General features: G+C 40.0%; 2 protein-coding genes and 1 pseudogene across 7 annotated transcripts; 2 read left to right on the top strand and 1 right to left on the bottom strand.

Annotated features, from left to right (window-relative positions):
- Window positions 1-25259: 25259 nt before the first annotated feature.
- On the top strand, window positions 25260-30009 carry LOC104607018 (uncharacterized). The gene is made up of 2 exons (XM_088904380.1): window positions 25260-28108; window positions 29641-30009. Exons 1-2 carry the CDS (start codon window positions 25507-25509, stop codon window positions 29940-29942), a joined length of 2904 nt encoding a protein of 967 aa, XP_088760506.1. The 5' UTR covers window positions 25260-25506; the 3' UTR covers window positions 29943-30009.
- Window positions 30010-34977: 4968 nt separating this feature from the next.
- On the bottom strand, window positions 34978-42664 carry LOC109115386 (galactokinase-like). Of its 6 annotated transcripts, none has more exons than XR_016085407.1 (5): window positions 42351-42664; window positions 41000-41134; window positions 40479-40613; window positions 37389-37496; window positions 36989-37221 (listed from the first exon to the last, which is right to left on the bottom strand). XR_016085407.1 is itself a non-coding variant. In XM_088902927.1 (4 exons), the coding sequence occupies exons 1-4, from the start codon at window positions 42528-42530 to the stop codon at window positions 35896-35898; spliced, it is 534 nt and encodes a 177-aa protein (XP_088759053.1). In that variant the 5' UTR covers window positions 42531-42664; the 3' UTR covers window positions 34978-35895. The 6 variants fall into 6 exon arrangements, 4 of the variants coding, with proteins under 4 accessions (XP_088759053.1, XP_088759055.1, XP_088759052.1 ...); XR_016085408.1 differs by having other exon boundaries at window positions 37408-37496; XM_088902927.1 differs by lacking the exons at window positions 36989-37221; window positions 37389-37496 and adding an exon at window positions 34978-35979.
- A 1906-nt stretch (window positions 42665-44570) lies between these two features.
- LOC104607040 (GDSL esterase/lipase At5g03980-like) lies at window positions 44571-54986 on the top strand (annotated as a pseudogene).
- The last annotated feature ends 17103 nt before the right edge of the window (window positions 54987-72089 follow it).

The following is a 72089-nucleotide window of genomic DNA, read 5'->3' as shown; positions in this document are numbered from 1 at the left end:
AAACTGACCCAGAGATTGAATCTGTCAGGGGTCTGGTTATCGGGTCGAACGGTTTGATCGTTCAAATCAAATGGTTGGCCTATTCTAATAAAAAAATAAAAAACAGTCAAAATCATTTGAATAGTTAACCATCCGAGTCAGCGATTTATTGACTAAAACCAATGATTTTTAAAGAAATTCTAATTATGAGGAAAACCGAAACTAATCACATGACTAATTCCTAGTTTTTTCGGTCTGACCGTCCAATCCGATCCAGTTTTGAAAACCATCGTGGCAATGCGTTGTTCTGTTAAGAATCTAGGTTAAGAATCTAGTGAGAGTGAAGAACAAAAAAAGTAGAAAATGTTGAATTATCATTTAGTTTATCGAAAATGGTGTCTTTAATTACTTAGTAGCAAAACTTTTTTTATGTTGAAAATCTTGTGAAGAGTGAACATCACGGAAAAAGGAAAAATGTTAGGCTTTCAAATAATTTAATAATTAAAAACCGTCCTTAATATACATGTTAAAGTCTAGTGAACATAAGCAAAAAGAAAGTAGAAAGATGTGAAATTTTTAGTAGTTTATCGAAAATCGACGCCCTTAATTAATTAGTATCGATACCTTTTATTTTTGTTGAAAATATGGTGAGGGTAATTAACATCAAAGAAAATAGAAAAATGTCGGATTTTTAATATTTTAGCGAGAAACCTCTGGATTGTTATATTAAAAAAATAATGATTTCTTAATAAGAAATTTGTAATTATAATTTATCAGTACTTAAGTTTTAAAATTCATATAGAGATCATCATGTGCTCATTTTTAAAATATTGTTTCAGCAAAACATCTCATATAAAACAATGCGGTCGTATAATGATGGTTCTGAGTTCTATTTCATAGTTGTCCTTTGTTTCACATCGAGAACTCTCAATTGACCTGTACGGTAGGATCATTCAACCCGAGAACCGTTTAGGCAACTGGTTCTGTTTTACCCCAAACCCGGTCCTTGGCAAAAAATCGTTGAATTAGTCAATGACCCATTGACCCGGGTGGTCAAACTATCGATCCATTCAACAGTTTTTAGCCATTTTTATTTTTAATTTTTGTTATTAGAATGGACCATCCGTTCAAACTGAATGGTCAAACTGTCGACTTGGAAACTGGTGGTTAGAACGGTGTCGTTTCCAGGTCATTTTTCTAGATGTCAATAATTAGACGAAGTAATTAACTTTGTAGTCATAGTTATGGGAAGGGTGGTGATGATGCACAATCTAGATGCTCTCTCGTGTCTTTTGATCTGGCTCGAACAGGGGTCTGACCTGATAGTGACAAGCTGTATGGCCGAGCTGGTGTCTGTGTGACCAAGCTAAGTGTGAGCTGTAAAAAGAAAGGAGGTTAGGGTGCTCGGGTAGTTTTTACCTGGGGAGGGCACTCCGATGCACAAGTCAGTGAGTGTGTAGGATTAATCTCTGGAACATAAGGGAGCTTTGAGGGTATCAGTGTGCATAACTTTCTAGGTGGATCTAGACGTCTTATATAGGCTCCTGGACTTAGGGAGCTTAGGGTAACTGTCTTGAGCTCTTTGTGGAGTTGTTTCCCAATTTTAAGGCGCATTAAGGTGTTAGTTAAGAGATTATTGTGGGAGTTATGATTCATTTGCATAGAATCTGGCACACGACACGATGAGCCATTCTAATGGTCATGCTATTGGAGACTGCTAGTGAGGCTCTTCCTCGCAGGTCGCCTTAGGTCCTCTTAGCTTGGTCGACTCCTAGGACAGCTCGCCATAATCTTATGGGTCTGCCAGCTCAACCTTGCCAAGCTATACTAGGAACTACAGGGGTGGTTAGCGAGTTCTACTTAGCAGGTCACCTTAAGTCCCTACAGTTTGATCGACTCCTAGGACAGCTCGCCGTTATCTTACGGGGTTAGCGAGCTTTGTCTTGGTGAGGTAGAAGTCGGCCTGGGTGAGATGCTCCGAGCTAATTTTACTAAGCTAGTTCGCTAACTCGGTGCTAAGGTGTCATCTGGAAGCCATGTGTCGTTATACGATTAAGAGGACCAAATTACCCCTCATTAATTGCCCCCACTCTCGAGCCAGCATTAATTCAACAAAGAGAGGTACTCTTTGAAAGGGTAATTGGTCTGACTGGTTCATAGGTTGCTTGCCTTATTTAGCTTGGACTGAGGCTGGGTGGGTTGTTGTTTCTTCTTCAAACATCAAATCTAGGGAAAGAAGGGAGTGTGTGTTGGTTGGTGTGGGATGTTGGCATGTTGCTGGTATTTATCACATCTTAGGACCAACTCGATCATATTTGTTTTCATGGTGGGCCAGTAATACCTTTGTTGTAAGGCTTTTTGAGATAGGGCCCATCTTCCTAAGTGTCTTTGATAAAGTGTTTCATGGATCTCGTGGAACACCCATATGGTAGAGTGAAGGATCTTTTATAAAGTTGTTCACCTACTATCACAAAGCGGGCTGCTCTATCGTTCTATGAATTGAGCTACATTTTGTTCTTTTGGCAATATTTCTTGTCGAAGGTTGGACCTATCTAGGTCGGCTCTGTAATACATGAAAGATCTTCTGTAGAGCTGCTCGCCTACTATCATGTAGTGATCTGCTTGTCGATCTATAAGCCGATCTGCATTTTGTTATTTCGACAATATGCCTTGTCGAAGGTTGGATCTGTCTAGCTTGGCTTTGTAGTACATGAAAGATCTTCTATAGAGCTACTCACCTACTATCACGTGGTGAACTGCTTGCCATTCTATGAGCCAAGCTGCATTTCATTCTTTTGGCAATATGCCTTGTTGAATGTTGGACCTATCTAGCTCAACTCTGTATTTGTTATGTGGTCGACTTCTTCTGCCCCCTTTTCTATAGATGGGCGAGACAGTTCTTCTATGAAAATTGTTCTTTTTGTCGAGTCAATTGTGCTTGCTAGTTTGGAAAGGGCATTATCCTTCATATTTTTTTATCTCATAATTTGTTGGAGATATCAAGAGTTGAAATTGGAAAGGAGTTCTATCACCTTGGCCAAGTAGGATGCCATGGAGAGTTCTCGCGCTTCATATTCCCCATTTAGTTGATTTATAACGAGCTATGAGTCACCGCACACTATAAGGTGTTTGGCTCCTACTTCCTTTTCTAGTGCCAAGCTATCCAGCAATGCTTCATATTCGGCCTCATTGTTAGAAGCTCGGAATTGAAACTGAAGTACATACTCTAGCTTTAGTTCGCTAGGTCCATAGAGTATTAACCCAACACCGCTCCCCCTGGTTGGATGAGCCATCCACATGAAGCATCCAGGGCTCCTCATCTCTCTCTACTATCTCACGAGCTGGGAGTGGTGCTGTGTTGGATGAATCTTCCGGTTCTGGTTCTGTCATTATAGGAGGTGGCGAGTTGAAGGTGCACTCGGTAATGAAGTCTGCCAAGACTTGTGCTTTTATCGCTAGCCGCGGCTTGTACCAGATGTCATATTCACTGAGTTCTATTGCCCATTTTGTTAGTCTCCCCAAGACCTCAAGTTTCTGAAGGACCTACTTTAGAGGTCGATCAATCATAATTATAATGGTATGGGCTTGGAAATATGGTCTGAGCTCTTGGGTGGCTAGCACCAACACGAAGGTGAGATTCTCTATGTCAGGGTATCTCGTTCTCGCTGTATGCAGGACCTTGCTGACGTAGTAGACATGTTACTATGTCTTATCTAGTATTCTTATGTCTTATCTAGTATTCACCCCATCATAATTTCAACACAAACATATCGTCTAATTAATTAAGGTTATGCTTGATTTGAAGGAAAAGATAAGGAAAGGTAGAAAAATACAAAGGAATTTATACAAGATTTATAAAGGTTTCTTTACCTTTTCTTTCCTTTTCCAGCAATTTCCTTCAAACCAAACATAACATAAAGGTATCGTTTTTCTTGATAAATTACTTGAAAATGCAACATCTTTCTACTTTTTTTATATTTATTCTCACAAAATTTTGCTTCTCGCTAAACCATTTGAAAATCTAGCGTCTTTCTATTTTCTTTGATATGATCTTCACTCCAGATTTTCAACACAAAAATGGTATTGCCATTAATCAATTAAGGGCATTGATGAAGGGAAATTTGGCCTGACCTCATAATCAGGAGACACGTGAAAATGACTCAATACGGGTGACAGCTCAATATAAATCAGCTCGCTACAAAGCGATCTCGGGTACGATAGTACCTCAAATTAAAGTTACTTTGGGCTAAGATTGTCCCGGTACCAGTTCGCGAGCAGGACAATAGTGCCAAGTCCACTACAGGTCGAGCTTGGACAGATGAGCCACCTTAGAACAGGCCTACCTCAGTGCAAGATCACCTCGGTACTAAAGCACTTCGACATTCGGGGCAGATCAAGTTTGTGGAACGCGAGCTCAAGCAGCTCGCCACCAAGTAGCCCGGCACTTCGTGAGCAGCCCGCTGCCTAGTCTAATCGACCTCTGCATGGCAACCTCGAGGAGCACACCTCCGTACTTTGCACCTCACGGAACCATACTTTGTAACGGCTACATTAGTTCACCAACTTCCCGATTCAGACGGAGATGGCCAACCTCACAGCGAGAGACGTTACTCCCAACTAACACGGTAATGGGACCTAACACAGTGGAAATCCAGGACCTACTCCACCAAACCTGTCAGGACCCCAGTATATAAAGATCTCACCTCCCCCCAGGGGCAAAGGTAATGCGTAATCTTGCTCTCTAGCTCTCTAATTCATTGTTATCATCTTCAAGCTCTCTACTATCAAAGTGCTAATTTAGCCATCGGAGTGTCCCCGCCGGGTAAACCACCCTGCGATCTCTGACTCACCTCTTTCAGGAAACTCAGTCCCCGTCGTTGTTGGCAGCCAGATCGAGTCCAGCAGGGATCAGCTGGATTATGCCACATCAGGCATCCTTTTTTAATAAATTACTTGAAAACTCAACATCTTTTTATACTTTTTTTCCATGGTTTTTAAAACTGGCCCGGTGACCAAACCGGTCAGGGTCCGGTTATCGGGTCGAACGGTCCGACCATTCATCATTTTTTGATAAATTACTTGAAAACTCAACATCTTTTTATACTTTTTTCCATGGTTTTTAAAACTAACCCAGTGATCGAATCGGTCAGGAGTCCAGTTATCGGGTCGAACGGTTCAACCATTCGAACAGTCCGACCGTTTGACCTGAATGTCGGCCCATTCTGACAAAAAATTTTAAAAAATTGAAAACAGTCAAAACTGTTCGAATGGTTAACTGGCCTCCTGTTCAGCGGTTTGCTGACCAAAATCAACGCTTTTGGGGAAAAACAGAACCGGTCAGGTGACTGGTTCCCGGTTTTTCCAGTCCGATCGTCCGTTCCAGTCCAGTTTTGAAAACCATGCCTTTTTCATGTCTATCATCACCAGGTTTTAAACACTAATTACCAAGGTATTGCCTAAAAAACTATTTGAAAATCTAGTCCTTTTGGTTTCTTTGATCTTCACCCTCACCAGATTTTCAACATAAAAATGGTATTGCCACGAATTAAGGTTGTGTTTGGAAACGAAAAAAATGGAATGTAAATCTCGGTTCAGGGTAAATTTGCACTCTGGTTTATTTTTTTCTGTGTTTGGTAATATTACATTTATTCAAGTGGGCTTTTGATAAAAAAAACATATATGCTTTATTGAAATTCATGTTTGTATCATAGCTAAAAATCTGTTTGATAAGAAGGTAAATTTGCCGGTGCAAAACTAATCCAACTTTGCAATTTATATGAACCATTTTATACTCTACATATTTGCATCATTTCCAAACACAGCCTAATTAAGTACGAAAATTTTAGATAAACTACTTGAACATTCAGCATCTTTCTACTTTCTAGGATGTTTATCCTTAGTAGGTTTTCAACATTAACAACGTATTGTCACTAATATATATAAAGGTCATTTCTCTGTAAACTACTTGAAAATCTAATATTTTTCTTTGATGTTCACCCTCACTAGATTTTCAATACAAACAAGGTATTGCAACTAATTAATTAAGGGCATTATTTTTCGATAAACTCCTTGAAAATTTAACATCCTTCTAGCTACTTTCTTTGATGTTTACCCTCACCAGGTTTTCAACACTAACAAGGTGTGTGTTGAAAACCTAGTGAGGGTAAACATCAAAGAAAGTAGAAAGATATTGAATTTTCAAGTAGTTTATGGAAAAACGATGCCCTTAATTAATTATTAGATGCAATACGTTGTTTGTGCTGAAAATTTGGTGAGGGTGAACATCAAAGAAAAAGGTAAGACGTTAGATTTTCAAATAGTTTATAGAGAAATGACCTATATATATACAGGGTTTGAGTATGATATGGAAAAGATATGATATTCGAAAAACAACTGACAGTAGGGAACATGGTGTTGAAAGGTTCAACATCTTTCTACTTTCTTTGAAGTTTACCCTCACTAAATTTTCAGCATGAACAAGGTATTGCCACTAATATATTAAGGTCATTTCTGGGTAATCAAACATCTTTCTATTTTCTTTGATGTTCACCCTCACCAGATTTTCCATACAAATAAAGTATTGCCACTAATTAATTATTATGGTAATTATTTTTTAATAGGGTAAAAGACTTAAACCTCCCCTGATATTCACGCTAAATACTAACACCTCCCCTCTATTTTTAAAATGGACTAAGCCCAACCATTTTAAGTTTCATTAGTTGTTATACATGATGGAGCAGTTAAAAGGTCTAATATGCCATTGCATGGATCTTCCCTCTCTCACGACACCTCAAAATAGTGTTTTTTTCTTTCCTTTTTGTCTAACTATATAAGATATTATTCAGTACTGTTTTATATGATCCCTTTCTTTCCTTAGTTTTTTTTTTTTTTTTTTGGCTTCATTGAAAGAGCTTATAATACATTTTTGAATATCCAAGGCGCAAGTGGTGAATTGTGGAGATCAAAGTGGTTTGAGAAAGAAGGAAGTTATTCCTGTTATATGGTATAGTCCTGATTTTGAGGCTATTAAAATTAATTTTGATGACTCGTGTATCAATGAGGATTGATCAGTTACTTGTTTTGCCAGGGATCACCTGGGTCATATTTTGGATTTCAAGCCTTACAAGTTAGGCAAAACTACAATTAATGTAGCTGAAGCGTGGACTGCGTGGGAGGTCCACAACTTGGTCTAAACTTTCCTAACAAATACATCATCATCGAAGGAGATTCAAAACTAGTTATTGATAGTTTGAAAAGGATTTCCAGCCCCCCTTCCTCGTGGAGAGTGCATCCAATTATTAAAGAATGCATAACTTTAAGGGAGAGATTAGAGGGAATGATTGAGTATCATTACATCTATAGAGAAGGAAATATTTCTGCAGACTAGCTAGCAAACTATTCACACACCAACGAAGCATCTATCTGCTCCATTCCTAGGCCTCTAAGTGTAATTGCTTGTTTTGATTTTTGGGACGTGCCCACATTTTGTGTAGCCCCTTTCCGGTTCTATCAAAAAAAAAAAAAAACACAGAGACTTGCTCAAGTATATGTTATCTTCTCTGTTTCTTCCATTGTTCAGAATGCTTCCATAGAAATTTCTTGCATCAAATTACTGAATTAGCAGCCTCACTAATAAGTCCATGTTCTTCCTTAATTTCTGAAAGCTTCTTGTTCACTTATGCTTTCTCTCTATTTCTATGTATATCTTCCCAACATATGGAGTAGTGGGAATCTCCTAAACACAGAAAAGCTATTTAATCAGTGTTTTGATGAGTTCTTCGATCGCAAGTTTCAATATTAGGAGCCTTGTCAATATATTGCATTGCCTTCTAGACAATTGTGATCACCACCTGTTTAAATTGACCTCTACACTTGACAGAAAATTAAGCAATCTGGTCATGAGCATCTTCCATTGTCGAGCTCAAAAGCAAAGTTCCAGGATGTAAAAAATATATAGCTTGCATTGTTCTAGCAACATTTCCATCAAGTCTCATACGTTTCTCCACATTAAATGAGACCCTATAGAGGTAACGTTATTACCTCTTCCTTCCATTTCTTTAGTCGAAAGTGAGATTTTAAGCTAACTCAAATGAGCGATTTTAAGCTCCAGTAGAAAGGATCAAGTACCTGATTATTTATATTGCTTGCCTTCTTGTTGAAGGTCAATTACTTCTGATGTTCCCTATTGGAATCGCTTGGCCAAACTGCAAGAAAGAGAAATCAAAGTGTCCATGATGCTTTTCCGGCATGGACACTTTGGTGTTTAAGTCAGCGATGAATTTGTGAGAAATAGAAAGTGAGAGCTAGAGAATTCTAGGAGCTAAATCACACGTACCTCTTATGGTAATGAGATGCATCTATATAGGCATTGGTTACCATGGGCTTCACGCTATTTACCCGAGATTCCCAATAAGACGTGTCTACCTTGCTCGGAGCCAATTTCTTAGTCGGAAATGGAGTTCGCATGTAGGGATAAGGCTCACCCGGTCGACCCCGAAGTGTGCAGCACGGAGATACAAGTTCTTTGATTAAAGAACGTGATCTCGGAGAACTAGGAGACAACCGCGCATGGGGGAAGTCGTTCGCCACACCATGCAGATCACCGATTGGGCTGTGATCAGGTCTATGGAACCTTGGTAGCAGGTCTCTCCCTATGCCGAGGTCTCTAGATTGACCCCGACCAATTCTTTGGCTTGACCTTGCCGAGGTGGCATCAAGACTCCTTAGAATGTGCGAGGTGCCCCCCGAGGGGTGCCAATGTGTATCTCTAAAGTCCGCCCAAGGTAAATTTAACCTCTAGGTATTGATCTTAATTGCTCCAAGGTTGCAGGTGACGATCAGGAAGTGTCACTGAAGGGTCAAATCCTCCCCATCAATTGCCCCTCACTCCCGAGCTAGGGTCAATCAGGGAAAGAGAGTAGCTTGTTACAGGTTTTTGGCCCGAAGTGACTAGGTAAGTCTAGTTCGTCCTTCTAGAGTAGCTCTACACATTGGCATTCGCATGGTGAGGTGGGATTCATATTTCCAAATGGGGTGTGGTCTGTAGGTGGTAGATTGAAAATTTGAACAAGGGTATTAGATTAGGAAAGTCCACACGCAGCAAGTTTAAATTTTGACTTGGGCATGCTTGACTCAAATTCAAATCGCCCACCTTGCTTTTGAGTGGGACAATCCCTGGGCCGTTTGACCAAAACCATCGTAGTTGTCGAAGGTTGGGCCCCTTTTTTAAATATAGGGGGCAACCCTTGGGGGTCCCATTTGCACTGTGCTTTGTGAGACGACTATTTAAGCGTAGGAGAACTCTTTGAGGTGCGAGCTAGGTCGCTTGTCTTGTTCGTTGTAAGATTTTCTATTTCCATCTTCTTCATCTGCTCCTTATTCGGTGAGTAAATTTTCTTTTGAAAGTGTCTTCAGAAGGGTCAGGGGGAAGTCCTATGAGTCCGCTCGAGACGAGGTAGGAACCTCGGCTCAAGAGTGACAAAGGCCTTAGGAAGAAACTTTAACCTCTCAATGACCCAATTAGTGGTTCATTCCTAGCATGCTGACTGACGAGGAGGTAGTAGGGTTGATGATGACCTTCAACATCCCTTTAACCTACGACTGCATTTTTCCCGACGAGGGTCAGTACCCTTGGAACCACATGTGAAATGAAGTGTGTGTTTTCGAGGAGGTATTGATCACCGGGCTTCGTTTCCTACTTTATTCTTTCTTCTGCGAGGTGCTCAACCATTGTGGAGACAATCTCTCTCTATTACTACCTTGAAATAAATCTAGACATCAATTATTTTGTGGGGTTGTACATATAAAGAAGATGCCCAAGGTACCCTACTACTTTTACTTGAGTTATTGACCTAGGTATAAGCTCTTACATGACTTCCCTTCAAAAGTGAGGAACTGGAAGCATATGCACTTTTTCTTGTCCTAGGAGGATGGTTGGCTGGTCGATACCACTTGACGACCTAAAATGAGGAAGGTTATTGATGCTATGTTCGATGGTGAGCTAGCGGACAAGGTTATATTCCTCGTAGCATAGCGATCTTTGGTCGAGGGGTTCTTTGCTGAGCTATGACTGATTAAGGCTGGTTTGAATCTTGTTGGTAGGTTGTCCCTGATGAATTTTTTATGTCATGAGCTATATTATCATTTTCTATTTTCCTAACTCTTTGTTCCTTGTGTAGAAATGTCTAGCACTTCCAACATCTTTGTCACGACTAAGACAACCGAGACAAACAAGAGGTAGAGAAGAGCAAGAGAGGTTGCCGGCTCACCGCCCATAAGGAGTCGGCCAAGCACATCGTGATCGACCTGGAAGAGGGCAGGAATACCATACATGCCAATCTCGCCCATGTCATTCTTGAGCAAACCTCGCATGAGCCCTCCGTTACTGCTCCTAAGGTCACAACTATGGTCTCCAGATCTGAGGTCGCACAGTTCATTCCTTGTGCCACCAATGTCTTGGTCACCGACTAAGTCTAGGATCCCATACTCGCCATTCAGATAGGGAAAAGCATTCTTTTTCCCGAAGATGTTTGGGCCTATGGAGAGCTCAAACTAGCCTAGCTAGGTCCCTGGATCATTTTTAACGTCATGCAGGTTAGTATTGCGATTACTCCAAAGACTTTTCCTTTTTGACTCACCCTAACTATTTTGTCTCTTGCTCGCAGATCAACTCTTTCAGCCAAGCCCAGTTGAGCTCCTCCAAGCCCAGTTGGAGAATGTTTGGCTTAGTGCCTAGGAGGATCATCGCCAACTAGAGGAAACTCGGGGAAGGGTAGCTATCCTGACCAGTGAGGTGGAGGCACGAGACCACCAGATTCAAGAACGGGACTGTCAACTAGAGGAGCGACATACTAAGTAGGTTGTGGACATTCAACGAATCGGGGAGGCCATGGTGGAGGCATACCATGTTTCGCTGGAGTTTGAACACTAGAAAACTATCGCCGCTGTGCCTTCTCTCAAGAAATGGTTCAGGTTGTGTCACTGCCACATCTCAATCAAGTTGGTTCCCAATAGCATCGGGGACACTGTCGATGCAGAGCTGGATACTTCTGACAAGATGGTTGGGGATGACAAAGAGGTTGGCGAAGAAGTTAGGGAAGAAGTTGGTGGTAACGACAATGGCAAGAAGGGAGATGAGTAACCCGTTGGTTCTGCCCATCCTATACTTTTCTTAGACAGTTTATGTATTCTGAGCTTGGCCTTTTTTTTAACAATGTAAGCGAAGATCCTTAGCTTCAATAAAACTTCCTTTCTTCAATCACATTGTCTTCTACACTTTTATCTTTACATCTTGAAAAATGGCAAAGTTAAAAACATTAGTGGGGGTACCAAGGAATATATAGACCAAGGTATATATATTGGTCGAGGTGCTAAGAGTGAACCAATCAATTACTTTCTGCCAAGTGAAGACGATGCTGAGATGGATGGAGGTGCTAAGCCAAAATGATGTTGAGCTCCTTGGAGACCCAAGTGCTAAGAGAGAGTTGGTCTCTTGAGAAACAAATTGATCAATCTGCTAAAAGCGTAATGGCCTTTCCATATTTTTTTGGCTAAGTTGTAAATTAGCCGAACTTCCGATACAGGTAAAGGTGCCAAAGCGAACCGACCTTCTTATTTTTTGGCTAAGTTACAAGTTAGCTGAACTACCTAGATTAAGGCTAACCTACATACTACACTTAGGCGAGGTAGTCGGCATACGTGAGTCGAAACTTCATATGCAGTATCTTCTTAGGTTCTCACTGTTCCATGTGTGGGGGACCTACCTCACTTCGAGGGTTTTGAGCTTGTATGTTCCTTTGACAAGGACTTTACATACTCGATAGAGTCCTTCCTAGTTAGGACCTAGCTTTCCAACACTGAGCTCAAGTACCATAACCTTCCTGAGTACCAAGTTTCCAACTCGAAATTAGTGTCTCTTAACTCAGGCCTTATTGTACCGAGCTACACATTGTTGGTATGCTGCAGTTCGGATATAGGTTAGGTCACGAACCGTTTTCACTATGTTTACATTGGTTCGCAGTTCGTCATCATTAGCATCTTCTTCGTTTGCCTTTGATCGCAAGGTCAACACAATCTCAGTGGGGATGATGACCTCGGTCCCGAACATGAGGTTGAATGGAGTCTTGCCGATTGCTATCTTGATGGTCATGCGGTAAGCCCATAAAACATTGGGCAGCTCGTCTACCTACAACCCTATAGATTGGGAGAACCGAACTTCTAGTCCTCTCAAGATCGACCTATTGGTCACTTTGGCACTGTTATTTGCTTGTGGGTGAACTACTATGGTGAAATTCTGTTGGATCCCCATCTTTGTGCACTAGTTCTAGAAATTGATGTCCTTGAACTATTTTTCATCGTTAGAGATTAGCACGCACGGGAGTCCAAAGCGGCAAACTATGTTCCTCCAATAGAAATTCTACACGTTCTAGGTTGTGATGCACACTAGCAGCTCTATTTCCACATACTTAGTGAAATAATCCACTGCGACGACCAGGAACCTTCTTTGCCCAGTTGCTGGTGGAAAGGGTTTGATTATTTCAATCCCCCATTGTGCAAATGGCCGCAGGTTGGTCAACTATATCAGGTCGGTAGCAGGCTGGTGTAGTACGTTGGCGTGCCATTGGCACATGTTACATTTCTAGATGATTTGAATCATGTCTGCCTTCATAGTCCAGTAGTACCCTTGTGTACGCCATAGTAGTACACTTGTTACATTTCTGGATGATTTGTATCACGTCTACATTCTGTCAAGGTCGTCCTCCCTCTTAATTAATTTCTTCAAGTAACCTCTCATGATCAGCTCCTCAATCTCGTCCTTGAGGTTATGGTAGTTCTTTGTATCATGCCTGATGTCCCAGTGGAAGTGGCGGTATCTCTCTCTATTGTGGTTGATAGGATCTCCTTTCATACGAGGTGGCCACTTCATGTATTTTGCCGATTTGATCTTCATCAATATTTCCCCTCTTTTTGCATTCAAAGGAGTGTAGTTCCTATTCTGGACGAGCAGAGTTTGGGGACATCGGCCCGACAACCTATTACTGTGCCGAGGAGACCTACTTCGGCAACAGGGGGACCTGCTACATCTACGCGATGACATGCTGCATCTTTGCGATGACCTGTTCCTCTTCCTTTTCTTACTACTATTCCGATTGTCCTTTGATCACTTTTTTTGCCCAACTCGGCATGGAATCTGACCATTTCTTCAGCCTTCATAAACTTGGCTACCTAGTCAAGAAATTGCTCCATAGAAGTTGAAGGGTTCAACTTGACCTCCCAACACAATTTTCGATATCAGATGCCACTGACTGCCACAATGAGCTGGACGACGAGATCAAGGTTTGGTATTTGAAGCTGCTCTAGACTGAACCTCTTTATGTAGTCCCCGAGTGCTCCATCATCTCACTGGACCACATTCAAGAGGCAGGTCGCCTACTTTGGGCATCATTTACTTGTCGCAAAATGTGTTGTGAACAGGTCAGCGAATTAGTTCCACATCTTGATTAATCCTAAGGCCAACCCTGAGTACCAAAACCAAGTTGTGCCTCTGAAAGTGGTTGGAAATTCCATGCATAGGCTCACATCTGTTGCCTCGTGAAGCTGCATCAAGGCTTGAAACCTATTAACATGGTTGATTGGGTTAGTGGTACTATCATAGGACTTGAGCTGGGGGCGTTGACATCCTTAGGGCGGGGTGCCGCAAGGAATCTTGGCCACTAATGGCAATACTTGCGTGACGATCAGCGCAGAGGAAGTGGCAACCACCTCCTCCTTCTTCACATCCACACCCTCATTTAGGGTGAAATAGGTTCTTCTCGGGTCTCTTCGGGAGCAACTACAATGTCTCCTTTGGGACCCCTCTGTTGTATCGATGTTGGCAGGGTTAGTGGTGGAGCTAGCTCGGCTTATTCCCTCAGATGCTATGGAGGGATCCTGAGCTTCTAGGTTATGCATACGCTGCTGGCCACTTCCTTGGATCTGGTTTTGGTTGTGAATAAGGTCTGGAACCTAGTTTTGGTCCTGGTTCAAGTCACAGGGGAGCTGGTTCAAATTCACATTCATCGCTAGAGCAGGGAGATGGCTCACAAACTGTTGCTGATGCTACTACTACTAGTGTTGTTGTTGCTGTTCCTATTGGTAAGGTGCTTGTAAATGATTTCGGGCCCGACTTATTGGGGCATCGTGACCATTGGTGCCCAACAACCTTCCCATGTCTGCATCCGTAGATTCATACTACGGATATACTGCATCAACTCATAAAATTGCCGGCCATCAATCTCGGTAGGATCCATTGAGTGCTCGACCGTCAGGAGAGGTACAGTTAATGAGGGCAAAGGGAGGTTCTGCTCTGAGGAGGCTACGATACCTGGTAATATAGTGAGGGGGATACTAGTTTTCCTGATCGTAACTATTGGGTTCTCAATGCTTGGTGCAGGCCCTTGGAGTAGTGTTGTCAACCGGGACATTGTCAGCATTGTTATTGTTGGTGTTGCTTGAATATGCCATCGGTAGGATTGCAAAGGAGATGGTGAGAACTTAGCTTTTAGTTGTGGTTCCCACAGACAACACCAATTGATGATGTGCATTTGGTGCTTCCTGCTAGAACACAACTCAAGCATTGGATTGAATACATCGCTTGGACAAAATACAAGAAAAGAGGATTCAGAGTGTCCGAGATGCTCTCTTGGTATAGGCACTTTGATGCTTAACTATGCAATGAGTGTGTGAAAGCTAGAGAATTTTGAGAGCTAAATCACGCGTACCTCTTATGGTGAATGAGACGCATTTATATAGGCGTGGGTTACCATGGTTTTCACACCGTTTGCCTGAGATCCTCGGTAAGATATGTCTGTCTCGCTTAGAGGCAATTTCTTAGTTGGAAATGGAGTCCACTTGGTGGGATAAGGCTCATTTGGTCGACTCCAAAGCGTGCAACGTGGGGAGACGAGTCTGTCAATTAAGGAATATGGTCCTAGAGAACTAATTGATAGCCACGTGTGGGGGAGGCCATTCACCACATCATGCAGATCACTGACTAGGCCGTAGTCAGGTCTATGGGACCTCGGCAGCAAGTCGTTCCCTATGTCGAGGTCCCCAGCTTGGCACCGACTAGTTTGTCGGCCTGACCTTGCCAAGGTGGCATCAATACTCCTTGGAGCGTGTGAGGTGTCCCCAAAGGGGTTGCCATGGTGGCTCCAAAGTTTGTCCGAGGTGAGTTTGATGTGTCGTGTTGTCATTGGAGGGTTAAATGCTCCTCCATCATTTCCCATTGTCTCTTCTATTTGCAGTACTACCAGTGTACAAACACCTATTACGCAATATTCATAGAATGGTAATCAGAATTATTGATCAGGCAATGTCTTTGTTCATTGAAATTAGGGGTAGTACTAGGTTTTTGAAAATATTTAACCGTACTTGACCTAACATACAACTCGATAAACTACTTGAAAATCTAACATCTTTCTATTTTATTTAATATTCAATTTCACCATATTTTTAACATAAACAAGGTATTGCCTTTAACTAATTAAGGGCAACTGGATGATCATGTAATGGTGGATGCAACTAAGGGTGTCAATTGAACTGCATTTGGTCGAATCTGATCCAATCCAATGTGAGTTCATTATAAATCGACCGGGACCAATCCAATCCAATGAATGTTTTCGACTAATTTGGACTGGTCTAATTCAATGTCCAGACTGTCTAATATGTTCAAATTCATTTTTATTTAGATTGCTTTTAACCCAAACCTAATCCATTGGCACTTATTCTTATCTTATATGTGTGGGTATACTATATATATATGTATGTATGTATGTATGTATGTATGTATGTATGTATGTATGTATGTATGCATGTATGTATGTATGTATGTATGTATATGTGTGTGTATGTATGTATAATTGTGCCAAACTTATGAGCTTTTGAGCCAATCTTTTTATTAGTTAAGTATCGAGCTTAATTAGAGTTGAGATTGAACCGAGTCTAATTAAGCTCAAGCCCAGACTATTCAATTGGACCATGATTCGATTGCAATCCTAAGTGTCCACTCCAGTCTCCACCAATCATTATTGGATTAGCTGGATCAAACAGAATTTTTAGATTTCTGAAAGTTATGATTAACTGTGTGCTCTCCAGTCCTCTCCACTAGTCATTGTTGGATTTTCTGCCTTTTTTTTTCAAAGGTAGCCGGATCAAACAGAGTTTTTAGATTTCTAAAAGTCGTGAAGATAATCTGGAGGCTTCAATACTTGGTGAAACTAATCACTTACAATACTAGAAAGAAACAAATTAACAAATCACTTACAATACTTGGTGACTTCAATGCTTCGTTGTAAAAAAGGCAACTAAATTAGGGTTTTACCGTGCTCCAGGTCGAACGATTCAGGTGATTTAGAATATTAGGGAAAATAATATTCATTTCATTCTTTTGTAAGAAAAAACACAAAAGGAGTTATTGGCTGAGAAAGAAGAATGAAAGGAAAGGAAAAGAAAGGAGGGAGTGAGAAAAGGAAGAGGAGGAAGAGGAAGAGGAGAGAAGGAAAGGAGGAGAAGAATCAGACGATCACCAGCAATGATGATGATGATGACAGCGGCAACAAAAAAACTTAGTAGCGAAATCTCTTTGCAATCTCTCTCTCTCTCTCTCTGGGATATTAGTGATGTCAGATCTGAGATCAAGTCTTCTCTGCAACTTCTTATAATATAAACCGCCATTTGAGTTGAATGAATTGATGATTCGACTGCCCAGGTCAGCAGTTCTCTTACCAAGTCAATATTTTTTAGCCTAAGAACAAGTTAAGCGTGAAACAGAACTGATTGTTTAAATGGTTTCTGAACTGAATGGTCCAACCATCTAGATCAACGATGATTCAAAAACACTATTAAAAACCACAATTGTCAGAATATTTTTCAAATGCTCATAATATTTTACGTGCGAACCCAAATTTATTATCCTTTATCAACCCATACCCTATTTACACTAGACAGTGCGGAAATGCCTTAGCATACAAATTTGAATGGTGTTGGGCATACGAGATAGACGACCCACGCAAAGACTTCATTTATAAAAAAACACATTTGGACTTTAACTACAGAAATCTTTCAATCAGTCATGGTGCTGGCGTTGATGTTTCTGACGCTCCAAAACATACCCAATCATATTTTGTACAAATTGGCGGTGGCAGCACACAGGGTTCTGCAAGATAAGTAATATGTGTGTAGATGTCATGACACAAGACATGAATTAATTATAGGAAGGCTAAGGCTACAAATCTAATACTACCGAGACGCCTAATCCAATACTTCATCAGGAATATGTATACCTTAAATACATACAAAATAATAGAAAATATGAAGTCTTGCACTCTATATGTTTGCATTTAAACTCAGTCTCAGGAGAAATTCCCCTCTAAAACCTAGATTTTAGAGGCCAGGAGGGAACCCAAGCACATTTGTATTTAAGCTAAGAAAAAAGTAAGAAAACCTTCTACTTGTTCCTTACCACCTCGACCGTGGTCTCCAGGAGGAGCACCTCCACCCAGGTCTCCAGGAATCGACTCCAATGGGCATATGATCGGAATGATAGCCAATACAATCCCAAGAAGCAAAAGTCTTTTAGAAGCCAAAGCCATGATCAAATTAAGGACGATGATGATAACGCTACCCTTCCCTCACATATTTATATTCGATGGATAAACCAACTTGATTATTGACCTAGTCTTACAGATTTAATTAATTCTCTCATTTGATTTTCATTTCCACAAAACCATTCAATGCAAAGGGTAGCTAATAAAAATAAAATTTACGAGTCACCCAAACACACAGAACAAAACTCCAATCCCAACCCCACCCACCTAACCCAACCTTGGAAAAGCAATTAATTCTTCAAGGGACTGGGGGCCATTTTAATTCGACCTCTGGAACTTGTAATACGGCAGCTTACCGTCTTGTTAGAAAAAATTCGAGAGTGACCTGGTCAAGACTAAAATATATTAATGGCAATAAATTGGAATTTTCCTTTTAAGATTAAATAATATTAGTTGCGCTATGCACCGACCGATTAATATGATCCACAAATGATATTGGTCCTAAGATGTTTCCCGGAAAATTATTTGAAAATCCACCATTTCTCTTTCTTTAATTTTCACTTTTATCAAATTTGTCACAAATTAATTAGGGACTAAGGTTCAATGTACCAACTCGTATCGATTGATACGTATCATTGTCACTCGTTAATTAAGGACATTATTTTTCAATAAATTGCTTGAAAATTCAACATCTTTCTATTTTATTTAATGTTTACGCTTTAACGACTTTTCTCATTAAACTATTAAAAATCTAACATTCTTTTAGTTTCTTTGATGTTTACCCTCACCAGATTTTTCAACACGAAAAATTTATTGTCATCTTAATTACTTGAATTTTAGATACAACATAATTTAAGATAGAAATTAAAAATTAACAAAAGTAGCAGTATGATTTAAAAATAAACTTAAATGCTTGTAGCAAATAATAATAATAATTGTCATTATTATTATTATTATTATTATTATTAAAATTTGTATTCCATTTCTATCATAAATAAAAATAACTTTTATTTTAACAATTATATTTATTTAATAAGGTAAAATACAAAAACCTCCCTTTTATTTTTGAAAAATTTAACAAATACCTCCCTTCCGTCAATGATCAAGACAGAAAACGTTAAAGAGATGATTTTTTTTAAAATACCTATTTTACCCTTTTCGAATTAATGTGCATTTGATCCTCGAGCATTGTTCACCTTCAACTACTTCACCATTAAAGTGTTGGGTTTTTCCCTTCTTCGATGGAGGTGTAGGTAAGGTAAGGCTGGTGTGGGGAACCGTCTCTTTGAAAGACAGAGAGAGGTCTGTGGCTCGAGAGAACGAACTTGTTCGGGATTGAGGATGTGAGGATGAGGAATTCAAGGGGGTACTCAAGAATGCTGGGTGCTAAAATGCCAGGGATTTGATGAATTCCAATACAAGCAGTCTGGTGAGTCCAACTTTGGTTATCGCACTCTTGGTACCGAGCAATGAGCTCAATCTTTTTGAAATGTCTTGTTTGTCCTGTTCAGACCGCGCCCTATCTCTACCTAACCAATGTGTTTTGGGGTCCTCAAGGGGAGGATTAACCTTTGTATGCATCGAGGCAAGAGGGGGGATAGTATGAGTGGGCAGCACTATGGATCCTAGCGACTGCATCATCGCCAGGATTTGGTCAACCTTTTCTTGCATTGCTTAGAACTGTGTAGTGTTGATTGCTGTTGGTCGACATTTATTCATTTACAATAAATTCATAATGTACATCATTCTGATTGAAGCTAAGGGCATACAACTGCGTAACAAATTCGACCGCCCAGGTCAGCAGTTCTCTTACCAAGTCAATATTTTTTTGCCCAAGAACAGGTTAAGCATGAAATGGAACTGATTGTCTAAACGGTTTCTGAACTGAATGGTCCAACCATCCAGAGCAACGATGATTCAAAAACACTACTCAAAACCACAATTGTCAGAATATTTTTCAAATGCTCATAATATTTTACGTGCAAACCCAAATTTGTTATCCTTTCTCAACCCATACCCTATTTACATTAGACAGTGTGGAAATGCCTTAGCATACAAATTTGATGTAGACAACAAGTAAAAATAATATATGGACTCTGTTTAGTATGTGGGTGTCCATTTATTAACAAGATGAGTCCAAACCAATACATGAATAATGGTGGCGTTGATGTTTGGACTTTATCTACAGAAATCTTTCAATCAGTCATGGTGCTGGCGTTGATGTTACTAACGTTCCTTCACATACCCAATCATATTTTGTACAAATTGGCGGTGGCAGCACACAGGGATCTGCAAGATAAGTAATATGTGTGTAGATGTCATGACACAAGACATGAATTAATTATAGCACACAGGGATCTTCACGATGATTGGTTTTCCTTAACCTCAAGATCCCTCATTACTCACATGTGCTACTCCCTTTTTCGCACATTATAACTAATCTCGCGTGGCATCGGTGACGTCACAATTTTATGGGTGGTGCTTAGCTATCTCCACGTGATGGTTCGTTGCATCCTTAGCTATTTTGGGTTCCACGTGTCCCCAGGCATATGCAGGCCTTGCCATGGGCTCGGCTTGGGTTCGTCCAACTCTGGGTCACAAGCAAGTTCGCAGGTTGTGAGTTCATCGCATGCCTTATCAGGTGTAGCATCATCACATGTTTAAGTGGGCTTGGGGCTCTAGAAGGGTTCGACTATGGTTTCTTTGGGTTCTGACGGTGACTTGCCTCAGTGGACCATGGGTTTATCGCGATTATTGTTGTGATACGTATTGCGAGTTCATCGCAAGAATGCTGGTGTGCTACGGGTTCATTGCAATGTAGGTTTGATTGTGAGTTGTTTGTGTGTGCTTTTGTGGTGTTAATCTTGATGTTTCGTGTTTCCTAAGGGTCTGAGTGAATGTCACATACCTACATTAGCCCCCCTGTTTATCGGTAAGTGGGAGCTTATCGATAAGCATTTTGCTCTCCCGTCTACGGATTACAGCGTTGAGTCTAGGGTTTTCCTTGTTGTGTAGCTTGTATAGGTCATACGTGCCTTGTGTTTGTAGTGGTGGTTTCTTACAATCTGTGGTTTAGCCCCCTTGTCTTTTGGCAATTTGCCTCCTATTGATGGTCAATGCTAGGCTATATTTGTGTGTTTCAGCCCCCAGACCATTGACAAGAAGGAAATTGGTGAAAGACACTGTAAATTACTTTGGTAGGTGTTGCTTCCTAGCAATATAAGTGTTTGTGTTTATTGCATGGTGCTTGTTGATGACGGATGAATTGTTTGTTGTCATCATTTGTTATTAATCGGCATTTGAATAAGCATTGGATGATGACCATGCTACGGTTATGATCATTATTTTTCTCATTTGTCATAGTGTAATGAATGTCGCGTGAATCATTTGGATGTTTGGTGTCTAGATGGTTGTAATGAATGTGGTGTTATATCGAAATTAATGTGCCGCTATGTCCTATTTTTTGTAAGGTGTGTTTGCAAATTGTTTTCGCTTATTATTGCACAGTTTTTTGTAGTATGCGTCATTGGTTTCCGCCTTACCCACTTACTCTTTTTTGCTCACTGCACGAGCTCTCCTCTGTTCTTGTATAAGTGGGGCCAGTACAAGCTCATTCTTGTATACGTTTGTTGATCTCTCATTTGTTCTTGTTTTCAATAATAGCCTTCGATCAGCAGAGGGCACAAGAGGGAGTTGGGGTCCTCGATGTCCCCCGTATGATGGATGTCACTGAGGCTGTTGGGTCCACAACATCGTCTCGAGTGGAATTGTCACTTAAAAGGTTGTCCAATAATTCGGAGCTCGCCTTGGTCCGTCAGTTGCTCGCGAAGTATTGTGATGAAAATGATGTAGCCCCTTTGGGGTATGAGGCCGTGGACTACATTCTCATCTAGGGCATTCACTCGAATGACAGATTTATGGTGATGAAGTTTGTGGAAAAATTTGCGACGACGATTATTCGAGGTGGCTGGTTGCCTCCCTTTGAACATCCTTCCATCATCATCGGTCCATTGTTAAATACTCTTGTGATGATGATGTGCAATATTATGAATCTTCCTTTCGATCAGCTATCGTGGTCTATCTTTGTGTAGTGGTTGAAGATTTGTGAATGATTTTCTGCTGTTGGTTTTCGTGTGGGGCATATTAAAGAGTGCGTCATCTTGCTGGTGCATGTATTCTAGAAGGCTGGCCCTAGGGAATCATCGTTGGTTTTTGTATGGTCTCTAATGGACGTACACTGTCATATCAAGGTATCCAAAGCGAAGATGGGAGAGTTTAAGGCGTTTGAGGCTCAAAGGCCTTTGCTTGAAAATATAGTGTTAATGAGGGAGCACTGTCGTATCTGCTCTCCCCTCTAGAGGCCATTATGCTTGAGATAACTGCTATGACTCCAGTTGGAGGAGCTCGGCTTGGGGGCCTAGGACATGACTCCACCTTGGGGGGGTTGTCCGCTTTGATTTCGATGAAGCCTGCCAAGTAGCCACACCTGATTAGGTCCTCGAGATGGTGCTTAAGGTTGAGACAGTTGTCAGTCTCATTGTTGTAGTCCCGATGAAAATTACAATACTTGTCTTGGTTTCTTTCATTTCCCTGGGTTTTCATCTTTTCGGGCCATTGGCCATATTTGCAATCTTGGATCTACATCAATATTTCAGATCACAGTGCAATCAATGGCATGAAATTCCTGAAGGTCGGAGGTGGTGTGCACGGCCTCCACTCTGATTGGTGGTCCTATCGTTTGCTTTCTCAGCCTGCCCTCTCTGTCTTCCGCTCCTTAGTATCTCTTCTCCTTTTGTCGGGTCATTCCTCGTCATCTCCTTGTGCCTGGGCTTCCTCCGCATTGATGTATTTCTAGGTGTGGCTTATCAGTGCAGCTATAGTCTAATGAGGGTTCTTGGATATCGAGAAGTTGAAAGGTGAAGGGCATAGTCCGTGCTGTATGACTATGACGGTCACTAACTGGTTCAAGTGCCAAACTTGTAGTGCTTTGGTATTGAACTTTGCTAAATAGTCTCTGAGAGACTCTCCCTTCCACTGCTGCACTTGCACGAGACTAACTAAAGTTTTCTATTGCTTTTGGCTTGTGTAAATTGCACCAAAAACTGGTTCTCCAGTTGTTCCCAAGAGGAAATAGAGCAAGGGGAGAGAAGAATACCACATCAGGTCTACTCCTTTTAGGGTTGCCACAAAAGCTTTGCACATTAGGACGTTGGATGAGTTGTGCAACATCATTTAGGCTTTGAAGGCCGCTACATGGTCACCAGAACCTGCACTTCTGTCATACATTTCGAAGGATGGTGCCAACCATCTGATTGGAGGGAGTTCATCAACTATTTCTTGCATGAAATGAGGCTTGGTGGCAGGCTGAGTTGTCGGTGCTACGGACTGCATCATAGGAGGGGCCACGCTTTCTAGGCTTGGTTGTGCTCCAGCTCGGTCAGACGCTACCGAAGTTCCTAGATCTCAACATCCCTGTCGTCTGGAGTTGCAGTGTGCATGGGCCTCTCCTTCTTGGGTAGTATTGGGCAGTCTTTCACCGAACTAGACTTGGAAATGGAGACCGGTTGATGCAGCATCCTCTTACCAAGCCTTTCTTTGGCTAGGATTCGAGCAGTCTGGTGAGCCCTACTTTGGTTATCGCACTCTTGGTACCGAGCAATGAGCTCAATCTTTTTGAAATGTCTTGTTTGTCCTGTTCAGACTGCGCCCTATCTCTGCCTAACCAATGTGTTTTGGGGTCCTCAAGGGGAGGATTAACCTTTGTATGCATCGAGGCAAGAGGGGGGATAGTATGAGTGGGCAGCACTATGGATCCCAGCGACTGCATCATCGCCAGGATTTGGTCAACCTTTTCTTGCATTGCTTAAAATTGTGTAGTGTTGATTGTTGCTGGTTGTTGGGGTGTCTGGCTTTCCTAACTCGGCGGGCTACGACAAGAACAAGATTCCTGAGGTGGAGATAGAGTTGTCGATCTTTCAAAGTTGTTTCTTGGCATCTTGGTTGATTCTTGATGGCACGATAAGCAATGAGCTCAATCTTTTTGAAATGTCTTGTTTGTCCTGTTCAGACTGCGCCCTATCTCTGCCTAACCAATGTGTTTTGGGGTCCTCAAGGGGAGGATTAACCTTTGTATGCATCGAGGCAAGAGGGGGGATAGTATGAGTGGGCAGCACTATGGATCCCAGCGACTGCATCATCGCCAGGATTTGGTCAACCTTTTCTTGCATTGCTTAAAATTGTGTAGTGTTGATTGTTGCTGGTTGTTGGGGTGTCTGGCTTTCCTAACTCGGCGGGCTACGACAAGAACAAGATTCCCGAGGTGGAGATAGAGTTGTCGATCTTTCAAAGTTGTTTCTCGGCATCTTGGTTGATTCTTGATGGCACGATAAGAAAGAAATAGGGAAGGCTTTTTGTGTGTATCCCACACACGATGCCAATTTGATGCTGCTCAATCCTAGGTAGTGCAAGAACTGAGGTCATAGTCAAGTAGTCCTTGCTAGTTGAGCGGAGCCAAGGTGGAAGGATGGAGCCACACACCAAGATCTACAAACATGAAATCAGTCAAAGGCCTAAGGAATTATCCCCAGGTAGATACTCTGATGATAAAGTCAATAGAAGGATGTGGGCGCACGGGCCGCACAAGGAGTCGTGTGCTCATCGAATGAGGCTTCTGGGGTTGCTGGGATGAGGTTACCTGCTAAGGTCTTCGGGATAAGACCTAATACTGAGTAGAGTTGTTCCAAACGGCTCTCCTGTCTTGGTCGAGCTTATCCCTATGACATGGAATCATCATTGTTGAAGAGGTCGAGTGGGACCATGGAGATGATGCGATGCTGATGTGGCCGAGGAGAAAAGGTGGGTCGTAGACATGACGTGGTGCTGACGTAGCCAAGGAGATAAGGTGACCATGTAGGCGCAACGTGGCATCCAAAGTCAGCTCAGCCATAAACCGAACAACAACAACAACAACAACAACAATAATAATAATAATTGTTGATATTTAAATATATATATATATATAAATAGTTTACAATATTCAATAACGTATGTAGGAAATTATTAAAGTTTATAAATAAATTATTTTTACAATGAAATTATTCAAATTAAAAAACAGTAAATTTAATAAAATTAATTTATAAATTAATAAGTAATATAATAAAATTAATTTCTTACTAAACTTTGTTCCATAAATGGGTATGAATTAAATTACTCCATTTAAGTATGATAAAAAATTAATAATAGTATTAAAAGTTAATACCAACTTATCTAATAATGTAAAAACAAAATATTAATTTTATTTTTTAAATTCCAATTAAAAGTGCAAAAATTAACACAAATTTATTAAAACAAAAATTAATAGAAAATGTTAATTTATACTTTATTTATAATAATTTAAATCCATTCAAAATTCCATATACCCAACAAAGCTATGTTTGATGAAAAATCTGGAGAGACAAAATCGGCTGTCAGGTAATTTCCCTCCATGAACTTTGGAGAGACAAAATTCCATCACTGCTGTCAAAGGGGCCCAGACTAAGAGATTGTATGTCTATGCATGGGCTGCAATTCTGTCTCTATCATGTATCGTCCTACTATTTCAAAGATGCAAAGATGGATTCCAACGTTGACGCATAAAATTAAGTATTATCAAAATAAGATGATATATTTTATTAAGGCAGATCCATTCACCCAACCAACTAAATTAGTTCTTCCCAAACAATACGACATTGAATTGTTCAAAGTATCTTACAAACTAGAAAACTTGAATGCTTTTTTATTTTTTATTTTTTTATCTTTTTGGTAGAAACGAAGAAGGCAGCTTCATTCACCTAACCAGAATTCTTCCCAAACAATACGGCAATGAAGTTTGAACAATTAAACCTTATAAATTACAAAGAAGCAGTTCACAACATACTGAAGTGGGAAAAATAAAAGTTAAGTGATGTGTGAGTTGAATAAACACCCAGCTCATCCTCTGGTTGTTTTACTTTTTTGGGTTCTTTTGGTTCCTTCCAGCAATTCTGAAGCAAGATCACCATCAGAAGCTGAGATTCTCCTCAAGTGGAAAGCTGATCTCCAAAGCCAAGCCATACTCGGGTCATGGTCGATGCCTCCCAACTCATCAACTGGTTCTACTCCAAACCCATGCAACTGGACCGGCATAACTTGCAACTCGGACGGAAGTGTAACCCAATTAAACCTGCCTGAGGCCGGTTTAAGTGGTAAGCTCGACAACTTGGACTTCTCTATGTTGCCCAACCTTGGCCGACTCAATCTGAGTGGCAATAAACTTGAAGGTTCAATCCCCCAACACATAAGCACACTTTCAAAACTCACCCACCTTGATCTCTCTGTGAATCGTCTCTCTGGTTCTCTACCTTTATCCATGTCTAACCTCACTATGCTATACTTGCTCAACATTTCTGATAATCTGATAACTGGTGAACTAGATCCTCATTTGTTAACAAATTGGACAAGACTGACCTACCTCCGACTCATAAACAATAGCCTCACTGGAAGAATCCCTCCCGAGATCGGATTGCTTACAAGTCTCAAAGAGCTAGCCTTGTTAGAAAATCAGTTCAGTGGTTCAATTCCGTCTGAAATTGGAAATTTAAACAAGTTGGAAGCGTTAGGCTTAAGCCATAACCATCTTACCGGAATCATCCCTCCATCTTTGGGTAATCTGAGTGAACTAGAACATTTAATCCTGGGTGACAACCAACTTTCAGGAATCATTCCTCCAAGAATTGCTAATCTGAGAAAATTGATCACTCTTTATCTTTATGGAAACCAACTATCAGGTCCAATACCTCAAGAAATAGGAAATCTCTCGTCCTTGCTGTTTGCACTCCGTCTGAGTGACAACAACCTGTCTGGCCACTTACCCGAGCATGTCTGCCAAGGTAGATCTCTTTTCTATTTCACTGCATCTAGAAACCACTTAACTGGCCGCATCCCAGAAAGCCTGAGAAACTGCACAAACTTGTTTAGAGTTGAATTAGATAATAATCAGCTGACAGGAAGTATAGACCAAGCCCTTGGGATCTATCCAATTCTCGACTATATTGACCTTAGCTACAATAGATTAGAAGGGGAGCTCTCACCCAATTGGGGTGAATGTCGGAATCTGACAGTGCTGAAAATCTCCAGCAATAAGATCTCAGGGAGGATACCACCAGAGTTTGGCAAGTTAACCCATTTGGGGGTGCTTGATCTCTCTTCAAATCAACTTGTCGGAGAGATCCCAAAGCAACTCGGAGGACTACCTTCTCTACTCAACCTACGTTTAGGAGATAACCAACTTTCTGGTCAGATACCACTTGAAATTGGAGGACTTTCCAATCTGGAATTGCTAGACCTCTCGTTCAACAAGTTTACTGGACCAATCCCAAAGCCAATAGGGGACTGCACCAGACTGCGGTCTTTGAGCTTGAACCACAATTATTTGAATGGAACCATCCCTGATGAGATCGGAAATCTGGGTGTCCTCCAACAGCTACTAGATCTTAGTCAAAATTCACTCACCGGAGAGATTTCACCAGAGCTTGGAAAGCTGAATATGCTGGAGAGCTTAAATCTCTCTCACAATGAGCTCAGAGGTTCCATTCCCACTTCACTAAGCAATATGGTTGCACTGACACAAATCGATTTTTCCTACAATGAATTGGAGGGTCGTGTTCCTAATACAAGTATCTTTCGGAGAGCTGCATCACCTGAGGCTTTCAGTAACAACAAAGGTTTATGTGGTGAGGTCGAAGGTTTGCCACCCTGCAATAATCCACATCAATATCCACAAAAGAAAAAAGGCCACAAATTTGGGATTACTATTGTCGCTTCTTTGTTAGCCACGTTTGTCTTAGTGTCCATACTTGTTGGACTCTTTTCCCTTTACTACCGGAAAAGATGGGTGAAATTAGGGAGAGGAAATAGTTCTTCAAGCGGTGATGATGAATATTTTTCAGTACTAAAATTTGATGGGAAGATTGTGTACGACGACATCATCTCAGCCACAAATGAATTTGACAGAAAATACTGCATCGGCAAAGGAGCAACTTCAAGTGTTTACAGAGCAGAGCTACCCAGTGGGGTTGTATTAGCAGTGAAGAAACTTCGTTCCCTTGAAGGAGAAGAAGTAGAGATAATGAAAAGCTTCAGGAATGAGATACAAGTGTTGACAGAAATCCGGCATCGGAACATAGTAAAGTTTCATGGTTTCTGTTGTCACCAGCAGCACAGTTTTCTTGTTTATGAATACCTGGAGAGGGGAAGCTTAGCAAATATGTTGAGTAGCGAGGAAGGAGCAAAAGAATTGGATTGGGGGAAGAGGGTGAAGGTGATTAAAGGCATAGCCCATGCTTTGTCTTACATGCATCATGATTGCAGGCCAACCATAATCCATCGAGACATATCCAGCAAAAACATTTTACTGGATTCAGAGCTTGAGGCTAAAGTAGCTGACTTTGGCACCGCAAGATTTTTAAAGCCTGCTAATTCGTCTTGCTGGACCACACTTGCTGGGACATACGGATATATGGCTCCAGGTAAGTAAATTAATTAAAGTTGAGCTTCTGAAAAGTAGTAATCATGGTGAGAAAGAGATTAAGTAGTCTAGGTTTAGGTGCCGTTTGGCATGGCAAGTATTTTTAAGACAATTTTCCCACAGCCTAGCTAGATGCATCGCGAAAAGATCTAATGATGTCTTTAAAAGATCTAGACCAAATGGTAAGTATTCATTTTAGATATAGAAAGACAGCAGGAAGCTTCATTTCCAGTCTCCCCATTTTGAGTTTTCAAATAGAGAAAGACCAAATTTTGGTGTTCCAAGCTTTGAAAATGCTTCCTTAATTTTTTGGAGGCTAGAGTAATTTTCAAGTTCTTGCATGCCTATACTTTTTGAAACTGGATGAAACTTACTTTGTTTTCCTTAGTCTTGGATATGGGCCTAAACATCCCCTGTCACATACATTTGCCTTGTATGGACGTCAGGTCTTTGAACATGCAGGAAAAAATATTAAAAAATATAAAAAGTTAGTTACTTAAAAAAAACCACTAAAGTGTCAAAACCTACCTAGGTAAGTTTTTCTTGGGAAATACTTACCTAGGTATGTGTATTTATGCATGTTTTTTTATTTTCCAAGTAAAAAAGAAAATGATCATTTCGTTCATAAAAATCTATTATTAAATGGGGTATTTTTTGTCCTATTCAAGTGTTGGAATCTTTTCTCCCATGTGGAAAAGTTATTTACCCGCCTAAGAGATGGGTATACCCGGGAAAATAAACTTTCCCTGATCTCTACATTAATCTGAAAAAAGAACATGGGATTTTTGGTCAATGGGATTTGGTTCCCATTGACCAACTTTCTCCCCTCTCAAAATCCCAAAATAGAACACCCCCTAAGAACTTAAAATGCTTTGCTCAGTATGGAAAGAGTACAAATGCAAATATATATATATATATATATATATATATATATATAGTACGTGCAAATAGTAAACATTTGTATTTGTTTTTATATTCTTCCCAAACTGAGCTTTGGAAGCAACTTTATTGATGCAAGCCCCACAACTAAAAAAGCACTAAAGTAATTCTTTATACCCCATACATAAATCATATATGCTATTATTTATTATTTCCTTAATTGTACAAGGAACTATTAAATATTTCAATATTGCATTCTCATTTTGAGTGCAACTATAATTTATAGTTAATTGAAATAAAACCAGTAGATGAAAAAGAAGAGAAGGAACAAAAATAGTTGCTTATAGCCTTATACAATGACGATGGCATCTAGTCTCTCTCATACAAATGCATGCATGCATGTAACTAAAAGCTTAAATGGTCCTTTAGCGTAGGTTGAAAGACCAAAATATTTCTCAAGAAATTCACTTTTTAATTACTTAGGTTTAGCTTGGAAAGAGTTCAAATACAAATACGTATGGTGCAAAACCATGAATTTTGTATTATTAAACCTGTATTTGCATTGTACATATATTTGTATTTGTATTCTTTCCAAATACAAATTCACTTCTTCTTCTTCACCAATTTATGACTTGTTTGTATCTTTTATTGCAGAGCTCGCTTACACAATGCATGCGACTGAAAAATGTGATGTTTACAGCTTTGGTGTTTTGGCATTAGAAATAATAATGGGAAGACATCCAGGGGAGATCATATCTACCTTGTCCTCATCAATTGATCATGGCTTGCTGCTGCTAAAGAATGCAATGGATCCACGTCTCTCATTTCCCATAACTAAACTAGTTGTAGACCACCTACATTCCATTTTGAATTTATCAATTGCATGCTTACATGCCAATCCACAATTTCGACCAACAATGCAGTATGTCTCCCAGCAGATAATATTGTCACCTTAATATTTTCTCAGATTTCATTACTTTCTTAGTTAAATATTATTCCTTAGGCTGTGTTTGGTTGCAATTCAAATAAATTTGCACTGATGCAAAATTATTGCAGTACAAATGATTTGAATGTAAATTCTGATCTATTGTTGTTTCAAATTTTAATTTATTTTGTTCGATTACAGTACAAATGAAATAAATCAAGACATAAAGCAAAAAAAAGTAAAACCCAAAATAAAATTAAACGAGAATTTGCATTTTTTTTCATTGGCACTCCCATGCCTTTGTACTAGTGCAAATAAAATTGCACTTCAACCAAACACAGCCACAGTTTAAGAAATCACTCTCTTATGATAGTAGTACAGCAGTAGCATGACAGTTAAAGAAATCACTTTCCGACAATCACGAACTCATTTTCTATGGGTTGTTCTTTTACTATGAGCAACATCCTCATTGGATTCTAATCCTAAAATTTGAAAAAGAGGAGACTTGAGTAACACCACTCTTGTTGTATTCTAACCTAAAAATTGAAATGGAGAGGATTGCAAGGGGGCAAACACTTACCTTCACCTCCTATGTGTTTAATGAAATGTTTAAATAGTCACAATATGCATTTTATTTGTTTTTTTCTTGTATATTATTGACTAACATGCTAATTCTTTTTATTATTTGGGTGTAAAGCAAGAATGACTAACACACTTTAGATTTCCAAACTTGCCCGTTATAGATTTCCATCATCCCAACAATTTGGCCAATTAAATACCACCACTTTGTTTAGAGACCCAAAATAACCCCTAAGATGTCAAATTTTATGACCTAACTTGCTTGTTTGACAGCCAAACTTGGACAATGCCATTTAGACGCACCAGATCGAATCGCCACATCATGTGTCCCAACCTAAAGCATCAAAAGGGTGATGATTGATGTCAGACCCATTCTTGACATGATCAAACACTTGAAGCAATTAAATTGAGCCTAATATGCTTAAAAAGCTCAAAATGCCAAAGGTACCCCCACTTGAAACTAAGAAAAGACAAAACCTCTTTTAAAAGTTCTTCAAATTTACATTTTCTACCACTGAGGCTGCCATGACAAGTACACCCGAAGCTCCTATTATTCGTACAAAACCCATAAAAACCACCTCCAAATTGAAGACAATTATTCACCAAAGAGGAAAGCTTGACCATGTATCATTTTCTTTATAAAATCTTTATCCATTTTTGAGAAAAACCTATTTTCAAGTCCAAGCCCTATAATTGGATGAATTTCAAAACTCCTTCCCTTTTTTCTTTATAAGTATGGATCCAACTCAAGCTATGGATGGGAGAAGGGGGCTTTCGAGAGGACTTTTGGTGCAAATTGTCAGCACCAATTTTTGCTCGGTTCACCGCTAGAACCTCCAATCTCCCCGAAACACCCAAAAAACTCAACTTTTACCCTGAGAACCCTCAGATTCACCACTAAATTAAACATGCTTGATACTTATCCAATGGCCCTGATCAACCCTCGTCTACACTTTAACCCTCATATCAGACATAATCATTAAACTCCAAACACATCAAAATACTTGCCCATAAAGTTTTAACCCCAAATTTTCTCATTTACCCTTCTATTAAACCAAGATTTTGTTCTAGAACATCCTGTTGACCCAAATTCCTACGATGTTGACCCCCCAAGACTAATCAAACATCACCATCAGATCTTGGATACCCTAAAATACCCACTTGTAAAATTGTAGCCCAAATTCCTACGATGTTCTAGAACATCCTGTTGACCCAAATTCCAAATCTGCCCAATCCGAGCCTACTTGGCCCAATCTAACCTTACCAATCACCTCATACTACCCAAAAACCCTACCCTATCAAATTTCACTCAAAACTGCCCTTGTTTGTCCCTTGATCACATAAAGATTCCATTTTAAGGTTTCACATTAACCAGATTCCAAGTATGCTTGATCCGGGCCTAGTTGGGCCAATCCAACCCTATCAATCAGCTCAGAATGTCCGAAAACCTCACCCTGTGAAATTTCAGTCAAAAATACCCTCATTTATCCTTCCATCTAAAAAGATTCCACTTCGATTAACCTCACTAGTTCATACATGCATGTCCCATTCCACGGTTAAACCCATCTCAACCCTCCATTTTTTGGCCCAAAAATCTCCACCATTGATCTAGAAACCCGATTTGACCTCCTTAGACCCAGTTTGACCCAATTTTTTAAAATTACCAAAATACCCTCAAACTTCCAAAATTACAGAAATGCCCCTGATGCTCATTGTAAATTTAACCAAAACTATGATTCGACCTAATGGGAAGAATCCGAAGAATACACTATTCACTCTTCCTGACATCTCGACAAAATGGTCGATCGGCAATGAAATCCTTCCCCCATTCTCCCCCTCTTATTTTTCTCCCTTTCCCTCTTTCTTGGCCACTCCCACGGTTCCCTTCTCTCGTCCTTGAACCAGACCCTAAAGGAATGATTTCTCTTCTTCCCCCATTCGAACCTAGAAGCAGAGAAAGAGGGGTTTTCGGATTGTTCATCATTGTTTTCACTTACCCGAAAATCAAGAGTGATGGCTACCTAACATTGGCTTCACCCCTCACTTTTCTTCTCCTAATCTCATAAAGCAGAGAAAGGAGGGGGTTCTTACTATTTATCGTTGTTTTCACCTATACCGTCGGAGGCGGCGACAATTTCATTCCTCTCTACATCGGACTTCTTCAGCTTCCCATCATCTCTTTTATTTATTTTTTTTCTCTCCTCATTTCCCTTCTTCACTTTCTTCTTCTTTGTTTAGGTTTTTTTATGTGCCTTGTCTATATATACTATTGAGATACTTTGTAAGGGTCTTAACATTGATAGAAAGCTATCCACTATAACACTAGATAATTGTTCTATTAATGATGCAATGGTGAATATCTTATTAGAAAAGCTTTCTAGTGATTCATTGTGGTTGAATGGGAATTTATTGCATATGCGGTGTTGTGCTCACTTTTTAAATTTAATTGTGAAAGATGGTTTAAAAGTGATTGATGAGGGTATTGAAAGGATATGTGATAGTGCTGCTTTTTGGTCAGCAACACCAAAAAGAAAAGAAAATTTTGACAAGACAGTTTGTCAATTGAAAATCACACTCACGAAGAAGTTAATTCTTGATTATAAGACTTGGTGGATTCCACCTATTTGATGCTTCATGTTGCTATAGCCTATAAGAATGTTTTTCCATTATACAAATGTGTGCCAATTGAGAGGGATTGGGAAATGGAAAAAGAAATTTGGGAATGGTTAAAGTTGTTTTATAATGTAACTGAGATGTTCTCTAGAACCAAGTATCCTATAGTTAATCTTTATTTCCCTAAGATTTGTGAGATTAGATTAGCATTGAGGTAGTGGCTTAGTTGTGGGCATGATGTCATAGAAACAATGGTATAAAAAATGATTACTAAGTTAGATAAGTATTGGTGTGAGATTCAGGGTATTATGGTTGTAGCTATTGTCTTAGATCCTATATACAAGTTGACATTGTTAGAGTATTAATATAAACTTATCTATGGACAAGATGCATATTTGGGCGAAGTTAGAAAGGTCTAAGAAACTCATGTTGACTTAGTTTCTCAATATCAATGAAAGTCTAGTGATAGTAGTTATGTGTTTGAATTTTCAAAGGCTACAAAATTCTTAATCACGGATTGCTAGTCTTGATAAGTTGGATCACATGTGTAATTATGACTTGTACGTGGCTTGGAAGAGTAATGTTGCATATGTTAAGTCCGAGTTAGATTATTATTTAGAGGAACCTGTTAAACCTTGAACGGTTGATTTTAGCATATAGCATATTGGAGTGGTGGAAGATAACAAGGATTAGGTATCCTATTTTGCAATTGATTGTTAGAGATGTCTCGGGTGTTCCTATATCCACTATGATTTCAAAATCTTCTTTAGTATTAGTGGAAGATTTGTTAGCCCACATCGTAATAGGTTTCATCCAAATGCATTGGAGGCATGTGCACAAGATTGATTATGGGTTGAAATACAAGGTATTGAAGTATTTTAGTATAATTATTTAGGAAATTACAAAGACCCCCTTGTACTATAGGGTCAATGACAAAGACCCCATATACTTTAATTTGCAACAAAGACGCCCCTAAACTTTTATATTGTGATAAATACCCCACTAAACTTTCTCTATCTTCTTTTTCTGGCCATTTTCTCTTAAAACCTAATTGGCCTAAAAATACCTTTAATCATCACAAAAAACCCAAAAAAAACTTTAATCATCACGAAAAAGGAAACAATCTATGGAAAATTTATTGGTGACCCAAAATACTTATGTTTTTCTTATGAAAAAATAACATAAATATAACTGTTGTTACAGTACTAAAACAGAACTCAAACTTCACGTAGACGACATCAAATCAGTAGGAAAAGACATTCTTAAGTTTATGGATGTAAGCATTATAAGAAAAGGCAGAAATTACATATAATAAGTCCTTTGCAGTGAAAAAGATCACAAGTTTACAGGACTAACTCTGGCCCCCAACAATACCAAAGGTTTGACTATTAACTTCTAGCAACACAACATAGCATCGTTATTACCTAATCCACCATTAAGTTGTTTGGATAGTTACAGAGGTTTAGAAGTAGTTGATTTATATTATGTTCTTGGAGAATATGATTGCAATATTTTTCCTTTGATGTATTTGCTTTCTCTGCATTCAGCCTTGTACAGAATTTTTTGTCGGCAATGTTCAAATAGGAAATATCAGTCTCCCTCTCTCTCTCTCTAACAAATGCATACTAATAGGAGAAAACATTTAACATCTAATGGTTCTATAAGGTGAGATTAGATCAAGCTCTAAAAACTTGGAAATATGCTAAATTTTTTCTCTAAAATATAACAAAGATGAGTAGAAGAGCAAAATAAGTAGAGTGTGCAAATGAACGCATTCAAGAGGAGCAATCTAAAAGTACCAATGAGCATATAGAACTGCAACACATTTATATTTACATACATAGTAAAAAGCAAAAACAACTGATAATTGGCACGTAGTGTTTATCTCCTCTGGCTTACAAGACTCAAGTTTGAAGCAAGTGCAGCTCTAACCCTTTCTCCACTCTCATTTCCCTTCCCATCAAACAGAGGAAACTTCTATTCCATCAAATAACCCTCAGTTTCATTTGGTAGCAACTCACTCTGCTTGGCAAGAAAAGTATGTAGTAGACAACCCTAATAACAAAGGGGAAGAACTCATTGCATTTTTCTTTCCAATTCATAGAAAGAAGTTGTCGATGTGCCCTCACCCTTGCAAGTGCCTCACTAACCAATTCCATTCTGTGATTATGAGCAGAATTAAATGCCACTTTCATAGAATTTGAACCATCATATTGAGGAACCAAATTGCCCTCACTCAACTTAGAGGGTAACAAAAAACAAACTACCCAAAAGAAAATAAAACCGACTTGCTGAAGAAAACTTCATGTATTGATATATGGAAGATGGATATATATAGTGTCAAGGAAAATTCCAGATGTCAAGAAGAATGTCCATGTTGATAAACTGATTCGAACAATCTGGAATTTAGAGACTATAAGTTACTATTACATATTCTTCTAATAACCCCCCTCAAGTTGGAGCAAGGGTATGTTGGATACCCAACTTGCTTACTAGTGTAGAAAATGGAAAAGGCCCTAGAGGTTGGGTGAGGAGGTCTACTGGCTGATCTTTGCTGGAAATGTGATGAGTAGCAATTGTGTTGTTTGCAATGTGTTGGCAAATGAAGTGACAGTTGATTTCGATGTACTTGGTTTGTTGATAATATACAAGATTATTGGCAATGTATAGAACCACTTGACTGTCACAATAGAGATGCATCGGACCTTTGATGGTGATTCCAAGATCATGAAGGAGTACACACTCACCCCAAAAAGTAATTGGAAGATTAGCTTGAAATCTGAAAGCACGGGCTACCTCCAACAAGTGTTGGTGTTTGCATTCCGCAATGCCATTTTGTTGGGGCATGTCAATACAGAATCGTTGATGTATAATCCCTGAATGCAAATAAAATTATTGCACAGGTCTAGACAAGAATTCAAACCCATTATCTAATCTAATGTAGCATTATGTTATGTCTTAACCATGTGACAAAATGAGACCAAGAACAGAGTATTCGCCTTATGTTTCATCAAGTAAACCCATGTGTTGCGAATACAATCATCTAATAAGAAAATAATGAGCCCCACTATGGGAGGGTGTTTTTTATCCACCCCAAATATCACAATGTAACAATTCAAAAGGTATTGTAGACTATGTAGCACTGATTGGAAATGGAAGTTTAATAAGTTTTGCCTTATAGAAAATTTCACAACTCTAGTCTGCATCATTAGGAGAATGACCAGAAATGGCGGTGAAGCATGGAGAAGATACATGCCGTAAGTGTTAATGCCATAGTATGTATGTCGATAGTGGGGTAAAAGCAATGGTGGAGTTATGAGCTGAGGTGGATGGTGGGTGAAGGTAGTATATTCCATTCCACATCTTACCCGTCCCAATCTCTTTCCTCGAGACTAAGTCCTATAAAATACAGAAATCAAGGTAGAAAGTGATGGCATAATTCAATTGAGAGGTTAATTTACTGATAAAAAGTAGATTGCAATGGAAATCAGGAACACAAAGAACATGATCTATAGGAAGCTGAGGTGTGATCTCATAGGAACCTTGTCTATAGTTATATATCCAAATCTATAACCACATATTTTTACAAAACCATAACTATAGTTCTTCTATTTATAGCTATGGTTTGTTACATAACCGTAGCTAAATGTACTAACCTATAACCACGGTTTTTTTTGTTAAAACTGAAGTTTAAATACTCTAACCTATAGCTACAGTTATTTGATAAACCATGGCTAAAAGATGCAATATATGCCCAAAACATAGCTAATTGTTTCAATATATGGAAAAACTATAGCTATATTCCAAATAAAATAGTAAAATTAGGACAATTAGGAATGCCACCTTAAAGCAATACCTATTTTATTCAATTATTCATACATCACATGAAAATATTTATTTTATTGTAATAATTCAATACATGCCACATAATTTGAATACATCGATTGCTCTGCCAAAAAAACACATCCATTGTTTAAAATGTGTATTACAAATGTCAAATTTCCCTAAATACATATTAAAGTCTACATGACTTGTAAAAAAATAGTGACATTTTAAATATAAAATAATTATCCATTGTTTTCAACTATGTTTTAAGAGTCACTCCTTGCATCTTTAACCTACAAAGAAAAACAAAAAAAAAATAGAACATTGATTACTTTGATGATCTAATTAAATATGCAATATACAATAAAAAAATGTGAAGATAGGTAACAAAATCCACTAGTATTTTGTTTAATGCAAGATAAATTTTGAAATTCTAATCAACATGTAAAAAATGTCTTACAAGTGCCAATTTGTCTTACTACATATAATAAACCATGATAAAAATGAAAAATATTGATCTCAATCACTTCATCCATGTATGTTGTTACTCCTTACATATACATCCAACCTAAAAAGCAAAACAAAATAAAAATTAATATTTTTGCATTAATATATATATATATATATGAAAATTTCAAATATAAATTACATGGTTTGAAAAAAAGCAAAAAATGTCTTACATATGAATCCATAAAGAACACTACAACATAGCTCTTAGAAATTAGCAATTACAAAGATTTGGAAAATGTAACATGTCTCCAACTACCTGCCAGATATTGACTGTCCCTTCAACCCAGCTAAAAGTTTATGGTAATTTCATTAACTCAAAACAAACCAATAGTTCCTCATAAAGTTTGCTATAATATTTGGTCCATATATGGAAATCATATTGCTGGTCAAGACTTGGAAGTTGTGGCTCAGAATATAGACCCCTAACTCCACCTACAGGCTATAGGGTTCAGTCACTAGATCCATTTCTCAAGAGCAAAAAGGAACACCCATATATTTATCCATCTGCACTTGTAGTCATGCCACAGAATATGACCATATATCATACCATGAACATATATACTTTCCCTGTTATGCATGGGTATCTTAGTACCTAAGCTTCAATTAAATGTAAGAAAAGATGCCCACCCATATTACCTGAGTAACATAACAAGTGCACTACAAAAGCATGAAAACACTAAAAGAAACAATAATTGGACATTTAAAATGAAATGCACCTTAGGTTTGATGAGACAGTGTCCTTGAAATCATGGACACACTTAGCTTCAGAATACACATGAGAGGCTCGTTGGAATAACCATTAAGCAAGTCAGAAGATCAACTTGAAGAACAAATAAGTTGCCATTCATCTCAAATGTAAAAAAAGGTCATATTCATAGTATCAAATTAACTAACTTTAATATCTATTCCAGCATTTCTTATAGATGATTTGGCATAAACCAAAGCAAACTTAAATGCAAACCACTTCAGATTTAGGAACTTGATCATACATTCATCAAGGTAATCCACAAAGCTTAAAACTAAAATCATATAACTAGCTTAATTTCACTAGCTTATTGGAACATATGGTAATTGATATCAAAGTTTTAAGATCTGGACCAGACCGGATGTTCGAACCATTAGACCAAGGAACAAAAGACCATTCCGATTTTTTAGAACCCTGGGTTTTAAATTTCTCATAAAACGGTAGAACTGGTCAAAACCCAGCAGAACTGTTGAAAGCCAGCTGCGTTTCGACAACACAACCGGTTTTAATGACCCACCCAGGTTGGTAAATGCTCTAAAACTTAAAATGCAAATCTTAAGATTCAAACTTGCAACCTAACATTTAGCTAAGTTCGCTTATTACCATTAATCCATCTTGTTATTTGTACTTAAATTTGTGTTTCAAATATACATACGTACATACATATAATTAAATATATGTAAATATAAAACAATGAATTAATCATCCCACCAATGCATAAGATGTGTTATGTCTTGCAAAAAGTTCTAAATATATTAAGTATGCAAATCATAGCCAAAACGTTTGACCCATGACCCGAGAAGCATTCTGGTTTTGTGTCCGGTCCCAGTCCTAAAACATTGATTGATATAATCAAAGAGTTGGGTTTCATATGTACATACAAATGAGCTATTCTAGTCTTAAGCTTTTGCACAAACAGGCCAAACATTGAAGAGAGGAGGCTCAAGTCAGGGTGGCATCCAGCATACAACTGAGTTTGTAGGAGGCCTGCCTCTACTTCTCTCAAAGTCATTACATTACTTAGAAATGTTTATGCAGGACCTAAATAGGTGCCTTCTCTCTAAAAGACCTATAGCTCATGAGGATTTGCACAAGAAAATATGTTCAAAATGTTAAAACTACCATTATGCATCATTAGTTTCAAAACAAACTTCTAATGGTATAGGCTTTCTCTTAATAACTATAGTGTATAGATTACTCATAGATCATGCAACTAATGAAAAAAAAAAAAAGAATATGAGTTACGTGAGCAACACACCCCATGATAAATCCTCCTTGTAGTTCCTGAGTTTGAAGGTCATCTACTATTAAAATTGATTCCAAATTTTTTAAACATGGGTTGGAATGGTCGGTTTCCCTTTTTTCAGTTTATTATAACAACTTCCTTGGAGAAGTTGACTTTGTTATATCAATCACAATATCAGCTCCTTGTGGTAGATACTTGTGCAAGGAACATGTTGCTTCCAAATCTTGCACAAATGAGAAAAGCACTGTCCCCAGAAGACACTTATTCTGATATTTAGCTGCTATAACACAGTTCAAAAAGTATGAGGTTGGCCCATACAAGATTTGAGATTAAGTTGCTTCTGGGGAGTAAAAGTATGGTCCATACGTGAAAGAGAGTGAAAGCATGGTCCATGGTGTGTGGGAGTAAAAAGGAACTCCAACCAATTTGCTTTGCATATGGTTGGCTGATTCAAAGTAGTTGAGATTAAGGCTGAGTTGAGTTGAGCTGACTACTTTGATCTGCATGTAGAACTACAAACCAAAGCTTGAAAATTCACGAATATATGGACGAGTATATCTACAAATTGGTGGTTCAGAGTGGAAATACCCCTCATGGCCCATGGGCAATGATTCTGGTAATCTTGTGATTAAGCTACAGTGCATTCTACATCAAAAATATATTTAAACATGAATCTTTTCTGTGGGATGATGGAGTAATGTAGCCAAACCCAAATAGTTGGAGTAAGGCTCATTTTAGTTAAACTGGGTATGCATATCAAGAACTAACAGATAGACAGGGCAACTGTCAAACAACCTAACTCACAATCCCAAATGTATACAAGAGAAATTTCCAAAAACCCAAGATCCAGGGCATATACAATGTATACAAGATATGTACCTCATTAGACTGTATGTTACCACATATACAATGTAGAAAGCAAGAATGAAGAGACAAATTTCAATTGCATCACCTCATTTAAACTAAAACTGAACCTTGAAGGCTTTGTATTACACATAATTATGATACCAAAGAAATTCTCAAAATACAGCTCAAATCTAAGAAATTACCTGAAATAACTTATAGTGCTTTGCAGCTCTTAGTACATCCAATGAGGTTGGAGAACTACCCAAGACAGAAGGCAGATTTTCCTCTGTGATTTTCTCAGTTTCTTCAGCAATATATGGCTCCTCCTTCAAAAATTCCTGCAAGGCAGAAGGAAAACATAAGCTGATTGATGATAATATAAAATAAAAATTATCTGCAAATAACAAGAGCAAAACTATGAGAAAAAGCTGTCCCCTTGCTTCTTAGAAATGGATCAAACTTTGTCAAACTCAAATGATATGGAGGTAGAACATGGAAAAATGTATAAATAATATAAGATCAAATCTAAAGCAGAAAAATAGAAAAGTAAAAAAAGAAAAAAAAAAAAAAACTTATTGAAGTGATAACAGCTGTAAGATCCCAATAGAAAGTAAATTATAGAACTTACAATTTTTTGAGTAAGGTTAAACAGCTAACATAAGGTACCAAAAAAATTGAAGTATATAAGCTAGGCAAGAAAATATGAGGAAAAAATATGTGCTACCTTGACAGCAAGAACAGGATCTGAAGAACCACAATTGCTAGAAAATGACACACATAATCCCTCAACATCAGAAAGAGTTTTCACTTCGGAGATAGCTTCTTGAGGCATCATCCCAAGCTTTATACCAAGGACAACCTGCAGATGTTTCTTAGAATCTCAGTATCTTACCCAAGGTTCAAAGTATTGATACATATTGTAGTGCATCATACAATATGTATTGGTTTTCAGGGTAACCGACATGTGAAATACTAATATTTAGGTTTTATTAATAGGTTTAAATAATAATAAATATTAGAGTATCCAGATAAAAAGACTAAAGTTTGATGTCCTTAACTAAGCATTCCCCCAAGTAGACAAGCCCTCAGTTCAGAAGATCTTTGAAATCCATACATAACCTCAACCAGACCAAAAGGTATCCTGATAAAAAAATTGGCAGAACAAAAAGCCTCCTATAATTGATTGTCTCATTTTCACTTTGAATCCTAAATCGTTCAGGTTGCTACTCAATTTGTTTTATTGAATTGGGGTCATATAAAAGAATTGTTTAAATTAAGGTCTCTTCAAACTACAATAAGGATCAGGTTGAGTACTGTCCATTATGAAAGAAATGCCATGAAGAAAAAAAAAATTGAGAGACAGAAAGAGTAAAGAAAAGGACACTTATAGTGGACTCTCTCTTAAGCAAGTAATTTCCCTCCAGCAGTTTCCTAAACCAATTCCTACACCAGAAAGAATTTTCTATTGCCTCAGCTAGTAGGCCTACATTTATTTCCTAACATGAGTGCCATTTATTCCAATCACACGGCTGAAAATTTTGCCTTTTTTTGCAACCCATCCTTTGATTGTGCCATCTTTTATCCTGTTAATTTCTCTATAGAACTCACATGCCTCTGTTTCAAGAACATCAGTGCCTTTACATATTAAATGCTGTAATTGTTATCTTTTGTTGGTATAAATTTGGTCCATGCCTGATGTCTATTAAACCAGAAAAAATACATAAGTTAACAGTCACTCACCATTAAATAGTAATTCAAAGAACAACCAAAAGAAAGTGTCATCATATTTTAAAGAAGAGATTGGAACCCAACTATAAACCAAGAACGTTACCACTGAGAAAAGTAAAATTCACCTATCATCTACCAAAACAAAGGAGAAGGGAGATGAAAAAAGAAAAGAACTCTTCCTTGGTAAAGATTCACATCAAAATTGCTCAGCCATTAGGCAAGAGCATTTATCTTAATTGTTCCTTTAATCATACAGATCAAGGCTCCAATGATTGTTAATATAGGAAAAAAGACGCGCACAGAAATGGAGAGTAGGAAAAAAAGGGAAGGAGACCCTTTAACCATACTACGCACAAAGCTCCTTTAACCATACCAAGCACGTCCCTAGGAGCCAATACTTCGCACATCTCCACCAACTTCTCCCGAGCCTCCGCCATCAAACCTTTCTCCACGGCCGTGGTACTCCTCCCGCCTCTCATCTTCCCCAATGCTGGCAGAACCAGAACAATCTCCGCAACCCTCTTCATGTCTCCATCCAAACCGATAATAATCAGGATAATATATCTAGAACCAGAGTCAACTCATTGATTCTGATTCCTAGAACCATAACCAACCTAATCAGTTCATGAACATTGGGGTCGGGTTGAATCTGATCCACTGAATGCTCTATTTCTATGTAATATAAAATAGCATATATATTATCTATAATATACATATATTTAAATATACATGGGTCAAGTTAAGCCCAAGGTGGGTTTAAAGTATTAAGCCTATGCCCAACCCTAAAATTTGGGGCTCTAATGAGGGTCCAAGCCTTGACCAGGGCTTAAACACAAAATCTAGGTCTAAGATCAAAATTTTCCAACTTGTTAAAATGATCACTCTTGTTTTATGGCAAAAATAATAGGGTAAGGTGCCTTTAGTACTTTAAGACCAATTCATTAGTACTTTGGTTAGACTAGTTTGGTAGATGTTTTTGGCTTTTTTTTTTGGAGTAAATAGGGTTAAGTGTATGATCGAATTAGTTAAGGGTTGGGTCATGGTTTAACAATAATCAATTTTAATTAACCGAATAAGAATTAATACTATTTTAGAAATTATTTTCCTTTTATTAATGTACTCATGAAATTATTAATAATTTATTTTATAGTTTAATCATTATTGAATAGAAATCATTAATTATTATTGTTATGCAATAGTAACGAGCTAATGATTTGTTAATTATTTTCATTTACTCTAATAAATTCTTAATTATTAATTTACTATAAAAAGTAATTAATAAATAATAAATATTTTAAATGAATATTATATGATTATTATTTATGAGCTAAGGAATAAAATGATTGTAGCTAAAGATGATTAACTCCGTAATTATAGCCACGGAATTATAGTTATCTGTGGCTATAGTGATAAATAGTTCTTTAGCCACGGACAGAATAACTTTTAACCACGGATAAATTGTCCGTAGCTAAAGATCAATTTCTGCTTTTGTAATTTATATCCACGGATACATTATAACCGTGGTTATAAATATCTTTTAGCCACGGATATATTACAACCGTGGCTATAAATATCTTTTAGCCACGGATATATTACAACCGTGGCTATAAATATCTTTTAGCCACGGATAGAATAACTTTTAACCACGGATAAATTTTCCGTAATTAAAGCTCAACTTCTGCTTTTGTAATTTATAACCACAATTACATTATAACTGTGGCTATAAATATCTTTTAGCCACAGACAACATAACTTTTAACTACGGATAAATTGTCCGTAGCTAAATCTCAACTTCTGCTTTTATAACTTATAACCACGGATACATTATAACCGTGACTATAAATATCTTTTAGCCACGGATAAATTTTCCGTCTCTACATCTCAACTTTTAGCCACAGACAAATTTTCCATAGTTATATCCCATGTGTTAGCTACGGTTTTTTCGACCGTAGTTAAAGTGTCATAGCTATAGCCTTATTTTCTTGTAGTGTGTAGAAATAGACCTGTTTATGGATCGGGCCGGGCTTTTACTTGTCATTAATGGAAATATGCCAAGCCCGAGCCTGAGCTCGGCCTATGGGCCTATAACTTGGGCCCGAGCCCGGCCCTAATAAAAAGCCCAAAGCCCGACCTAATAAAAAAAATTACAATTTTCCCTATTCAAATTAGAATTAAAAATTCAGATGGCTTTTTTTTCCTATTTAAATGAACAATGGGCCTACAAAATGGTTTTTTTCCCTTTCTTTTACGTTTTAAAACACAGTTTTACATTATTAAATCAAAAAATTTATTCAAATGGACATAATCACATAACCCATTTTAAGTCTAATTTTAGGTCAGGCCGGACTATTTTGACAAAACACGAATCCGGCTCGAATTTATTGCGGGTCAGGCTTTTTTGTCCGAATTTAAACCCACGGGCCTATAAACATGTTCAATCCCGTCTGGAACCGGGCCGGGCCGGGTCGGGTCGGCCCATCGGGCCACCCGGCCCATGAACAAGTCTATGTAGAAAGCACGACAGGAACCAGCTGAGTCAAAACCAAATCGCCTTTCAATAGACTTGAATGGAGCAGCGTGAGCCAACCGAAAAAGATGACTGGGCGGTGGTGGAAGCAGAGGCCATGAGAGATGAATGGAGAGAAATTCTTGTGGTATCGGATTTTCCTTTTACGTCTTTTGCTGGCGGTGCCTCTCGTCCCTTCCTTGTCTGCCATGCTCAGAGATGACACTGTTAGTCTTGCCAAGCTAATTTGCTGGAAAGGGTAATTTGTGGATTAAAAAAATTAAAATAATTGAATGAAAATCGTTTTTGAAGTTAATTAACGGAATAGGGATCTTCGTGTAACGGCTAAAGTTCAGGGGGGCTTTTGTTGCAAATTAAAATATAGAGGGTCTTTGTCATTGCCCCTATAATATTATAGGGGTCTTTGTAATTTACCCTTTTATAAAATGAATGACTAATTAATTTGAATTGTTTTTTTATCAAATTCTTATTCCACTGCTTATTTAGGATGTTGCAGCTTTTCTGAAGATATAAATATACATATACTATCTTTATTTTTTTTGTCACCTCTCTCTAAGTATATTAAATTTAATTAATAATGACTAAATAAAATTTATGATTTTATAATATTGTAGGACAAAGAATCATGTTGCGACAATGCTTCTTGAGTTGAAGGATTATTTTTAAAGAAAGCAAGATTACATGGAGATGTGGAGTACTTGAGCTCACTTTGTTTTTACTAGTTTTTTTATATGGAATATAAATTAGATTGTTATGCTTTTATATTTCTTAAGAATTTAACTAAATATGTTTATTTCTTAATTAATTCCTCATGGATTTATTCTTTTTTACACTTAAATATTTTTTGCTGCCACATTTAAATAATTTTTTATTTACATAGAAAAACATGTATAATAAGTATCAAGTTTATAAACATTCAGGCCAATACAATTATTCTTGTGTTTAAGTCAATATTTTAAAACCTAGTTACAAGGTTAAACTATTTTTCCTCCTTGGTCAATGGATCAAAAGTTGAACAATCTAGATCCACAACTCAATGCCTCAACCTGTAATGCTATTAATTCAAAAAAGAAGAAATAATACAAAAACTAGATAATCCACTGAACTGTTCAGATGCATCATTGACTCCAATTGGGCTTGTGACTCGAGTGATAAGGAATCAAAGATTGAAAATACTATTTTTAGAATTTCAATAATAATTTCTAAAGATATTAATTAGTGTTATGGGCAGAAAGCGAAGATAATGAACTTGAAGTTAGTAATGAGTCAAATAATTCAACTTGACCCACTTTGGAGTATAGAAATTCATGCTTGGGGTGTTCGTGTGTCTAGCTCTAAGAATGGCAATGGGGCAGGGTAGGGCTGGGTTTTGCCTACCCGCCCCAAACCCCGATGGAGAAAGAAATTCTAACCCCACCCCCTTTCCTCCGAATTTTCCCTGCCCCATCCCAATCATTCCTACTTTTATACTTACAATTTTATTTTATTTTATTTTTTTGAAACATATTTAGAACTATTTTATACTATATAACAAAATATGATGTAATATAATATATAATATTATAATATAATATAACATATATTAATAGTTATATATGTATTATGTTACATAATATAGTTGGGGCAGATTTGGGGTCGAGGTTGGGGCCTCGTCCCTGATCCCCATAGTTTTAGGCTTCCCTAAATCCACCCAAACCCCAATCACAAGTCAAAAAAACCCACAATATATAATATTATAATAAAATATAACATATATTAATAGTTATATATGTATTATGTTACATAATATAGTTGTTGGGGCAGGTTAGGAGACGAGGTCGGGGCAGTGTGGATAAATCCCCAGAGTTTTGGGTTTCCCTTAACCCACCCCAAACCATGATTAGTAGTTGAAAAACCCGCCCCAACTGAGATGGCGTAGGGCCTGCAAGGACAGGTTAAATTGCCATATCTATCTAGCTTTACACTCAAAGGAGGGTGTCGGGGATGACAACCTGGAATTCCACGTCAAGGCGATAGATTTCATATCTCAGTCAGAGAAAAGGGCAATAGTATTTGTTTTGATTTCATGCATTGGATATTTGTTTTGAGATATTATATAAACATATACACAATGATGGTGATGCAGACATATATATATTATTATGATTGTTTTGAGGTATTGTATATGCATTGGTTGAAGTTATTTGCAGCTTGATAGATGATTATAAATGCATTGGATTTAATTTACTGCAATTTATGATTGTGATTCATTTCTTACCATGGTGGTGTTGATTATAAATATATGATACTGTTTACAAGTTTATTAGTAAGTGTTTGGTGAAACCAAACATCTTGCAGCTTGATAGATGATATATTTATAGTTTCAGTTATAGGTTATAGATGTATTGGATTTAATCCATTGCAATTTGTGGTTGTTATTCATCTCTTGTCATGGTGCATGGTGTCTAATTGCGAATGTATGATCTTGTTCACAGGTTTGACAAAGTATGTATTTGTGTCTTTATAGATATTCATGTGGAAAAATATTATGTTGTGTTCAAAGGCTGCCAACCAAGGATCTATTTCACATGGGCAGAGTTTAATGCCCAAGTGCATAGGCTTAGTAGAGCAATTTTTTGCTCATATAACACCTACGAAGAGGCAGTATTCTAGTTGCAACAATACAAGTGCAATATATATCCAATACCCCAACACCAAATAGTTGGGAACACCTCTAGGATTCATGTAAGGAATATTGACACAAAGGTAAAGGTGTCAAAAGAACGTCGCTTACAATCAATAGTTGTTCTTGTGTTGGTGGTCAATTTGGTGGTTATGTCATTCTTATACTGTTTAAATGATGCTTGCAAATATTTGGTAGTTAAGAACTTAGTGAATTACATGGGAGCATTAGGATGGGGTCCATACAGAATTTAGTGAATTACAATGCTAACACATTTGGGTAAATGCAAAAACCTTCCCTAAAGTTTTTGACAATCATAAAAACCTCCCCTTTAGTTTCATTTTAACCAAAACCTCTCCTAAACTTTTAAAGAATTTGAAAAACCTCCCTTCCGTACGGAAAACGTTAAACCAGTGTATCAATTTTGTTGAAATGTCCATTTTACCCTTTTGTAAGTTAATATACTTTTACTGAAATGCCACCATTTGAAAATCAACCAAAAAACTCCCTTTGACCTATTTATCCTTTTCTAATCCCTGAACTCATACGAGGAATGCAACTCTTTGATCTTTCATCCAAACTCTATGGGTTCCAACAAAGAGTAATCCTAAAACGTCTTTGTCATTTTATTCCTCCTCTTTCAATGTCCCTTCACTCCATTGACTCAAGAAGAGGCAGTTGTTGACTCTTTCATCGTTGAAGCTTACTCCATTCAAGTAAAGAAGCAACATTCGATGCTTGGGACAATGGGGTTTATTTGAACTCCATTGACCTCTCTAACAACTTTCTTCAAGGCGGGTTTTTGAATTTGTTCACAAACATGTCAAGTTTACAGAAGATTAAGCTTGCATACAACCAGTTTAGGTTGAACATTTCAGAGATTGCATTACCTTATGTGCTTTCCTCTATTGATCTCCACTCAAATCAACTCTATGTGTTCGATAGTGGATGCCCCTAACTCCAATCAGATTGATGTACATTATGTCATTTATTGTAAATGAATAAAATGCACAATTGATTCATGTGATTTGCTGTGTTTCTGTGTAATACCCTTAAACTAGACACTTATGAGACCCGTGTTAATTTAGAATCTTCACAGTCATTGGATCAATCTGGGGAGATTTATCTTGCCAAGGTTGACACTGATGTGTTGCCAAGTTAGTTGAGGTGGCTTGTCTCAACTGCCAGGGTGAGACCTGAGGTACATGCAATGTGGGTTTTCTTAAAACCTTGAACCGGACCAAATTCCAATATTGCCCTGGACCTTGGAGATAGATGGGAAAAACTGGAATGTTACACCTAACCCCTAGACTCGATTATGGTACTGCACTAGGTGTCAGATTGGGTTGTCTTTGATATGCCAATCAGTGAGATCCTTAGAGGGGGTCAAAACTTGGGTATGTTGGAACGGTCCAAGAATTCACCTGAGTGGGTGATCATAGTGACAAGATCACCCCCTTTGTCAGACAAAATGAATGATCGGGGAATGCACTCTCTCTAATGGAAAGCAAAACTGTCGACAGTTGATTTCAAACATTGAAATTTTTTTTTGCAAAATATATTTATATAGAGATATACATACATACATATATATATATATATTATGGTTTCAAAATATTTGCAAAAAGGTTTTAATTCCCGGGATCCATGTGAGTAGAGAGTGCACCACTGTACCTTGCAGCCGAGGGAGAGGTCCTCTCTTGTCGAGTAGTGTTTGATCATTATGGGCTGAGAGGTTAAGTGTAAAACCATTGAGGGTAATATCTGATGGGTTAATTTTGCATCTACCCACAGTTCTTGGGTTTTCATAAGGTGGCTGGATCCAAGAACCATTTAGTGTAAATGTTGGGCCTATTAAGAGCCCATGATGATGGACTCGAGGGTTCACTATCTCCTAAAGTGAATTCGGACTGGCCTTGTAGCAAAAGTTGGGCTGAGCCCATGTGGCTGATGTGTAGATCGATGTAAGGGTCCCATGCCATGCAAAGAGAGCCAATTGGGCAACGGGTTAAGGAGCAAGTGAGCACATTAGCTTAATGGGCCTAAAGCCCAATTCGAACTGGGCTTAAGTTAGTAAATTAAAAGGAGGCAAGATCCGATTTATAATCTGATTAGGATTAGATGAAAGGATAAGATAAGTCTTATCCATTTAAGAATCTAAATCCAAATATCAGATTAGGATCAAGAAACTCTCTCCTAATTAGATTAGAAGGTTGATCCAAAGAAGACTATAAATAGGGACAAATTCCTTAGTTTCAACACACAGTAATCTGCAGAGTTCTCCCCAATTCTTGCCACCCCTACCCAGTTTGATCTCCACTTGTGGAACTGATCAAGAAGTGTTTCTTGATATTTCTTCTTGGTAGAAGAAGCAATCTAAAGTCGTACTCACTAGCTCAGTTTGGTTCTTGCTGAAGAATCCCAGTTCTTGTTGAAGAGCCATCTTGCTGATCCTGCTTCACCCCGCACTATATCATCTTCAGTGAAAGTGGATTTTGGTATTTTCCTTGGGCGTGAACACTTTCTTTGGGAGTTACTACTCCTTTGTATCAGATATATCCCTCACTTCCTATTGGTTTCAGATCTGGTTTAGTTTTGTTTCAAGAATGATCCTTGAAAATGCAATTTTTTAAAAGGGTATGCGATTCTCAGATGGGAGAGAGAAAAACTTTTGAAATTTCGCCCAACCTTCCTGCAGGGTTCGTCCATCCATATGATGGATCTCTCATTCCTTCACTATGGGCCACTATCAACACTTTTAGACATTAACAAAATCAGATTTTCTAGAGCTTGTAAACAATCAAATCACAGGTGAGATTCTAGAGTTTAGTGAAGGTTCGGGTTTGAAACTGCTGAACTTGGCAAGCAATAGAATTTCAGGTCAAATCTCAAATTCAATCTCAAACTTGATTGAACTAGAAAGGTTTGATGTTTCAAGGAACTAGATTAAGGGCACCATCCCTACAAGCTGAGACCAATTACCAAAGTTGCAATTTGACTTGTCCATCAATACTCTTAGTGGCAAGACATCAATGATCTCAATGGCAAAATCCCAGACAACTTTGTAAGCCTACAGAGTCTCAAGCATGCATATTTCAGGGCAAACAAACTTTGTGGAGGGATACCACAAGGGAGGCCATTCAACATTTTCCCTATGGCTGCTTACGCCCACAACCAATGCTTATGTGACAAGCCCATGCCACCTTGCAAGATAAACAACCTATAGGAGTAGGGTCAGTGAAATGCTGACCCAGCTGCTAATGGGAATTTTTCATGCCCTATCAACATTGTTAAATCATAATATCATATTAAGAGACAATTATATTTCATAATAACTGAAATCCTTTATTTTTCTACTGAATACACTATTACACTTATTGTTTGCTTGTTTTTCAAGGGAAGCAGTCCATTGCATTTGATAGTGAATTTAGTTAGCTTTGTACTCAATACTATTTAGGCTATTTAAGAATAAGAATTACATCATTCCTTGTATTAGTAGTCGATTGTTCCATTAGAATTGCGAAGACATCGAAGAGCACATTTATAGGCATGTTCAACTGAATCATTGTAGATAGATAGATAGATAGATAGAGAGAGAGAGAGAGAGTGTGTGTGGAATTGAAATTGGATTGCTATTATGAAATGGATCCCATTAACAAAACCCAATGATCACAACTAATTTAAGCATTTACAGATGGTAGTCAACCCATACATTAAGGTTACTCAAAATGGTCTCTATGAATATATCTTATAATCTACTCTTCTGCTTCTGCTTTTGCTTCCATTTCAGCTTCCTCTTCCCTCTCTGAGCTTCCTTACTCCTTGTATAGTAAACAGACATTTACAATAATGTTATTAATACTATGACATCAAAATGAGAAAAATCAGAAGTAAATAATTCAGTGTGTTAATAAGGAAAATAAAATAAGCACAAAAGTACCCAAATTCATCTTGATCTTAGAATCAAGGCTACAACTATGCATATCGATAAGCACCATGGGGGCATCCTTATTACATTCTTCACTGCAAATCAACAGAAACCCAACTCCCATCATTAACTAGTAAAAATTAAGAAGCTGCCTTAAGCCCAGTACTTGAGTAATGCTAATAACAATTTAGCAACATTAGAAACAAATCCGCATGGAATCAAAATACTACACAGACTTCCTCCCAGAAACCAAGAAACAACAGATGAAGATGCATAGAAACAAATCACAAGGCTTAACAAATAGACATTCTGATAGCCCAAAAATCTCAGACAAATAGAACAATTAAATAATAGATGAACTACTGATTGAAAAGATGAACCATAGCATCTAGTGAAAGCGCTTTCATCCTTGGCACATTTCAGAGTATTTTTCTCCACTTTGACCCTCTTTCTTGCTCTCAGAGTAGACTTTGATGAAGCTCCCGCCATGTTTTGTTCAACAGAGAGACCAAGCTAGCGAGCTAGAGAGAGAGAGAGAGAGAGAGAGAGAGAGACAGATTCAGTGGTGAAAGAGTCAAGGGTTGCCTCTCTTGAGTCGATGGAGTTTGAAGGGACATTGAAAGAGGAGGAAGAAAATGACAAGGATTACACTTCTTTTGAACCGATAGAGTTTGGATGAAAGATCAAAGAGTTGCATTCCTCGTACAATTGAGTTTAGGGATTAGAAAATGATAAATAGGTTGAAGGGAGTTTCTTTGGTTGATTTTCAAATGGAGGTATTTCAATAAAAGTATATAAACTAACTTACAAAAGGGTAAAATGGACATTTCAAAAAAATTGATGCACCGGTTTAATGTTTTTCGTTTGGGTTAGTGATGGAAGGGAGGTTTTTGTCAAATTCTTTAAAGGCCTAGGGCAGGTTTTTATTAAAGTAAAATTAAAGGAGAGGCTTTTATAATTATCAAAAACTTCAGGGGAGGTTTTTGTATTTAACCCAACACATTTGGTAGTTGATCAAGATAGATTGGATGGAATTAGACCATCCATGTTATAAACTGTTTGGGAGGGCTTTTAAGTTGATTGAGCTGCATTGATTGAGGGAAGAATCCATCAAAGATAGAATCACCAAAAAGTTGGGCTGGGCTCGGGTTGGGCCCAACCCAACCTTCTTCCCATCCCTTAAAATCTTATAAAACTATTTAATCTCAAATCTTAACTCACTTTTCACTATATATATATTAATCCTATGTTTTATTAGTATTTGTTTGTTGATGTTTTTATTGGTTCTCTTAGTACAAAATCGGAAAAATAAGTTTTTGAAGTGACTATAGTTTACTATGAGTTATGACTTATGATAGATCTTTTGTAGGCGCCAAACATTAGAGAAGAGATGAAGAATAAAACACTCAAAAACCATAAAATATGTTATTAAGGTTTTAGTCTTTTCATTTAGGATTAAGTGAAATGATTATCTTAAAAGAAAGACATGATAGTATGTAGTGAGGGTTATACAACTATCAACCCTAACCCAATCCAAAATAAAGTCAGATTCATGAATTTCAACCCTAACCCTAACCTGAGCATCAATCCGACCCAACCCAATCCAACCCGACTTTTTTCGGGTTGGGTTAGGGTTGAGTTCGGGCCAACCCAGCCCAAATTGGGCCTGTTTGACTTTTCAGAAGCGCTGAGGAAAAGTCCTCCCAAACAGGCATTAATGTTGGGCCCGTTTGGCTGTTTTTGATAACTGAATCTTTGATATTGCTAAAAAGAAGCTTCAGCCGAAGTCATGCTTTGGTTTTAAAACTGTTGTATATTTAGGTTTTTTGGGGTTAATATGTGGCGGCTTCTAGATCTCAGTAGGACTCATAAGGAAGATCATTTTAGGAAGATCTTTCCATAGCCCATATGACCAAAATATATAATGAGCTTTTGGGGTATTGTTTCCAATGATAATCCATTAATCCTTTGGTAAGTGCCAATTAATGGATGATTTAGTTGGTATTGAACTGGATGTTTTCAACTATGACATGAATTCGATTCTGGCTTACATTAGGGAGAGGATTTGGGTATATTACCAATATACTAGAAAAAAGGTAAAAGGCTTAAGCATACAATTTTTAAAAATTGACTTCATGTAAACTCTATTTTTTTTTTAAATAAACTTAAATGTATCTTGTGGTATGACCCAAGGTTTTTAAAATTGAACCGGACAACGAATCGGTCAGGGGTCTGATTCCCGGATTGAATGGTCCGACCATATGGGCCGGGCTACACTAGCATCGATTGGAAGTAGTTGGCTACCATCTTATATTTTCTTTTTAATTAGTTCTTCATTCATATCTTCATGGGTAATCGATTAAAAGTAGTTGGTTCTCTGCTTTCACTAGCTTCTTTTGGATATAACCGATGCAGATTTTTAATTTCTTTATTCTTATGATTTCTTTGAAATTTGTTTATTGGGTTCTTTTTATTATTTATTTCCTTCCTAGTTTCTGTTTATTGGGTTCTCTGTATCAGTTGGGTCAGGACTACTATTATATATACTGTTCATTGTTCTTTACAATAATCTCTCTCTCTCTTGATGAAAAAGAAAGAGTTTTCATTGGTCATCACAATCATCAGCAATCCATTAAGATTCTAATGCTATATCTATTTCTTCATTTTATGTATTAATTGCAGCTTCAGCCCTTCATCTCCCTTTTCTGAACCCTTACTCGGCAAGGGATGCCGACTTCAGTCATGGAGTGAACTTTGCAGTGGCTGGGTCTACAGCACTTGACACATCGTTCCTTGCAAAAAACAAAATTATTCCTCCAGTCAAGTCCAACTTGATTGGTTCAAAGACCATCTAAAATCCATCTGTTACACACAAACAGGTAAGTCACATTGAACACACTTGATTTAAATTATCTCAGTTACACCACAGTTACAGTTCTAAGAAGATTACTCTTCAGTTTCAGTTATTGATGAATTGCCTTTTTTCTTTGATCTTTGTTTAGAGTGTGCCCACAAGCTTGAAAGGGCCTTATTTCTAGTGGGAGAGGTTGGAGGGAATGACTATAACTATGCATTCTTTCAAGGAAAAACCATAGGAGAGATTCAGAGTTATGTGCCTCACATTGTCCAAAAAATCAAGGATGCTGCTAGAGTAAGTCATCCCTTTGTCTACCTCCTGAACATTACCATTTTATATTTTGATTGATTAGTTTATACTTTGTGGAATTTACATAGTTAAAATATTATTGCCCAAGCTTCATCCTCTCATGTTATGTGCAGAAAGTGATAGATCATGGCGCGCAGACAGTGATTGTTCCAGGGAATTTCCCAATAGGATGCATGCCAATTTATCTCACAGCTTTTAGAAGCGATGACCCAGCGGCTTATGATGAACTCAAGTGCCTGAAAGGTTTGAATAACTTCGCAATGTTTTACAATGATAACCTCCAAAGAGCCTTGAAACAGCTGAGGAAGGAGTACCCTGATGTCACTATTGTATATGCTGACTACTTCACAGCCCTTCACTATTGTATATGCTGACTACCTCCAAAGGCCAAACAACAATCATTCTGTAGCTTGATAGCAAAATTAAAACCGAATTATCAATCCCTTTTTCCTCATTTCATGTATCTTTATCTTGGAGTACCGGATTTGAAGAGAAATCTCTGCAGAAAGCCTGCTGTGGAACTGGAGGTGACTACAACTTTGATCTAACTAAGATGTGTGGAGCTCCTAGGGTTCCAGTTTGTCCTGACCCAGGAACACGCGTGAGTTGGGATGGCATCCATTTGACAGAGAAAGCTTACAAGTACATGGCAGATTTCCTCATGCACAGCATAATGCCAGAAATCCAATGTTATATTTGAATCTGTATGGGTGCAATAGTCACCAAGCTTGATTAGAAAGAGATTACTAATTCAAATGTTTGGTTCCTCGGTCTGTGTCTAGCTAATGTTTTATCCTTCTTGTATGCTTTCGTTTTTTTTCTCTCTCTCTTCTTTTGTCTAGTGACTAGTGTTTTAGCCATTAAATTTTTATTTAGGCCAGTGAATTTCATCTGTATTTGACATCAAAGTTAAAATTTTGCATTGTATTGGATTTCCATTGGTAGTCATTAATTATACCTTATATTGGTATGGTTTCGTCTGTTTACATTGTGATATAAAACTAGTGTAAAGAGTGATGTGAAAACAAGGTCTTAAAAGTCAGTCCCAAAACCGTTAGTGCAATTCAATTGGTTTGTCAGTTTAACCAACGGTTTGGACGGCCAGCCCCATCAAACCCCACTGAACCAGCAGTTTTAAACCATTGGACCAGTCCTGCCAATCCATATTCCTTTAATCAAAATGACAGTTTCACGTTCCTTGGTTTACCTCAATGATGTAATTTTCCTTTTCCAATGTTTGCCCCTGTGCATTACGTCTTTCCCATGGGTTTTGTTATCAACTTTTCCAATACTATTGAGTATGCATGTGTTCATATTTTTCTATAATTTTTTTTATTTCTATGTGTGTAAAAATAATACTATCATGTATACTTATTTTTTGTTTAATATGATATTGTATATATGCCTTTATGACATTAAAGGTTGACAGATTCGACCCAAAAGTTTAACTATTGATCTCCACTAAAAGGTAAAATAATTTCATTTTTGGTTAGTTTTAGATTATGTATTTTATTATCATCATCAATAAAAATAATCCTTGTTTATTAAACTTATTTTTTTAATTTGATTAATAAAAATATCATTAATATGTTTATTTTTTCTATATTTTTGTAGTTTTTATATTTATTTCTATTTAAAAATTTTATTATCTAATTATGACTTCATGGGTTGATTAATTTGGTTTGAATAGTTGAATTGCTTAATCATCACTTGGATAAAGAGTGGATTTGTTTTTGAGTAAGTTTTAAAAAATATTAATTTATATTGTTAAAAGTATTTGATGATGCGCAATCCGGCCGGTCTTAGCTGTCAACGACCTTGCCTCTGAATTGAGTAACTGGGGACCTGAAACGGGGGAGATGAAGAAGCTCCGGGGAGAACCCGGTGTAGAGGCTCCGAAGCTCAAGTTAGAATCCTTCAAAGGCAAGATAAACCAGATAGCACAAAGTTTGCATACCTCGTTCTTGGGAGGTAGGGAGCCTTTTATAACCACCTCGCGCACTCACTTCCAGGCTTCTGTCAAATCGGGCCTGACTATCTCTGAGCTCCTGCTAGTTTGGATGTCATCCCTTCTGGCCGGGCAGAACCGCCACTGCTCCTTTTGTCGGAACTATTTCTGCGGCTGGTGACGACGGTGGCAGGTGGCGGTGGCAGGAGGCCGTTTGAAGTGCGGCTGTCAAGCGTCAGATCCCAAATCAGTCAGGTGCGCCGCCCTTGGAAACGGACATCCTTGGTGTCAGGTATGGTACGCTTGGTTAGTCTGGCATTTCGGAGGCGAAGTGCCGGAGTAACGGGGGGGGGGGGGGGGGGGGACAAAGTCTTGAGTTCGGTTTGGGGAGTGCTCCGAGCTTCCATGGGCTAGCTCGGGTCACGGCCTCGAGGTTTATGGCCTAGGAGAGAGCTTGGGCTCCTTGTAGGGAGCTCGGGTCCTTAGTAGCGAGCTTGGGCTCCTAGCAGGGAGCTCGGGTTCTTAGTAGGGAGCTCGGGCTCCTAGTAGGGAGCTCGTGCTCCTTTCTTTTGGTGTTTTGGGCGCTCTTTTGCCACGCGTCGAGTGATGGCGAGGTTGGGCCAAATTTCCCTTCATCAATTGCCCCCCACTCCCTGTGCCAAGGGTCTTGGCGCGGGGAGTTCCTAAGGCGGGAGGATTTTGGCCCGTAACTTGAATTTTATTCAATTGGTGGCGCGCACTTTGGTTTGATTTTCAAAAAGGTGCGCGTTTGGGAGATGTGACGGTAGCCATTTTTCTCAAATTTTGGGAATCGTGCTGCAGCCGCTTTTACTGTGGGGAGACGTGCGCTGACACCCTGTAAGTTTCGAAAAGGTGTGCGCTGGTCACGTCTCGGCTTCGGAGGATGTGCGGTCAGTGCGATTGTGGGCCGTTGGATCGGCTTTGATCTGGATCGTCGTTTTCCGGTTGTTGTGGATATAAATAGCGGGGGGGGGGGGGGACCCCAGTCGCCGCTACTGTACCTCTCGAGCTTGCGTCAAAGTTTCAGTTCGTGTCCAGGCTCTTCAGCTCGCGTCCCAGGTTCCTCTTGTTCGAGCTTTCGTGGTCTACTCCAGTCTTCTTCCCGGGTTAGTTCTTTTCCTGGAATCCATCTTCTACCCCCTGATGTCTAGCTCGGATGGCTTAGACAGTCCAAGCGGGTCTGATGCAGGTTCTACGAATCGTTTTGCATCCCCCGGTAGTTCTAGCGAGCCTGATGTAGATCTTGAGGAAGAGGTTGAACCCATAAGTCGAGGGGCCTCGTGTAGTTTTGCGTCCACCTCTCGTCAGGGTCGGGCTCCAGACCAGTTCGGACCTTCGACCATGACGCCTGAGGGACTCCAATCCCTCATAAACTACTATAACTTGCCCGGGGAGTTCGCCTACTTTATCCCTACGGGTAGCTTTCCTTGGGAACACGGTCCTGATGAGATCATGATATTCCGGGAGCAGCTCGCTGCGGGGCTGCAGTTGCCTTTCCATCCTCTTCTTGTCGAGGTCCTGAATCACTTCGGTGTGACGGTCGGCCAGCTTCACCCGAACTCCATTAGGAATTTAGTGGGGACGATCTCCCTATTCTGCGATGAGAACTTTTCTTTGGACTTGGAGATTTTTTCTTCTATTTTAATGCTTAAAAAGCAAGCGGGTCCCCTTCCTGGGCGTAGGCGGGCATACTACCTGTCTCCTCGCCCTGGCTTCAAGCTCTTACACGAACTCCCTAATAAGGTCCCGGCGTGGAAGCGGGACTATTTCGGGGTGCAAAGTGCGTTGGGGTGGCCATTTCAGACCGGCTGGGGGATGGTAGCTCCTGACTCTGGCGTCACACTTGACAAAGAGACGGTGAAGGGCCTCCGTCAATGGGCGCGGCTTGGGCTGAAGTGTCAACAGTATCTGACGGAGGCCAAGCTCGTTGCTGCTGGCCTGAGTTCGGGTAGGTTCTTCCCCTAGCGATCTTGTCTTGCTCCTCTTGCTTGTTTTACTGATGCCGAACTCCTTTTCGCAGGTGTGATGGACTCTCGAGGGACCCAAGGTAGACACTTGTTCCAGGGCATGAAGAAGAGAAAACGGGTGGCTAAGCGAACTCGCGCCGAGCTACCCCAGGGTGCGGAGCCCGAGGTGCCGGACTATTCGGCGGAGGATCAGCCTATGGAGCCCGAGATGGTTCCTCCTATGCAGGAGCCGTCGGGGGCTCCTTACGCCGAAACTACTCACACGGGGGCTCCCGCCTACTCCGGGTCTGCCCAAACGCGAGCTGGGCCGTCAGGCTCGGTTGCCCCGGGGGACTTTAGGAGTGTGCTGTCGCCTACTCACGCTCTTCAGAGGAGTAAGGAGGCCATTTTCCCCGAGGAAGTCGCGGCATGGACCGATCTTCCTCTACACCAAGTGGCCTGCTGTGCCGTTACCCATGCCATGGTGGTAAGTGATCTCCCTTTTTTAGAGTTCTTCGGCTTTTATTCTTCTATTCGTTCCTCTGATCACTTGCTTCCTTTCGATAGGTGAACTCTTCTATTCACGCCTTGGCGAACCAAGTGGAGAGGAGCTCGAGGCAGGCGCGAGCTGCCGAGGAGGCTGCTCGTGCTGCTGCTGAGGCTGCTCGCCTCGCGCGGTCTAGGCAGGCGAGGTCTCAAAAAGATGCTGAGGCTATGGGAGTGGTTGTGAAACATATGGCGGAATTGAAGCTGGACCTACAGCATCAGGTCGAGTATCTTCAGGGAGAGGACTCAGATCTTCTCTCAAGGCATCGAAGATGCGAAGAAGAAAGCTGTTAGTGATTATATTGCTTCGCCGGACTTCGATGATCTGATGGTGGACTCCTACAGGAGGGGTTTCAAGCTAAGCCGGTGGATGATCCAGAATACATACCCCGAGCTCGACATCAGCGCCATATCCACTTCGCGTATTACTCAGGAGATGGCCAACGCTGCAGATGGTGAACCGAACTCCGAGGGGGAGGCAGGGCCTTCGGGTATCGTTGAAGTGGCTTTTGATAACGAAGAAGTAGCCCCGGACTTGTAAAAAATGAAATGGCTCCTCCTTTTTTTTTTGTACACCTCATTATCTAAAATGAAATGGCCTTTTTGCTTAAGTGTTGGTTGTCCTGTCTTTGAGCTGTGTTTTTTGCCGAACTGACTATTTCGGTCCTCTACTAGTTCATTTTCTACCTCGGCTTCGGGGTACTTGCCTTGGCGGTCTATAGGTAGTATCGCCTTAGGTTGACAATGTTCCATGCTCGGGGTACTCGTTTTCCCTCTAGGGTTTCGAGCTCGTATGCCCCCCCGATTGCTTTCTTTACTCTGTAGGGTCCTTCCCAATTTGGTCCAAGTTTCCCTACGCCGGGTTCGGTAACCATGACCTTACGGAGAACCAGGTCGCCGATGCGGAAGTTCCTCTTCTTTACTCTGGCGTTATAGTACCGAGCTACTTTTTGCTGGTAGGCCGCAGTTCAGATGTGCGCGAGGTCTCTCACCTCATCCAGTAGGTCGAGATTGGTGCGTAACTCACCTTCATTTGTCTGCTCGTCGTATGCTTCTAGTCGCAGCGTAGGTACTTCGATTTCCGTCGGGATCACCGCCTCGGTGCCGTAGGTGAGGTTAAAGGGGGTCTCTCCTGTGGCGATTTTTTCCGTGGTTCGGTGAGCCCATAGAACACTTGGTAGTTCGTCTGCCCATAACCCTTTGGCTCGGTCTAGTCGTGCTTTCAGTCCGCGGAGGATGGCTCTGTTCATTACTTCTGTTTGGCTATTTTCCTGCGGGTGTGCGACCGACGTGAAGTTCTGACTAATTCCCATACTTTGGCACCATTCTTGGAACTTGATATCCTCGAACTGTTTGCCGTTGTCGGAGATCAGTACCCAAGGTAGCCCGGAGCGACAAACTATGTTCTTCCAAAAGAAGTTCTGTATGTTTCGTGCTGTAATTGTTGCCAGAGGTTCAACTTCTATCCACTTTGTGAAGTAATCTACTGCCACCACTAGGAATTTTCTCCCGCCTGTCGCTGGTGGGAATGGCCCCAGAAGGTCAATGCCCCATTGGGCGAAGGGCCATGGACTGGTGAGGTATTTGAGGTCGGCAGCGGGCTGATGGTAGATATTGGCATGCTTCTGACACTTGTCGCATTTTCTGACGAGCTCGATGTTTTCTGTCTTCATCGTTGGCCAATAGTATCCTTGTCGTAGTGCTTTTTGGGCGAGGGCTCTGCCCCCCAGGTGTCCGCCGCACAAGCCTTCATGAGTGTCGTGGAGTACCAGCTCGGCTTCGGTTGGGCGCAAGCACTGTAGGTAGGGGAGCGTGTAGGACCGTCGGTACAACCGTTCGTCTATCATGACGTATTTGGCTGCCTAGCGCTGCACCCTCTTGGCTGTGTTGCGATCTGCAGTGAGGGTTCCGTCTAGTAGGAAGCTCACGAGTGGGTCGATCCAGCTCGGCTCTGCTTCAGTGACGGGAGCGACCTCTCCTGCCCCACCGAGAATGCTGGGCCGAGGTAAGTCCTCTATGTACACGGTTTTCATGGCGTTGTGACTCGTGCTGGCTAACCGGGACAGGGTGTCAGCCTCGGTGTTCTCTGACCTCGGGATTTGCCTGATGAAGTGTGACTGGAAGTTGAGCAGAGCCTCCTTTACTTTTGCCAAGTATGCAATCATAGTGAGCTCCCATGCTTCATATTCGCCCGTAACCTGGTTGACCACGAGCTGGGAATCACTGCAGATAACTACGTGCTTTGCTCCAACCTTGTGTGCTAGGTTCAGCCCGTTTATCAGTGCCTCGTACTCCGCCTCATTGTTGGACGCCGCGAACTCAAAGCGTAGTGCGTATTCCAACCTTGTCCCGCTCGGGCCACGTAACACTATTCCAGCCCCGCTGCCTTGTTGGTTTGAGGAGCCATCTACGTGAAGGATCCAGGGCTCCTCATCCCAGTTCGCGCTTGGTCTAACTAGGAGAGATGCTACACTGGCTGCTACTCCACGGGGTTCGGACTCGATTGGCTTGGGAGCTCCGAGCTCGCCTGAACTGGGGACCTCGGGCTCGACCGGCTCAGGGGCTTCGGGGCTAAACATGCATTCTGCGATAAAATCTGCCAAGGCTTGGGTCTTAATGGCAGTTCTCGGCTTGTACTGGAGATCGTACTCGCTGAGTTCGATGGCCCACTTCGTCAGTCAACCAAAAACCTCGAGTTTGAGTAAAACTTGTCTCAGGGGTTTGTCGGTCAAGACGATGATGGTGTGAGCCTGGAAGTACGGGTGGAGTTTCTGAGCTGCTATTACCAGTGCATATGCTAGCTTTTCTATCTACGGGTACCTTGTCTCTGCTCCCTGCAAAATTTTACTAACATAATATATGGGTCGCTGGACCCGGTCTGTATCCTTTATTAGTACCGAACTGACCACCTCGTCGCTTGCCGAGAGGTACAGTTCTAGGACTTCGCCCTCCTCGGGCCGGGCTAAGGTTGGCACATTGGCAAGGTAACCTTTTAGCTCGTCAAACGCGAGCTGGCAGTCTTGGGTCCAGTCGAACCCTTTGCCTTTGATTGCTTTGAAAAAAGGTAGGCAGCGGTCTGCTGACTTGGACATGAAGCGGCTTAGAGCGGCTATGCGGCCGTTTAGCCTCTGAACTTCTTTTACTTTCCGATGTGGTCTCATATCTAGGATGGCTTTTATCTTGTCTGGGTTGGCCTCAATACCGCGCCGATTGACAATGTAGCCCAGGAATTTGCCCGAGGTGACGCCAAAGACACATTTGTTGGGGTTCAATTTCATGCTAAATTGACGTAGGATTTGGAAGACAGAATCTAAGTCTTGTATTAATTCTTGTGAAAACCGTGTCTTGACGACCATGTTGTCTACATAGCACTCTATCTTGGTGTCAATCAGAGGTCGAAACAGCCTATTTACAAGTCTTTGGAAGGTCGCCCCGGCATTTTTTAATCTGAAGGGCATGACCTTGTAACAGTACAACCCGAACTCGGTTATGAAGTTGGTTTTTTCCTCATCGGACTGGTCCATCCGGATTTGGTTGTAGCCTGAGTAGGCGTCCAGGAAGCTTAGCAACTCATGTCCCGAGGTCGCGTCCACTAGGCGGTCAATTCTGGGGAGGGGGAAGCAATCTTTCGGGCAAGCTCGGTTCAGGTCGGTGTAGTCGACGCACATGCGCCACTTGCCGTTCGCCTTTTTTACCAGCACAGGGTTGGCCAACCAGCTCGGGTAATGGACCTCCCTTACAAAGTCTACTATGAAGAGCTTCTCGACCTCCTCGTCGACTGCCCTCCAGCGCTTTGGGGCTAAGTTGCGTTTCTTCTGTCTAACGGGTCTGACTATAGGGTCAATGTTGAGTTTGTGAGTTATAAGGCCAGGGTCAATACCAGGCATATCGGCCGCGGACCATGCAAAAATATCTAAATTTTGAAATAAAAAAATCATCAGTTTGGTCTGTAGGGGTTCTTCGATGGAAGCACCAATCTGGAGTGTGCGAGCTGGGTCCGTAGGCGAAATCGAGATTGCGACTGTTTCTTCTGTGGGTGAAGCTCGTTCCTCGCCTTGCTCCGCAGGCCGCTCCAGATCGAGGTCTCCGGCTGCCTTGGTTTTTCCCTTCAGGGCGGCAACATAACACTTGCGGGACTCGAGCTGGTCGCCCCGCGCTACCCCGACATCGAAGTCCGTAGGGAACTTCATGGCCAAATAGTAGGTGGAGACCACCGCCCGTAGGATATGCATGATCGGCCGCCCTATTATGGCATTGTATAGGGAGGGGGTCGCAACCACCAGAAAGTCGTGGTTGAGCCTGATCGCACAAGGCCATGTGCCGACTTCCACAGGTACTGTTATTTTCCCGAGGGGCCTGACTTCCTCTTCGCTGAAACCCACCAGGGGAGTGTTCGCGGGCTTTAGTTCGCTCCTTCGTAGCTATAGCTGGTCAAACGCTGATTTAAAGAGGATGTCTGTCGAGCTGCCCGAATCTACGAGTACGCGTTTAACCTCGAAGTCCCTGATCCTTAGTTTAATGACAAGCGCGTCATCGTGGGGGTAGCGGACTCCTCGGGCGTCGTCCTCCGTGAAGAAGATTGGTTCTTCGTTCTTTGGTCTCTTTGGAGGGTTCCGCTCCTCGAGGGCCGCTTCGCGAACTAAAGTCCGAGCTGCTGTCGAGGTACACCCTGCTACCACTGAACCTCCCACGATTACATGGATGGTTCCCCGAACTGGCCACTCCACCGGAGGCTGTCGCTGTAATGGTTCGGCAGGCCTACTGCTAGATTCGGGGGCATCCTTTTCGTGCTCCTCTGGCCGATCTGCCTTATTGTTACTACTGTTGTGCTGGACAAAGTTTCTCAATTATCCGCGACGGATGAGCCCCTCTATCTCGTCCTGGAGATTATTGCACTGCTCCGTACTGTGACCATGATCTCTATGGAAACTACAATACAAATTCTTATTTCTTTTGTTCGGATTTCCCTTTAGGCGGGGTGGCCACTTCACGTATGGGGCGTCCTTGATCGTCATTAAGATCTCGGTCCGCCTTGTGTTCAGTGGCGTGTAATCCGTCCGAACTGCTAGGGGAGCTCGGAATGACTGGTTTGGATTCGGCTATCGGGCCGGGTTTTTCCGGTCGACTAGGTTAGAGGGCTCTCCTTCCCTCTTTCTTTTCTCGTTTCCGCCCTCGGTTCGTTGGTTGATTTCTTCCTCTGTCCTCATGAACTTGTCCGCGAGCTTGAGGAATTCGGCTACGGTTGCGGGCTGATTAGCTACCATGTGCCATTTGAATTCTTTGTGCGTTACCCCTTTTTTGCTGCCGCGAGCTGCACCGCGGGGTCTAACCGCAGTATCTGCAAGCATGCTTCGTTGAATCGCTTGATGTAGCCCCGTATGGATTCTCCTTCCCTTTGGACTACTCCGAAGATGCTTTCCTCTGCTCTGGGGCACCGTTTGTTGGTGACAAAGTGTGCGGTGAAGACCTGCACGAACTGAGCCTAGCACTTTATCGACCCGGGGGCCAAGTTCCTGTACCAAGTGCGGGCTACCCCCCGGAGGGTGGTGGTGAAGGCCACGCACATGCATGATTCGCTGGACCTGGCGAGGTGCATTTGGGACTGGAAAGCGTAAACATGGTCGTTGGGGTCGAAGGACCCGTCATACTTGTCCAGAGGCGGGAGCTTGAAATCTCTGGGCAAGGGGACCGCCAGGAGTTCTGAGGCGAGGGGGGAGGGAACTGAGATAATCGGGGTGACTCCTGCCTCGTCCGAGCTCGTTTCTTTGCTTCTGAACTCTGACAGGACACGGGTGGCAGTTCGGCGACTTCGACAGTGCCTTCGCTGTTGAGTGGGCCTTGTACCCGCACTGCTGGCCTCCGTGCTACCGAGCTCGATGATCCCAGAATGCTGGTAGTCCGCTGCTGCCAGTGCACTGAATCGGTTTCCCACGAGTGGAAACTCGGGCTTGGAGCGTCGAGGTGACGATCTCGCGGGCGAGGTGCCCGACCCGCATGCGAGCTGCGAGGCGGGGATGACTTTTTTCTATCTTCGGCCTGGGGAAGAGGCCTGGCTATTAGGGGGGTTCTGGGGCTTGGAGGCCTTGCCTTGGTGGGGGCGTCCATCCTGCAGGGAGGCCTTGGCCGGCCTCAGAGCAGGGTGGCGATGTGGAAGTAGTGGTTGGTTGAGTGGCAGTTGGGGGAACTGCTGTTGATAGTGATACTGGGAGATGTTGTGCAGCACCTGGTGCTGGTGAAGCTGATGTTGTTGAAACTGTTGCATTTGGGCTTGCATTGCCCGCATGCATTGCATCAGGTCGTCCAACCGGTTTTGGCTGGCTGCCAGGGGAACGACAGTCGGTTCAGTAAAGGTTGTCTCACTTAAACTATTAGGGGGAGGAAAGGGGATGCTTGTGGCAGGAAGGTTTATGGGCGCCACTGCTTGTGGCGCACTTAAACTGGGGATTCCATCCACCAAAAGGGGGATGGTGAACTGTCCAACGCACACCATGGGAACTTGAAGCTGTTCCCTGGTGGTGTTTGTCTCTGTGCCGCGTCCGGCGTTGCTGGAAGAGGCCATGAGCGTTGGGTTTTTTGAAGAGGAAAAAAGGGGGTATGAGAGTTTGGAGGGAGGCTTGTTGAAGCGTTTTCCCACAGACGGCGCCAATTGATGATGCACAATCCGGCCGGTCTTAGCTGTCAACGACCTTGCCTCTGAATTGAGTAACTGGGGACCTGAAACGGGGGAGATGAAGAAGCTCCGGGGAGAACCTGGTGTAGAGGCTCCGAAGCTCAAGTTAGAATCCTTCAAAGGCAAGATAAACCAGATAGCGCAAAGTTTGCATACCTCGTTCTTGGGAGGTAGGGAGCCTTTTATAACCACCTCGCGCACTCACTTCCAGGCTTCTGTCAGATCGGGCCTGACTATCTCTGAGCTCTTGCCAGTTTGGATGTCATCCCTTCTGCCCGGGCAGAACTGCCACTTCTCCTTTTGTTGGAACTGTTTCTGCGGCTGGTGACGACGGTGGCAGGTGGCGGTGGCAGGAGGCCGTTTGAAGTGCGGCTGTCAAGTGTCAGATCCCAAATCAGTCAGGTGCATCGCCCTTGGAAACGGACATCCTTGGTGTCAGGTATGGTACGCTTGGTTAGTCTGGCGTTTCGGAGGCGAAGTGCCGGAGTAACGGGGGGGGGGGGGGGACAAAGTCTTGAGTTCGGTTTGGGGAGTGCTCCGAGCTTCCATGGGCCAGCTCGGGTCACGGCCTCGAGGTTTATGGCCTAGGAGAGAGCTTGGGCTCCTTGTAGGGAGCTCGGGCTCCTAGCAGGGAGCTCGGGTTCTTAGTAGGGAGCTCGGGCTCCTAGTAGGGAGCTCGTGCTCCTTTCTTTTGGTGTTTTGGACGCTCTGTTGCCCCGAGCTGTTCGTTTTTGCCACACGTCGAGTGATGGCGAGGTCGGGCCAAATTTCCCTTCATCAGTATTGGACATAAATCTAATTAATAGTATTTATTAATAAAAAATATCTTAAATATAAAAATTAATGAGAAGAAATTAAATAAGGTGAAAATCATTAATTGAAATTTCATTTTCAAGTTTAATAATTAGATATGGAATAAATAACAAATATGAACATTTTTGTCTAAACAAATTTAACACTATAGAATTATAGATGAATGCCCTCCCAATGAGAGAGAGAATCATGTGTATTTTCACGCAACTCCAACCAACATGCGAATATAAAGAAGAAAGGCAAACCATTAACATGTCCGTTGGATTAATGACCATGTTTTCACATCATTGGCCCCACATTTTGAGCTTATGGATGGATTAAACTTGTGGGTCCTACCTTTGCGTGTAATCATATCTCGCTGCATGGAAGTGGATGCTTTGCTTGCTTTTAGCAACGTAAGCGGCTTTATTGAACCATAGATAATGTTTACTCTTTATTAGTTCCACCAGTGAACAACTTGTGAGATTAAAGAAAAGTTAGGTTTCCTATGACAAAAAATACCCTTATCATTTTATCATTTACCAAAAGAGTCCCTCTCATCAAGGCACACGTTGAAGTAGTCTAATGCCCATCCTTTACCCTTTTCACTAATTTCAATATTCATTGTATATATAAGCCTTTAAAGTTTTCTTTATTTTAAAATATTGAGGTGGAATCAAATTAAATCTAAATCCAATTAGATTTTAGATTGGGCTCAATTTCATATTTCAATTTTCATTAGGGCAAATTGCTAAAACCTCACCTTTTCTAAAGTTTGGTAATTGCAATGACTTCCTCTAAACTCTTTGATACGCTTGTGAATATACCTCCTTTGTTAAAATCCTTTAACAAGAGGTAAAGGCAAATCCAAAATACCCATGTAGTTACTATTAATGTTTATTTTCCTACTTTTTTTCAAAGTCGGGTTGAAAAGAGAGAGAGAGAGAGAGAGAGAGAGAAAACACAATAGATTGGTGAGTGTGTCACCAGGTGACTGTCGACACCCTAAAGACAAAATAAAGAGTATATAAAATATGTATACAATAAAAGATGGTAAAAGTACAAAAATAACCCTATGGCTATATCTTCTCATTATCTCTACACTCTCCCTCAAACTGATGCCTAGGAATAAGCATCAGTTTGTCCACGAGAAATTGATGCCAAGCTTGAATCATTGCTTTAGTCAATAGGTCTGTCAACTGGAGTTTGAAGGAGACATGAGGAAAAGTTAAGAAGGAGATCACAAATGAAGTGGCAATCAACTTCTATGTGTTTGGTGCGCTCATGGAAGACAAGGTTGGATGAAATTTTGATTGCACTTACATTGTTTGCATAGAGGGGAGCAAGCAATGATAGTTCATTAAGTATATCAAGTAAAAGAGCTCGGAGCCATATAATTTCACAGTACACTGAAGACATAGCTATGTATTCAGCCTCATAGAAGATTTTAATACAGTAGGTTACTTCTTGCACTTCCACGAGATGAGAGAGTTTCTTAAGAATACACACCATCCGGTAGTGGACAGTCAAGTGTCAAGACATGCAGCCCAATCAGCATCCACATAATCCGTAAGATTAATTGGGGATGAAGAGGAGAAGAATATCCCATATGATAAGGTGCCTCACAAATATCTAATGATTCGATGAATTGTAGATAAATGAGGTTGTCTTGGAGAAGACACAAACTAGCTCACAAGTTTAATTGCATATGATATATTCGGTCGAGTCATGATGAGATAGATTAAATTGCCCACTAGTTGACGATAGAGGGTAGGATATTCAAGAAGGGAATCATCATCTTTTCTATGTTTCAGATTCAGTTCTAGTGGGGTGTCCATAATCTTGGAATCACTGAGATTTTCCAGTTTAACTAGATTAACCGCATATTTTTGTTGGTTAACAAAATAGGCCCAAGAGTTTCAACTCACTTCAAGTTCCAAGAAATATGTCAGAGGCCCCAAATCCTTCATCTTGAAGGATTCACTAAGTAGTTGTTGCAACCCAGCAATTCTTTGTACATCATCTCCTGTAATGAGTATTATCATCGACATAAAGAAGTAGGATCGGCACTCCCTGTTGTCACCTTAAAGTGAATAATGAATAATCTGAAGAGCTCTAGTAAATCTTGCCTTCTCAAACCAAAGAATGATTTCTTTAGACGACAAACAAGCCATGGATTTGTACAGTATCCAAGAGGGGGCTTCATATAGACTGTCTCCTTCAACTCCCCGTGGAGAAAAGCATTCTTTATGTCCATCTGATGAATTGTCCATTGTTTGGATGCAGATATAGCCATCAGAAATCATACAGTGGTCATTTTTGCTATAGGAGCAAAAGTCTCCTCATAGTTATCACATATTCTTGTTTACAACCTTGTGCAACCAATATAGCCTTTTATCTATCTAGGATCCCATCATATTTCAATTTCACAGAGTAGACCCATCGACTTCATATGAGAGATGTCTCATGTGGAGCTTTGACCAAGTCCCAAGTGTCATTCTCAAGAAGGGCTTGAATCTTAGAATTCATGGCATCTTTCAAGTGTGATCCTGCTACAACCTACTAGTATGATCTGGGAATGTCTATGGTATATAGATAAAACGGCAGAGAATGAGCTATGGTCCGATGAAAAACCATAACGATTAGGTGGGCAAAAAATTCTAGAAGAATGACGTAAAGTGGGTACAATGGGTTCAAGGGGAGGATTGGGTACACTTACTGGGGCAGTTGGAGTGATCGGACCAGTAGCTAGTGATGGAGCAAAGGGGGGCCTTGAGACTGAAGAAGACTATTGCTTCCTAAAGTAGTTGTTGTGGAGGTGGCACTAGTATGCTTGAGGTACCTATAGAGTCAAAACTGTGCAACAAGAAGGAGCTAGGAATTTTACAATATGTTTGAAAAAGGACACACTTTCAAGGAAAACTATATTATGAGATATACGAATGCATCGAGCCAAAGGATCTTGACAAAGGAACCCCTTATGTTCAAAACTTTGTGCATTCATGAGGTGGAAAGTAAACAAAACAAGTACAACTAAAAACCCTAAGCATAGAGTGATTTGGAGGTTTGTGGAAGAGATATTGGAAAGGAGAAGAATTACTTAAGATAGATGAAGGAAGATGATTTATGAGATACACAACAGTGCAGGCCGCCTCCACCCAAAACCAAGAGGGTACATGGGAGTCTTGTAGAAGTGTTCTAACTACACTCAAAATATGTCCATTCTTTCTTTCTGCTACCCATTTTGTTATAGGGTGCTTAGACAAGATTTTTGGGATTGAATTCTATGTTATTTTAACTAAGTTTGGAAATCCCCATCAAAATACTCTCCCCTAAATCTGATCTTAGCATACATATCCAAGCATCAAATTGGGTAGTAACATAAGCATGAAAGTGTTTAAATACAGAGTAAACTTAAAATTTCTTTCGAAAAAAATAAATCCAAGTGAAACGAGTGCAGTGATCAATAAAGGTTATAAAGTACTTGTACCCCAACTATAAAAACAACAGGAGATGACCAAACATCACTATGTATTAAGTAAAAAGGGACTGTAGTATGCTCAGAGTGGGAAGGAAAAGGTAAAATATGACTTACATAAACCACAAGTAATGCAATCTTTATTAACATTCTTAAAAGAAGTAGCAAAAACATGTAAATTACTATAAGCATATAATTGATCAAGTTTCTTAGAAAGCGAATAGTCAAGGCATTTATGCCACAAATGCCAATCATTATTATAATAAAAGGACTCAAAACTAGAGGTGATAGAAATTAAACAAGAAGTAGAAACTAGTGTAGCCTTATTCTTCTCAAACTCCAAAGCAAATAGTCGTCCCATTCTATGCCCCTTCACCTCCCTAGTTTGCCGGTCCTATATCAAGCAACTATCAAAAGTGAATGAGATAGTGTTACATTCCTCTACAAGTTGGCCAACTAAAATCAAATTGGTTATGAGCATGGGTACAAATAAAGTTTTGGATAAGTGAAATGGAGATGACTTAGAAGTAGATAAATACAAATCACAAAATCCAAGTATATCTAATTTCTCACCATTAGTAGTGACAATGTGTTTATTGGGAAGATAGGATTTGGGACACTGGCCAAGTGTGGCCCCTATCATATGATTAGAGGCTCCTAAGTTAATATACTAGAGATGATTTGGTGAGGGACAATTACTTGACAGACCAATAACAGAGAAGGCTGAAGAGATTACCAAGGACATAAGCTATCAAATCCATTCTTTAGACATGCTACCTAAAGTGTCATTATGGCTAGCCATAGAAGTAATGGAGGATGTTGCATCCTGATCCATCTACAACAGTCTGATAGGCCTTGTATCTTCCTTTCTTCTGATTTGATCCACTGCTTTTATGAGGCCGAATAGGGCATTCAATAATAATATAGCTGAACTGCTTACAATAAGTGCATGTATTCTTTTTCTTGCAATGGGAGACAACATGCCCAAACTCCCTACACTCATAGCACTATATTTTAAAGAAGTCATTCCCCTTTGGTTTTGTTGCCAAGAAGACCATATCAATGTTGGACTCGTTTCTCCCATCTAGAGTAGTCTGTGTAGCAAATCTGGTTTCAACTCTTAGAATTTCCCCAAGAATAGTATCCAAATCCTCCCTGTAGTTTTAAAAGGTCCTGCATTTACCCCATTTCCCATCATTGTCTTAGCTAGAAAAAAATTGGTTTAATGTATTAGTTTTTTCAACATATTCATTTTATCCTTATATTTATCAATTTAGATAGAGATTTACTAAAATACCTTCAAAAGAACTTTTAATTAAAAATTCCTTAGGTTCGATTGAAAAGAATAAAGTATTTTCATTTTGTAAACTCATTAGAATTGAATGAAGTATAAAAGGACAAACCTTGAATTTTGATTTTTGAATTTTGTCAAAACATGCCCTAACAATTAGTAAGGACAACTTTGTAACTGCAAAGTCTGTTATTGAAACAATAATGTTTTTTTAATGGCAATGAATTGAGACAATAATGGAAGGGAAGCAACTGTTGTTTCTATCAAAATTATAGGGGGGATTGTTAAAATGAAACCTTAAGGGAGGTTTTATAATTGTTAAAAACTTCAGGGGATGAATCAATCCGGAAATGGAACCGTTTTGGCCACTAGTTTTTGGGTCAGTGGTTCGACTATTTGGGTCAAATGGTTCAATTATTTCAACAGTTAAAATCATACATATCTCATCCTACCTTTTGGATTGGAATATTAAGGTAAGATGGATATAAATGTTATGAGAAGGGGGCTGAGAATGAGTGTGAAAAGAGAGCTCTGATAGTTGAGAGAAGAATAAAAAGAAGGCTGAGAGGAAGAAAGAGAAAGGAAGAAGAAGTGGTGATGGCGATAGTGACAGGGACAATGATAGTAGATCTGAGATTTCTCGTAGTTCTCTCATCTCTGAATCTGAACCTCTCTCTCTCTCATAGATTTCTGAACCTAGATTCCTTGAATCTCTCTCCCACTCACATTTGAGATTGATCTCTTTTCCTTTCTACTTTTTCTCTATTTTCTTTTATTTTATTTTTTGAAAATTTTAAATAAGGTAAATTAAACAGTGAACTGTTGTTTGGGTTGAAAGGTTCAGTTGTTAGACTGTTTGGGTCAACGGTTATTGGTAAATTAATGATTCAACACTAAATGGAAATGGTACTTTTACCTAAGCCTTAAACATATCTTGTGGTTTCAAAAGTTGACTTAAACACACCCTTAATTTTCTAGGTGAACTTAAATATACCTTGCGAGTTGATCCCATTGGATTTAAACATTTTCTTTGTTGAAGAAACGTTAGCATGCGGCATTAAATGATCTCTTAATATTTGAAAAACCCTATTATTCTCTTTAAAATCCTTTT

Source organism: Nelumbo nucifera, chromosome 4, assembly GCF_055504915.1.
Source record: "Nelumbo nucifera cultivar China Antique chromosome 4, China Antique-T2T, whole genome shotgun sequence".
NCBI lineage: Eukaryota > Viridiplantae > Streptophyta > Magnoliopsida > Proteales > Nelumbonaceae > Nelumbo > Nelumbo nucifera.
The sequence above is the reverse complement of the archived record's forward strand: the minus strand, read 5'-3'. Positions and strand labels throughout refer to the sequence as shown.

What these genes read in the sequence shown, in the direction of transcription:
- LOC104607018 (XM_088904380.1), top strand. Translation starts at nt 25,507, where the DNA reads ATGTGTGAGTTGAATAAACACCCAGCTCATCCTCTGGTTGTTTTACTT. An exon ending in ATACGGATATATGGCTCCAG is followed by an intron (nt 28,109 to 29,640) that starts GTAAGTAAATTA and finishes CTTTTATTGCAG; the next exon opens with AGCTCGCTTACACAATGCAT.
- LOC109115386 (XM_088902926.1), bottom strand. Translation starts at nt 42,530, where the DNA reads ATGAAGAGGGTTGCGGAGATTGTTCTGGTTCTGCCAGCATTGGGGAAG. An exon ending in TTAAAGGAGCTTTGTGCGTA is followed by an intron (nt 41,135 to 42,350) that starts GTATGGTTAAAG and finishes AAACATCTGCAG; the next exon opens with GTTGTCCTTGGTATAAAGCT. An exon ending in ATCCTGTTCTTGCTGTCAAG is followed by an intron (nt 40,614 to 40,999) that starts GTAGCACATATT and finishes TCTGCCTTGCAG; the next exon opens with GAATTTTTGAAGGAGGAGCC.